The following is a 72089-nucleotide window of genomic DNA, read 5'->3' as shown; positions in this document are numbered from 1 at the left end:
AGGTGAGGGGAGCAGTGGGCAGCAGCGGCGCCACGCCCAGGAATAATTTTTGGTGATTTAACCCCCAATTCCAACCCTTGATACTGAGTGCCAAGCAGGGAAGAATGCTGGTATGAGCTTTTAAACATAACCCGTTAACTGCTGCCAATCAAATGGTGAATAAGATACTCTTTAGGGTTCATATGTTTGTAAATCTGACTGTGATGAAGTCAGTGCCTCACCAGCCATGAACCTCACCGCACGTCACTGGTCTCCATGGTGACAGCCGTTAAGTCCAGGCAAAACATTTAAATAGGGTAGTCTGCACTACTTTTGCACTTGTTATCGATTGAAAGTGTAAATTAGTAGATCACCCACAACAATGCCCACTAATAGTACTTGCAATGTTTTACTCTGTGCACGCTATTCAGCACTTGTTGTTTGGATCTTAGTAGATCAGGCCCATACTGTATTCTTCCACCACATGCACTGTAGGAAGTTCTTGAGCAAGTCTCATATTCATGGAGCAAAATAAAGTTTTTAATTCATTTTTGGGAGCACATTCGTTACCACAAAACGTAGTAACAGAGAATGCTATGAACCTATGTCCACCTGTATAAGACATCTTGGTTAGCAGTTATGTAGGGTGGTAAACATGTTAACATTTTTGATATAAAAATAAATGACTAGTCCTTGTCTATCATCAACATATTTGTGAACAATTCACTAAACGCAGGTGAAAATGTAGTTGGTCCGCTTTTTTCACATTTTTCCGCAGACGGTATAGTTATTTGTTCCTGACAAATAAAAACACGTCACGTCACATTAATGTATGCATTTGATAGTTACTATTCTAGCACCTTGCAAGACAGCATTACAACCTTATATTGCTTGGTTTCACTTTAACTAACGGCATGATGAGCAATTGAAGATTAAACTGTAAGAAGTAATGGAAAACATTAAATATTTGCCTCCTTAATGTGGACACTGACCTAAACTGTTGGCCCAAAAAGAAATGACACTTCACACACAGAGCAGGCGTCATAAAATGTGTTCCAAGCCAAGGACACCCAAAGTGATAGAGAGAAGGAGCAGGGATCCCCTAATAATATAAAGTATATTGTATGAAATCATGATGTTGTTTTACATTAGACGTACCTAAGGTACCTTGTTATTGTGCAATACTACCGTAGCAATTTATTTATTCAGCTGGCAAATATAGAGTTAATTGCTAGCTGACAAAGAATGTGCTAATCACTAGCTGACAACTAGGGCGTTAATAGCTAGCTGACAACTACAGTGCTAATCACTAGCTGACAACCAGAGCGCTAATCGCTTGCTGACAAGTAACATGCCAGTCGTTAACTGGTTGGCGATAGTACGCTAATCAGTAGCTGAAAAACAGCGTGCTGAGCGCTAGCCTGAAACTAGAGTGCTAATTGCTAGTTGGCAACTAACACACCACTCTAATGTTGACAACTAGCGTGCTAATCGCTAGCGGACAACTAGAGTGCTAATCGCTTGCTGACAAGTAACACGCCAGTCATTAGCTGGTTGGCGATTGTACGTTAATCAGTAGCTGAAAAACAGCGTGCTGAGCGCTAGCCTGAAACTAGAGTGCTAATTGCTACTTGGCAACTAACACACCAATCTAAAGTTGACAACTAGAGTGCTAATCGCTAGCTGACAATTAGGGCGTTAATCACTACATGAAAACTAGAGCGTTAATCGCTAGCTGGTGACAAGGGTGTTTATCGCTAGCCTGCAACTACAGTGCTAATAGCTAGTTGACAACTAGCATGCTAAGCGCTAGCTGGTGACTCGGGTGTTTATCCCTTGCCTGCAACTAAATAGCTAATCGCTAAAAAACATTAAAGACATTTACATGTACAGAAAAATTGCAGAGGGATGTATTAAAGAATATATTTTAAAACAAAATCTACCAAAAATGTCACGGCCCCCCTGCAGTACCTTTGCGAACTCCCTGGGGGTTGAAGACATCTGCACTAAAGCATAAAAATAAGTCAAACATATTTGTATTTTGTTTTTCACTATTAATGCGTGTTTAGAGTCCCTTTTCGTTTTCTCCTCTTTGTTCGCCCTTTTTGGGGCCTCACTCCTACCTCCTCACTTATCAATTATGCATCAAGAAACAACCTGAGTGCTTTTTGGTCAGCCTTGACGAAAAGAAAGTATTAAGTTTACCAGCAGGTCAACAAAAGTTAAGTAGTTCCGAAAAGTCAAAAAGGGGATGAAGTGAAAGTGGTGAATCTACTTGAGCTGCCTGCCGCCAATTCTAAAAATAGCAAGGTTTTGTGTTTTGACCTTGTTTGATTGGAGTTCTCTTTCATCTCTTCTTTTTGTCTCAGTGTATTTCATCTGCAATTTTTGACTTTTTGTTTGTTTTGTTTCTCTAGTGCAGTGATTCCCTACAACTGTCTCGCAGCAAGTGATTGTGCTGTGTGAATCATCAGATGAACCAAATTCACCTAAAGGGGACTTTTGATGAATTTAGTCTTTTCTGAAATATAAATGTTGTTACAATGTTGGATATTCATATTAAATAATGCCAAAGTGTCAAATCATAAGGTTCATGCATTTGGGCGTAAGCTTGCACGCAGTTCTGGAAGCCCTTGTTTGGGAGATTTTTTGATTGTTTTTACAGGATTAGCTAAACAGTTATGTCACAGTGAGGTGGACGTACTTGTGTGGTCATCTTTGGACAGGGTGTGATGGCCAACCTCCTCCCACTCTGATGAACCAACACAGCTGCAGACTGTCGCTGCTGGTAGTTTTTCTCATTTAATGCCCTCCCACCTGCTCTATGTCTGTAAAATAAATACTATGAAATAAATACTTCCGTGTTTGCTTTTTTATAGGTGATTCCATCACCCGAAACGTACAGCTAAGCAAACAAGCCACAATAATTTGCATTCCGGGGGCCCGAGCACCTGACATTGAAGCTAATTGTAGGGAGCTGACTCGTAACAGACCTGAACACTAACGACAGGCTAACCGCACCACTAGCTTTGTGAACATAGTAGTACACATCGGCTCCAATGACACTAGGATGAAACAATCAGAGATTACAAAGAGGAACATAGCTAGGACTTGTTATCTCGCCAGAAAGATGGCTCAGCATCGAGTACTTGTCTCGGCCCCCCTCCGCGAGAGGCAATGATGAGAGATATAGCAGATCAGTCTGTCTCGCCTAACAGGTAGCTGGCTAGTTTTTGTCGAGAACAGCTGTACAACTTCAGTGATAATTGGTCCTCTTTCTGGGGCAAGCCACGCCTGTTGAGTATCCGGGAAGGCGCCATCACTCTTTCTAGAATTATAGATCGCTCTTTGAGTCTCACTTGACTACCTACACTAGAACAGGCTTGGACACAGGCGACTAGAGAGCCTGGTAGCCTGGGTGAAGAGTCAGTTAAGACAGAACTAGCCAGAGTCAGGCTGGAAAATTTCTGCACACATACCATTTCTTGTAGAATAATACACAACTCACATAATGTTTTTTCTCCAGAGACTGTGCCAGAGGTGGATATGCATTCCACTGAGGTGGCAAATCAACCGCAGCGCGTAGCAAGTAATTTCCAGATTCCATCCATCCATCCATCCATCCATTTTCTACCGCTTGTCCCTCTACTTCCACAATTTTCTAAAATTATTAAAAAACTGTTAAACAACAAATCGGATATATTCATAACTAAAAATTAAACACTCGCAGATAACCAATACGGATACAGAGCCAACATTTCAACATCATTTGCAATAATCGTAATAACGGGAACGCAATACATAGTAAACAAGTGTGCTGCTGCAGTGTTTATGGATTTAACGAAAGCTTTTAAAACACTTAATCATAATATCTTGATTAACAAATTAGAAAGGTATGGCATCAGAGGGTTGGTCTTGAACTGGGTAGGAAGCTACTTAACCAACAGGAAACACACGTCTACAGAGCTGAACATATCTTGTGGCGTACCTGAGGGATCAGTACTGGAACCAAAATTGTTCAATCTTTATATAAAATACATTTTTAAAGTTACTTAAAGTTAGTATTATTTGCATATTAATACAAATAATAATGGAAGAAATTAACAAATTAAAGAGATGGTTTGACAAAAACAGACTATCTTTGAACCTTGGTAAAAACTAAAATAATGTCATTCAGTAACAGTAGAAGGGAAAGTAAAAAACAAATACAAATACACGGAGTCAATATTGAAAAGGTAAAATAAAACATATTTTGGGGTGTAATAATAGATAAAATTAACTGGAAATTTCATGTAAAAAATATACGACATAAAGTAGCAAGCAACACGTCAATAATGAACAAAGCAAAATATGTTCTGGACCAAAAATCACTTCATATTCTTTACTGCTCACTAGTGTTACCATATCTGAATTATTGTGTAGAAATACGGGGAAATAACTACAAAAGAACACTTTGTTCATTAATTGTGTTACAAAAAAAGTCAGTTAAAATATTACATAATGCCGGATATAGAGAACATACAAACCCATTATTTATTGAATAAAATGTATTGAAATTCAATGATTTAGTGCATTTGCAAACAGCTAAAATTATGTCCAGAGCAAACTATAACCTGCTACGCAAGAATGTACAATTCTTCTCAACAAAAGAGGAGAAATATAACCTTTGAGGAAAATCAAATTTAAAACATCTGTATGCACGTACAACACTTAAACATTTATCATATCAGTATGTGGATTTAAATTGTGGAATGTATTAAGCAAGAAAATCAAACAATGTACTAATATGATTAAGTTTAAGACTTTGACTGTCAATACTGTCCAATTTACACATATGATGTCACCACCTAGGAGGTCATTTTTACACAGCAACATAAGTAGGTGTTTGTGCACCTCTTCTTTTATATTATCAGACATGAACAGCTTTCATGCATTTATTGGGAAGAGAGTACTAAACCCAGGTGTCGGTATAAAACTGTCCTGTCAGTCAAGTGCCGCCTAGCCCTAAATGCTGCGCGTCCGGCTTCGCTGTCGGTGGGCGGGCCCGTTTTGTGTGAAGAAGCGCTTGTCAAATGTAAATTATTGAATGACAAGGTGATCACATGAAATTTTACCCAAAATGTAATCCTGGACAGGTCATGCTTTGTCAGTGATTAGAATATAGACAGTATTTGTACTTGAAATTTAATTCACAAGGTCTTGTGTTCAAACCCATGTCGAAATGAGATGATAAAAGATATTAAACTTAAGATTTGACAATGTTAAAATTGTTTTATATGCTAAACTTCAGCAGAGTAATTAAACATGTGGATTGTTCATTTTGTTGCTCAAAGTAATATTATTCATATTGTTAAAAGAAAACACCAATTTTTGACCTCAGTATTTGTCAAATCCTGCATACGGCCCTGACGCCGAGTGAATGGACTGGAAATCTTAGGTAGTCAGGAGGAAATGGGTATCAGCCCAAAACCAGGCAGTGCAACACAAAGCAGAGAGGCAGCAGCAGAGCTGCCAGATCATGACAGCTACAGTACAAACCAATATTTAAAACAATAAAAGTTTAGCCATTAAAACAGATAAAATACTAAGACTAAAATACTATCAGTGAAGCATAAGAAACACCAAACTTGCAGAATAGTGGGTTCTCTAACAGTGTGTCTATTTATGATAACTTGGTCATAAGATTTCAGCGTGTGTGTGTATAAGTACTTTTTGACAACATTCAACAATACTTCAATAATAATGATAACCGTGATCATTTTGGTCACGATAACCGTGTTATGAAATGTTCTTATCGTTATGTCCCTACTATATAGACAGGTGGTCCTCAGTTTACGATGTTTCTCAGTTTGGAATGTGCTCTCATGAATAAATTCAAAGCTTAAATGTTGTCTCAAGATTGAGCACATGCAGCAGACCAATACAGTGCTGCACACAGTATTCCTCTATGTCACTGCTACAGCTGCACTGAGGAATGATAACGTTAACGTTGATCATGTTAAAAAAAACACAAAAAAATAATGTTAACGTTTTGTACTAGCAGTACATTGTGTCTACCAAACGCGTGGCAGACTCTTCTGGGTAGCAAAGAAAAGAAAGAGAAAGTGAAAAGTTAAGTGGAATTAGTCATTGTCAAATGCTCGATGGAGAAGTGAAGAAATTAACATTTGCTGTTCAAACGCAATCATCGTCAAGGATAAAGTGTAGGTCTCATTATTTCTACTTCTACCTCGCAATAAGCTTCCTCCACCTGTAACAAAAGTATGAAGTTGTCCTCGTTTTTGTTTTTTTTATCACCGCATTGTTTTTAATCTATTTATTACCGTATTTTATATGCACGTAATGTGTTCTGTGTACAGTGTGAGTTACTTAGGTGTAGACAATTTACACCAGTGTTTCTTAACCATTTAGGCAGCGAACGCCCCCTACTGGGCCGCCAAAAAATATGTTTCTCAGCTGTGGTTTGTATGGGCCGCAGTCGTACTCAGTTGTAATACAAATGGTACTATGTTGTAATACACTTTTCTACCACTTGTGGCAGTAATGACAATACCAAACAAACAAGTCTGGAGCTATAGTCATAGAGAAGTTTCTAAAGCGCAAAAATGATGACTTAAATGGTGATGTTGTATTTTTATTTGCACTTAAACTTTATTGACATTTGGTTTAAGAAACATATACATCTATATTATTTATCATTAATTTAGTTAGAATATATTTATTTGAGCACATTCTGTGTAATTGAATGTAAATTTATATTCCTTAGTTTTTATGAATCATTTCTTTTGCAGTCTATTTTACCAGTATACATTTTTTTAATCAGTCGGACTTAAGCCTTAATAGTAATCTTTGTGAATAACGCATTTTCATATAATTTGAAAAGGTTTTTCCTGTTAAACTGTAAGTAGGTCAATACAATAAAATCAAGAGTAAGATTACTTATTCAGTGTTAATATTTGAGTGGGCTCCAGGCCCCTTTGTAGTGGAAAAGTTGGGCCCCGAGGTCAAAAAGGTTAAGAAACCCTGGTTTCCACCACTGATTTGCAGCGGAACCTGTTTGTAACCCGAGGGCCACCTGTTGTGACAGGCAGAACAATGGAATGCTCTTCCACAAGATGGCAGAAGATACATCGTTAAACCAGAGTCGTGTATAAAGTGAGTATGGCCAACTCGTTTCAGACCATCTCCTAAATGATTGGTTAAAGGGCACTCATGTCACTACAGCGGGCCATGTTTGCTTACTGTTTTATCTTCATAATCAATGCACTGCACAGGAATTGTTCTCCCTTGTTGTTTACTCAATGTCTTGTAGCACACACACAAGACTTGGCACACTCTTCTTCTAACGCCAAGGCAGGAGCCAACCTAACAACGAGTGCACCTTTTATTGGCCTATCTATTATAAGTGTAAAGAAACTCTGAAACTGTGACATAGTTTCTCAATGGTAGCATGTGACGTAGGTGATTTCACAGGGTAAATGTCCATCCGCTTGGAGGGAGCATCTACAATAAGCAGGAACATCTCACCTAAGAAGGGTCCCGTGTAGTCCACATGGATCCTGGACCATGCCAATTCCAGGCATTCCCAGGGATGTAATGGTGCGGAAGGTGGTGACTCGTGATGTTGTTGGCATTCTTCACACGACTGCACTTCTCTTTCAATGCTCTCATCCGTACCTGGCCACCAGATGTATGACCTTGCAAAGCCTTTCTTCTTTGACATTCCCCTATGAGTCTGATGGAGGAGCTTTAGTATTTTCTCTCTGCCTTTGGTGGGGATTACTACTCGGGCTCCCAAGAGCACACGTCCGTTCCTCACACTCAGTTGATATGGCTTGAAACGAGCGTTTGTCTGTTCCGGCCAGCCTTTCAAGGTGTACTCATGCACTTGGGACAAGATGACATCTTTAACTGTCCAGCGTTTAATGTGTGTGGTGTCAACCAATGTGTCGTCCAGGACATCAATCATTAAGACCTGTTCTGTCATCTCCTGCTCCGACGCTGTGTCTGGCCAGGGCAATCTGCTGAGCGCATCTGCATTTGAATGGTGTTTCCCTGGTTTGTACACAATGTTGTACTCATAAGTGCTCAGGGTCACAGCCCATCTTTGCACTCTTGGCGAGCCCATTTAAGGAATAGGCTTATTTGTGTTGAACAGAGAGATCAACGGTTTATACTTTGTTTAAATGGTGAAAACCTGCTCAACACCTTGGCTAGGTTCTTCAGGTGGTCCGCCTCATTTTTTCCACTCACCAAAATGTCGTATAAATTCACAGTAACCAGCAGTATTCCTTTCAAAAGGCACTCCATTGTCTGTTGGAATATGGCTGGTGCTGAAGCCACACCAAAAGACAATCTATTGTAGGTGAATGGACCTCGATGTGTGTTCACCGTCACAAACGTCTTGGATTCCTCATCCAGAAGAATTTGCTGGTACGCGTGGCTCATATCCAATTTGGAGAACTGCTGTCCTCCCGAGAGGACTGTGAACAGGTCTTCTACTCTGGGTATCGGATACTGTTTCAGAGAAGCCACGGTATTTACGGTAAGTTTATAGTCGCCACACAGTCTTACAGCTCCTGTCGGTTTCAGAATTGGCACCACCGGCGCCGCCCATTCTGCATATTTCACTGGTGAGATTACGTTCTCTTTTAACAGTCGGTCTAGTTTCTCAACGACTTTTGCGCGCATGGCAAAGGGAACAGACCTTGGGCGGAAGAAGCGCGGGGTGGCATCCGGTTTCACATCAATGGTAGCTTTGGTGCCTTTCAGGGTGCCCAACTCCTCTTTGAACACATTCTCGTGCTTGTTTAACACTTCCTGTAGAGTGTAGACTGGTCCTTTGGCATCGGTAACACTCTTTGCCGTCCCCTTTAAATGCGTGTGCCTTGTGCGGTCCATCGTTCACACTGAAACATTTCGCCGACCCACCGTTCTGCAAGTCTTGCACATTTTTACTTGCGGTCTTGTGTGATACTGCGAGTGCTAGAGCCTTGTCGAAAGTGAGATCAGTTTCTGCTAGAAGACGCCTTTTAATTCGATCAACATTAATCCAATCCTGTCTCTTAACCTGTGCTGCAGCGTGGCGCCATAATTATAATCTTGTGCTAAACGGTGCAGCTCGGCCACCTATTCCATGACTGTTTCATTGGGCTTGCGGTTACGAGAGTCAAATTTGTACCTTTGTACAATTTCACTGGGCTTTGGGTCATAGTGATTTTTCATTAGGAGGACCAGCTCGTCAAAGGACTTATCTTTCGGCTTATCTGGGCTGAGAAGGTTGCGAATCAGGCTGTAGGTTGATACTTATTAAAATTGCCTTTTGCCTGGCGGCATCATCAATTTCGTTGACCGCAAAAAATGTTGATGTATTCATCTCACGTCTGATTTTTTTAATCAAACTCTGTTAGCGTGCCAATGGTAGCCATAGCTTTTCTTAGCTTGCAGCCACTTGTTTAGCAAAGACTTTTAACTCTAGTTGGTTTGAGTCCCCTTTCTTTTAAAAGTCCCAGACCAATCCTCGTCGCCAATAAGATGTTATATCTTCATAATGACTGCACTGCACAGGAATTGTTCTTAGTTGTCGTTTACTCACCATTTTGTAGCACACACACAAGACTTGGCACACTCTTCTTCTAATGCCAAGTTACTTAGGCAGGAGCCAACCTAAAGAGTGTGCCCTCTATTGGCCTATCTATTAAAAGTGTAAATTTGTCATTAAGCAAAACCCAAAACTAATAATTATCTCTCAAAGGAGCCAACATAAAGGTATACATACATAAGTAGGCTAATAAAACAATATCTATGATACCACACCTACAACTTTGAAATGGCCAAAGTAGGAGCTATGCGTACACTGCACTTACTAATTCGAAATCCCTTTTAATTGAAAAGGTTTTGTGCCTTGTAATCATGCATATTCATAAACAGTTGACATAGTTTATTTATTTTTGTTTATTGAAATGTTGTATTTATTATCATGATTACAAACATATACACGCAAATCAAAAATCAGTTAATAAGGAATTGTACATGGTAAAAATCCTTCTTTGGCACTATAAATTGAACTCTACTGACCAGAGGCTCAGTGATTACAAACAATTAATTGGAGGCAGCCTCCATAGTTTACATACTTGACGCAAAAGTCACAATATCTCCATAATTGTTGGTCCAAAGCTAATGAGGATTTTGGCAAAATGAGGGTAATAATGTTTTTTGGTAGTTCTGTATATTTTTTTACGTTTATTGCGCTGTCTGGAGCATGTTAGACAGCCGGCTGGTCACTAAACGCTGCACAAATGTACACAGCAGAGTGCAACAAATAAAAAATATATATTTTGAGGAAATAAAAGGATGTTTCATTGTAAGTTTATGAGCTGAGGTATGTTTAAAACTATGGGTTTTTTTGGCAGGAAAACTACCGCCAGAACTTCTGCAATGCATGCATCCAGACACAGTTGCACACGTCTTTGGTAGCAAACATGTTGTTTAGTTGGCCAGTCTCTTTATACATGACTCTGCGTTAACCTACAGTATGTATTCACCTGTTGCCCCATACCCCAATGCAAATAAATCGGTACAGAAAATGGTTGAATGTGTCATGCCCAGCGTGACAGTTTTTGTGTCGTTTTTCTGTGTTTAGTGTTTATTCCTGTCGAGCGCTATTATTTTTCCCCCCACCTGTTTTGGTAATGTCTTGCAGTGACTTCACCACTGTTTGTGAGCACGAGCGCTGTTCTCCACACCTGCCATTGATTGGTGATCAGGGAACGCTTGACTCCGATCACTCATCAGGAGGGTTTATGTCAGTGACACTGGTTTGTTTGTCTATTGTGACTAATGTTCATGGTGTGCCTTTTGACCTTTTAGTTCATTAAACCTCCTTATTACCTGCACGTCGCTTCCTGACTCCACATCCTGGGTTCACGTCAACTATCGCCATGCGGGTTCCTGATCTAATGGATCCAACGGTTGCCTTTACATATGAGATTGTTCCTATTTCAAATGGCTCAACAAAGGTTGGGAAACACTGTTGCTGTTTGTGTCTCTGTCCTGTGATGCCTGATCATTTGATCTTTGGGACTTTTGATCTCCTCCGACTGTGCCTCCAGTGCTTTTATGTTACAATTGTGGCAGCTGACATGCATGCAGAGATTTAAAGCGTCCTTACTGTAAAACGGTTAATCCTGAATTGGTTAGCAAAAAGCAACATGAAAAAAACACAAAATTGGTCTAATAAAAGCATTTCAAGCACACACACACATGCACGAGTGGAAATTGAGAAGCCATAAGTGGGGAGAACAGCTTCCTGCATCCACTTGTGGAAAGATGAGAACAGCTCGTGGACACCCACTCAGTTAACAGCTTTTCCAAAATTAACATTTTGAATAGATATCTCACATTACTATGCAACACCTCTGCAATCTACCCAGGGGATTTCTTAATGCTTTTCTGTTTATGTGTACTCTGTTGACCACATGGGAACTGTGATTAAAAAAAATACCATGAATAGTTGTTTTATTTTGGGACATTAATTGGTGAGAAAATTGCTTGGAAGTCTTTCCGCACAGGAAATTAAAAGTGAACTGACCATTAACCTTGCATTAATTCCTGCAGGATGACAGCACTATGGGTTGTTTGGATGAGATTGTCCCTGTGTGATAAACAAATCTAACTTGCTGGTGATTTAAACGCACTATAAATTGAACTCTACTGACCAGAGGCAGAAACACTGACTTGAACTTACTGGTATACATGGTCCGGTCACTGGGTTTGATATATTTTTCTTTGGGATCCTGTTCCCATTATCCATGCATAGCATTGGAGATTATGCCATTACATTGATTTAGCGGTAAAAACAAACTCTTCAAGGAGGACGTAACAAACACATGTCAAACATTAATTTGAAAATAAAGTAAGCAAAAGTTCAGAAAGAAAGTAAAAGATTAAGAGGAAAGCATTTGAAGAATATAATTCAAGTATAGTTTATTTTAATGTATAAACAAACACAGCTGTTTACACCACACAATACAACTCACATATTGGAAGATTAAAACAATGGATTTAGATTAAATGGAAATAAAAAGTGTGCTTCTAATGAATATTAAATACGCTTAAAACAATATACATGAACATGAACATGATAACTCTGAAGACGTGGTCTTAACTTGGTCTTTACCGCCATCTAGTGTCACATCTTCATAGTTGCAGTAGATACACTGTTGAGCCTTTGAAGGCACTGCAAACCACACGACCGCATTTTGTTAGTTCAACACAAAAACATGAAATCAAACCTTAAAATTGGAATAAAAGAAACTAAATTAAAATGTGACATGATTAAAATAAAACAAAAAACGGAGTCAAAACTAGCGGTGGGTAATACTGTGCAACAATATCAACATACAAGAATCGAATAACATGTTTTTATTTGTCACTACATGTACCATGAAATCAAAAGCAGCAGAATAATAGAAAACAAGTTGAGAAACAAATGTTAAAAAATAATGCAATTAGATGAAAAAAAAGGAATAAGGAATAACAGGTGCATTGTTCCGTAGTATGTGTGGGTTATTGTACAACTACACTCCCTCTTTTTTATTGCATACAAATGTTCGATACTATTGTTTCCTTTGGTATCGATATGATGGACGCGTCCACCCCAATTTAAAACGTACCTATTATTTAAATTGGTAATGGTTGGCCTCTACAGACCACTTTCATTACGTAACTTTGTTGTGCATTCGGGTCGAGTGACGTAAGCGCTGACTGAGACATGAAAGGCCACCTTCATACACAGTGGAACATGACTACGTCACGTGATTGCCCCCCCGGTGTGACTTGCACGTATACAGAGCAGCTGGCTTTCATACACAGATGCGTCGTCGAGTTGACTGTCGTTACACCGCATTGTTATTTGAAGGTTTTTCCAACCATGCATCTCGCGATTTGGATCAGAACCGACGAGCTTAGTTGATTGCTAATTGGAGTGACGTCATCTCATCGCGATGGCTGCCGAAATGTGTCCTCAGGAGACCATCCCCATTTTCATTGACAAAAATGTTGTCATGGAGAGGCCGCAAAGGTATATCTATCTTATCATTCCACTTGGGAAAAAATAGATCATATAGCATACCTTTTCTTAAGCCCCCCTAATAATAGGCATTGAGTTTGTTTTTAACTTTTTCTGTAATGATTCTAAAAATAATTAAACGTAATTGCATAAAAGTTCAATCCTAAGTATGTTTAAGCATGTACTTAGATATATTTAATACAGTAAAGGTGCCAAAACCAAGTCAATATTTGAAACTATTGTAAAAACAAATGTTATATCTACTAATATTTGTAGATATTTTTATACATAATATATAATTTATATTTTATTTCTATGATGTAGTATGATGAGGGCCAAACACGTTCCCTGGCCACTCTCTTTTGGACACCATTGGTTTATACTGACAGATTATCCATCTTTCCATGTCATCATTATCCATGTACCGCTTATCCTTATTAGGGTCGCGGTTAAGCTGCAGCCAATCCTAGCCGACTTCATGCGAGAGGCAGGATACGCCATAGACTAAAGCTATTCAAATAATGGTCCAGGATACAAATCTTGCCTGGGAAAGACCCCATTTCAGTTCAAAACTTGGGAACACTGCGGTCCAAACTTGTGATTTACATACAGTCGTGGTCAAAAGTTTACATACACTTGTATCAAAAGTTTACATACACTTGTAAAGAACATAATGTCATGGCTGTCTTGAGTTTACAATAATTTCTACAACTCTTATTTTTTTGTGATAGAGTGATTGGAGCACATACTTGTTGGCAGTGTTGGGTTGGTTACTGAAAACCAGTAACTAGTTAGTTACTAGTTACTTTATTTCAAAGTAACTCAGTTATTAACTCAGTTACTTACACCAAAAAGTAATGTGTTACTGTGAAAAGTAACTATTTAGTTACTTTTATATATATATATATATATTTATTTTATTTATTTTTTATTTATTTTTTTTTAAGGCCCCCTTCAATGCCCTTTTAGCCTTCATTTCAGTACTGCTATTGCACTGGAGAATAATACAATCTGTTGATCAACTTGACATGCATTTGCATCACTGAACTCTGCTAAGCAATGTGGTCTACATACAACACACAAAGACAAAGATATGTTTCAAAGGGCCAATTTCTTTCAGGCCAGAACAAATTGACAAAACTATTTTAAATAGCTGCAACATAGCATACATAAGTAACAAACAGCATAATAACATAGCTGTAAACCAAGGAAGGCACACACTACATACACAAAGCCTAACCAGGCGTTTTTTTCTCTCAAGGAATTCTGAAATAAAATCATGTCTGAAACCCAGAACACTACACATGTCCACAGTTTTAGTTTAGAGATAAGGAACGATTGGCCTGGCCCACTAGCATCCCTCTTTATGTTTGTGAACTTTATAGTCTATACATTTAGAGTGATGTGATAATCAAACACTCTAGAAGTGTAGAATGAAAGAGCAACAGTATATACGAGAATTGGCAGAGTGTGTGTACCTTCAGTGCGCAGTGCCTCGTTAAAATCCAGCCGCTGTTGCTTAAGAGGTGAAGTGTGTCTCTCTTTACTAGCTTCATCAAAGCATTTTGCTTTTGTAGCTGTTTCAGCAGATTTGAATTGCTAGGATAGGATATTTGATCCAAGACACAACTTACATTTAACTAAAAAGTTATTTTCTTTGTGGTAGACAAAAGAAAAGCAGTGAGAATATCTCCATGTTAAGAAACTCGGCTTCGGGCTTCGCCATGTCTTGTTAGTAAACACAGACACGCCCCTCCCACAGACGCACATACACACACACAGCGCGCGGCGCACCTCAGCCTTGTCGCCTCTTCCGCAGCGCTCCAATAAAACACACTTAGATCTTCTCAGTTTCTAGCCGATACTACATAAAAAATAACAAAATAAAGCAGTAATGCATCATGTAGCAACGGTAACTGAGTAACTGAATATAAAAAATAAAGCGTTAGATTACTATTTACCGCCGAAAGTAACGGTGTTACAGTAACGCGTTACAAAGTAACGCGTTACTGTAACACTGCTTGTTGGTCACAAAAAACATTCATGAAGTTAGGTTCTTTTATGAATTTATTATGGGTCTACTGAAAATGTGACCAAATCTGCTGGGTCAAAAGTATACATACAGCAATGTTAATATTTGGTTACATGTGCCTTGGCAAGTTTCACGGCAATAAGGCGCTTTTGGTAGCCATCCACAAGCTTCTGGCAAGCTTCTGGTTGAATTTTTCACCACTCTTGACAAAATTGCTTCAGTTCAGCTAAATTTGTAGGTTTTCTGACATGGACTTGTTTCTTAAGCATTGGCCACACGTTTAAGTCAGGACTTTGGGAAGGCCATTCTAAAACCTTAATTCTAGCCTGATTTAGCCATTCCTTTACTACTTTTGACATGTATTTGGGGTCATTGTCCTGTCGGAACACCCAACTGCGCCCAAGACCCAACCTCCGGGCTGATGATTTTAAGTTGTCCTGAAGAATTTGGAGGTAATCCTCCTTTTTCATTGTCCCATTTGAAGCACCAGTTCCATTGGCAGCAAAACAGGGCCAGAGCATAATACTACCACCACCATGCTTGACGGTAGGGATGGTGTTCCTGGGATTAAAGGCCTCACCTAGCTAAACTGCACCAATTTTGGTGGAGTGGTCAAAAATTCAACCAGATGCTTGCCAGAAGCTTGTGGATGGCTACCAAAAGCGCCTTATTGCAGTGAAACTTGCCAAGGGACATGTAACCAAATATTAACATTGCTGTATGTATACTTTTGACCCAGCAGATTTTGTCACATTTTCAGTAGACCCATAATAAAGTCATAAAAGAACCAAACTTCATGAATGTTTTTTGTGACAAACAAGTATGTGCTCCTATCACTCTATCACAAAAAAATAAGAGTTGTAGCAATTATTGTAAACTCAAGACAGCCATGACATTATGTTCTTTACAAGTGTATGTAAACTTTTGATCGCGACTGTAACTGAGACATTCTTCAAGGCACCCCTTTCAGTCCTCTCCTTTTTGGCAGTTACAAATTGTCGTAATGTGTTTTATGTAACTATGTAACTTACGTGGTCAGTTGTTTTTTGTTTTATTAGTGGCGTTCCTCAGGGTTCCATTCTAGGTCCTCTCTGTGGCCCCTGAAACATTTTAGTTGAATATCCCTGCCCTAGACTGATTCAAACCCATATCTCCTGACTACGCGGTCTCTTTGTTAACCACTAGGCCATCGTGCGACCCAAAACTAGACACACCAGCCAATTTTTAAAAATTTTTTACAATTACCGTATTGTCATCCTTATCAATTTAGGCATAAACAGTATGTGTTTTGTAGGGGAGTAACGCTACGACATCATCACAGTTTGGTACGTACCTCGGTATTAAGTCCACAGTTCAGTTCATTTTTGATATAGTAAGGGAACAAAATGCAAAACATAAAACTGCTTAGTTTTGTGTTGAATACATTTTAAAACTAAAAGTAAAACTGCAATTGTAATCCGCTATCAGGTATATGAAAATATAGATACAAAAATGTAGTCCACTTTTACGCACACTATATCTGAGTACCTGCGCTTGTGGAAGTGCGTCGCAACACCAACTCTGCACTTCTGTCCCTCACTTGAAATGTGTACTGAGTGTGGAATAGTACATATCTTTCGGTGCGGAACTGCTAATTTGATGTAAATGTTTGTTACACCCCTGCAGTAGTTTCAGGAGTTCCTTGGACATCTTAGATTGTCAAGAGCTAAATCGGGGTCCTAAGCAGAATTGGATTTGGAAACCCCAACTTACAAAATTGTGTTCACACTTTTTTTTTATATGAATCAATTGTTAGACTGTTTTGATCAAACTTTAAATTGATGCATGTTTTGTCCTAAAACATATTCACGGGAAAGTGTGCAAAATGAAAATGTTAACATAATTAAAGCATAATTATGCAAGCCTTCCAGACACAACTGCGATTAGGAATCAAAACCAGTACAATAGAACCTCAACTTCACCATCTGTGACTGGGCTCTTAACTCAAAACCCTTATATCTCAAATGAACCTTTCCCATTTAAAATAATTGTAATCAGTTTAGTTACCCAAAACAGCACAACTTTTTTTTTTATCATGAAACACGCCTTTTTAAAAGAAAAAACTAACTTCTGGATAAGAAATATTGTTTTAAAAACAATCCGATAGAATGTACTACTAACAACTGTGTGAAGTAACGTAATGATAATGTACCTGGGAGAGTGGAGAGTCATGTTTACTCATTCCAGATGCTTCTCCATGAAACACACAATCAGCAGCTGTTCAATATTTTCATTGATAAATGTCAACTGTTTAGATATTATTTAAACAGTCTTGGCTGGCATTAGACTCATTCTGCTTCAGTATGGCGCAGACTAGCAGTGATACGCTCAAATTGCTTCACCAAATTGGCGGATTTCTCATCCGCTTCTGCTTGTCAGCTGTCCTTCACACTCACTTTCTTCCTTCTCATGGTTGGATGATCTCTAGCTATAAGCTATTGCTAGCGAGTAAGACCAGATGTTTTGTCTGTGATCTTATTGAGTTCACTGTGATATTTGTAATGCTGACTAATGGTGGAGATACGTGTAACTAGCTAAGAGACAGCTCCTAATCTCGTACCACTTTTAAAGATGGGGCACTCTTGAGTTGAGGTACCAGTGTACTATTTTCTTACAAGACAAACACTAATGCTGTGTGCCACGGGGCCGGTGAGACAGCGCCCTGTCAAAACGGGAACCCCCCACCAATGGAGGGGCCCTGCATATAGGGAGGGTCTGCTCTGTAAAGAGATTATCAAATCAATTAAGTAAAATTTAGTACTACTAGTGGTTTACGATGTTCTGTGTTACAACATGTTGTGGATACAAACGCACTCACATTTATCCATGAAAATATGGAAAAGCTGATTATGGTGTGTTTGAGGGAAAATCAGATAGAAGGAAATACTGAAGTCTGTACATTTAATATTACATAACTTAATGAAACTACTGTAATTTTTTGTACTACATTCAATAATTCTTATCTAAAAAAAAAAGTTTTTCTTTTTAAAAGACATGTCATATGTTAAAATTATGCTGTGTTTGGGGTGGGCAAGCACCAAATACATTGACTTGAATTAATGTCACTGGGAATCATTGATTTGAGATACAAGTGTTTTGAGTTTAGAGCTCGGTCACAGAACCAAGTAAGCTCAAAAATTGAGGTTCTACTGTATTTTGAGCCACATCTTATATGCAACTAGTTGTTGTTTCCTTGATTAAAAATAAAACAGGCAAAAACGAGCCAGTCTTCTGAACGGCTCTTTGAAAGTAACGGCACCTAAAGATCCTGCTCCCTTCAAAGCACTAATAAATCCCTTCTCTAGGACTCGTTTCTAGTCGTCATGGTGATGCATGCACCTGCAAAAGCGTCTTCTCCTCGCTGGATATAACTCCATAATGACACTTTGTATTTTAACCACACTGATGTCATGTGTGATGTTAAGGGTTCTGTTTAGTACAATCGTTTGTCATGTTTCAGGATAGGTTTAGACAGCTGTTTGTGTGTTTGTGTGTAGGTTTGTGTCCAACTCTCAGCCCAACGGGAAAACAATGGGACCGACAATAGTTGAGTTGCAGCATTCGGACAATTTTGTGAAAAGGCACTCGAAAGACCCCACGCTGCCTGAGAGTGAGTGAATTGTTGCTGAGCACTTGTTGTTGAGCACTTCTAGCCGTATTCACTGCCACTTTGTCTTGCAGTCAAACAGCGTGTCAGGAATGTTTATTGTACCTGCACAAAGCCAATGCTCTCAGCTGGGACTTTTCTGCTGCCTGCTGGCCTCCCTGCAAAGAGGATGTTTACAGCCACGCCAAAGGTGTCCAAACCGCCCTTGTGTATTGTTGACACCAACAAGGGACACAAGGAGTACCATAACAAGTTCTCAGGACTTGTCCCTGTGTACGTTAAAAAAAAGGTAGTTATTTGACAACGAAGATGTTTTGCACTGGATTTATTTTCATTGATACAATGAGTAGGTTTTTATTTTCTTTATTGTAGGATTATGGAGTGATACCAGCTTATTTGCTGCGCCGCAAAGGACACATTACAAAGTCTCCACAGTCCAATTCTGAAGGCAAACCGGAGGAGTCCGAAATAGAAATAGAAATAGAAAACCTTACGGACGAGGAGTGTCGCGAAATCATTGAGGTAAGTCATTACTCACCTCACCAGGCACTCTTAGTTACATCTTGAGTTTGAGTTTGAGTTTGAGTTTGAGTTTATTTCGAACATGCAAGCATACAACATAATACATCACAATTTCCAGTTTCTCTTTTCAACATGTTCGAAAAGGAGTAGGAAGAAGCAGAGCTTATTTAATCCTACCCCTTTTCTTTACATAACAGTTGCTGAAACTTTTTTTATTCACTTCCTGTTCTCAATTTATTCACAATAAACTCCATATGTAATCACAATAAAAATAAATAAATAAATAATAGTAAGAATTTAATAATAATAATTGGTGAAGAAAGTCATATTTCATATGATGAGATAAGTAAGATTACTTTAAGAATGAATGAATGAATGAATGGATGAAATAAATTGAAAATGTTTGTCATGGTTCTTCTTCTTTGTACTTTGTAAACACTTTAAGTTTGAAGAGTTTCTTGAAGTGGATCATATTAGTACATTGTTTGATTGCTTTGCTTAATCCATTCCATAATTTAATTCCACATACTGATATACTGAAGGTCTTAAGTGTTGTACGTGCGTACAAATGTTTTAAATTACATTTTTCTCTAAGATTACATTTCTCCTCTTTTGTTGAGAAGAATTGTTGTATATTCTTGGGTAGCAGGTTATAGTTTGCTTTGTGCATAATTTTAGCTGTTTGCAAATTCACTATGTCGTGGAATTTCAGTATCTTTGATTCAATAAATAAAGGATTTGTATGTTCTCTATATCCAACATTATGTATTATTCTAACTGATCTTTTTTGTAACACCGTTAATGAATGAAGTGTACTTTTGTAATTATTTCCCCATATTTCTACACAGTAGCTCAAATATGGTAACACTAGTGAGCAGTATAGACTATGAAGGGATTTTTGGTCTAGAACATGTTTTGCTTTATTCATTATTGATGTGTTTCTTGCTACTTTATGTTGTATATTTTTTACGTGAGATTTCCAGTTCAATTTATCATCAATCATTATACCTAGAAATTTGGTTTCATTTACTCTTTCAATTTCTATTCCGTCTATTTGTATTTGTGTTTGACTTTCTCTTCTACTATTACCAAATAGCATTATTTTAGTTTTACTAAGATTCAACGATAGTCTGTTTTTGTCAAACCATCTTTTTAATTTGTTAATTTCTTCTGTTATTATTTGTATTATCTCCTGTGTGTTCTCTCCTGAACAAAACGCTGTTGTATCATCCGCAAATAATACTAACTTTAAATCTTTTGTAACTTTACAAATGTCATTTATATAGAGATTGAATAATTTAGGTCCTAATATTGATCCCTGAGGTACACCACAGGATATATTTAGCGTTGTAGACATGTGTTCGCCTAGCTTCACGTATTGTTTCCTGTTCGTTAGATAACTTCTTATCCAGTTTAAGACTAACCCTCTGATGCCATATCGTTCTAGTTTTTTGATTAAAATATTGTGATTAATTGTGTCAAATGCTTTAGTTAGATCCATAAAAACTGCTGCTGCACATTTTTTACTGTCTATTGCATTGGTAATTTCTTCTGTAATTTCAATTAAAGCCATTGAAGTTGAGACATTAGCTCTGTATCCATATTGGTTCTCTTCGAGTATTCTATTTTTATTTATGAAACTCTCTAATCTGTTATTAAACAGTTTTTCAATGATTTTAGAAAATTGTGGAAGTAAAGAAACAGGTCTATAATTTGTAAATTGATGTTTATCTCCAGTCTTATAAATTGGTGCAACTTTAGCTATTTTCATTTTGTTTGGGAATGTACCTGTTTGAAATGATAGGTTACTAATATACATTAATGGTCCTGAGATCTCTTCTATAACCTTTTTTATCGTATCCATATCAATTCCATTACAATCAGTTGAAGTCTTAGATTTACATTTTTTCACGATTATAACTATTTCCTCCTGTGTCACATTACTGAGGAACATGGAGTTGGGATTTCGCTCTATGGTATCATTATATTCCTCAATTGGAACTGGGTCTGGAATCCTTTCTTCCAATTTTGGTCCAATATTTACAAAATAATTATTGAAGCTTTCAACTACCGGTACTTCCTTTATGTTGTCATTGTTTTTATTTCCGTCTAAAAAGTATTGAGGGTAGTCCCTCTTTGTGCCATTTTTAATAATGCTATTGAGGATGCCCCATGTTGCTCTCATATTATTTTTGTTCCTGTCCAATAATTCACTGTAATATTCTTTTCTACATGATCGTAGTATTTCTGTTAACTTGTTTTTATACTTTTTGTACTTAATTTCTGCCTCTATAGTTCTTTGTGCTATAAATTCTCTATATAGTGTATTCTTCTTCTTACAAGCATTTTTTAATCCTTTTGTCATCCATGGTTGGTTATTCTTTCTCTGTTTATTACTAAGTTGTATCCATGGACAATGTTTGTCATAAAGTATTATGAACTTGTTTAAGAAATGTTCATATGCTTCATCAACCTCTTTTTCATTGTACACATTGTCCCAATCTTGCTTTTGTAGCTCAATTTTGAAAGCAGTCATCCTCTTCTCTGTGCACAGTCTTCGAAATGTCCTTTTGTCTTCCATGTTCTTCTTGTAGTGTCCATCATATATTGTAAAAACTGGCAGATGATCACTAACGTCGGTAATAAGTAGACCACTTGTAGTGTTATTGTCAAACTCATTGGTAAAAATATTATCAATAAGCGTGGCACAGTGTGCTGTGATTCTACTTGGCTTTGTGATTTTTGGATATAAACTGATGCTGTACATTGTATCAATGAAGTCATCAATAGACTTTTGCTTGTTAGGGTTCAATAAGTCAATATTAAAGTCACCACATAAGAACATTATTCTTTGACCATTATCCATGTAAGTAGCCTTGATCCATTCTTCAAATGTTTCTATACTTGATTAGGTGATCTATATATACAACTGATGAAAATGTTTTTGCTTTTTTCCTGACATATTTCAATGGTTATACATTCTAAGATATTATCTATAGCAAATGACATGTTTTTTACCACTTTGTAGTTCAGGAACTTCATCACGTACACAGCTACTCCTCCTCCATTTTTGTTGGTTCTGTTGATGTAGTTTAGTTCATATCCCTCCAGATCAAAATCTATTCCTTTTTTATCATCAATCCATGTTTCTGTGACAGCAATCACTTTGAATGGTTCGTTGATGTGTTCCAAAAAGTTCTTAATGTTGTTGTAGTTTGCATACAAGCTTCTGCTATTAAAATTAATAATTGACAATTTGTTATCGCATGTAATGTTGCTATTATATTGATCATCTGTATAATAAAAACAATTATTACTGATGTGGGAGAAAAAATTTGTATCTGGATCTATATCATTTTCCAAATCCTGGTTTTTGTAATCTTTGTTGCAGAAATTTTTTAGTTCCATATTTTCTTGTTCAACAATCTTTGATGTTGTTTCAATAATCTCTATAAGTGTAGGTGGATGTAATCCTGAATGTAGGTCCTCTTGTTTAGTCGTCCCTTGGAACATAGTAGTGTCGATGCTGAATTTGGGTGTTTGTTTTCTGTCAGAGTCCATTATCATCGTTGTTTTGGTAGCTGTGTAAACTTTAAAAATTGTCCAGGTCCTTGATGTCATGGACAACAATTACTCTTGCTTCTGGACTTCCATTCAGCTTGATGTAGATTTTACAGTTGGTGGTCCAAGTTCCCTGGATTTTTCCCTGCCTTCTCAAGTCGCGTGCTTTCTTGGCGATTCCAGCATTGCGTTTTGTGAGATGCTCATTCATGTACACATTTGTTCCCTTCAGCTTCTTTCCCTGTCTCAGCAATTCCATTTTAGATTTTCTGTTTACGAGTTTCACGAGCACGACTGGAGTGGCGTTGTTGTTTCTTCCGTTCAGTGGGATGCATGTTTCGATGGTATTAATGTCAATTTCAATTTCCTTTGATTGCAGAAAGTTGACCACTTGCTGTTCTGCTGAGATCATATCCATTTCATCTGGTTCACCTTCATTATTCACAGCTTTTGCATAGGATCTTGGTTTAATTCGGTGCCCAGTCACGATGATATCATTCATTCGTTTGTCCTGATCCATTTCATCTATGATATTCCTCAGCATGTTGTTGTCTTCTTGAAGGATCTTCATTTGTTTGCTCATTTCAGTGGCTTCATTATTTCTTCTGTAGTTCTGAGATTGCAGATTTTCTATATTTTCCTGCAGACTTTTCACATCTTGTTGGTGTTCTGTTGTTACTTTTCTCAGATATTCTTTCAATTCTTTCATTTCTTCTTTCATTTCTTTCAATTCTTTCATTTCTTCTTTCATTTCTTTCATTTCTTCTTTCATTTCTTTCATTTCTTTCATTTCTTCTTTCATTTCTTCAAGTATTTGTATTATCACTTTTTGATTCCCATCATGTCCTGTGTCCAACCTCAAATCTTGTTTCCAGTTGTGTTCTGTAACAGCTGACCCCGAAGGTTTCGGGATTTCAATCTTTCCTTTACCTTTTCGCATCGCGGCAGTCACTGACGTCACTGCCTCTTGCTTGTGTCTTAACGGCAGTTGCTTCTTTAGCGACTTGCGGCACTTTAACTTGTTTTTTCCAACAATTTCGTATCTTGCGCCGTTCAGAGATCAATTTGAGGTGTCAGCCTGTCAACTTATATCACTCTGCGACGTCGGGATCACTTTAAAACAGCTGTAAACTCGCCGTAGCTTGTGATTGTAATGATTAATACAAAAACTTGCATGCCGTGAGAGGTGTACTGAAACATGCTCATGTTGACAACTAGGATTGTACCGAAATGAAAATTATTGACCAAAACCGAAAATGAGGAAATCAAGACCCAAAAACTAAACACAGAAATAAATTATCCCAATTATTATTACCTTTGCTTTTACAGCTATGATTGTGTACTAACCTCATTAAAAATCAAGGCATTGGAATTGCACAAATTTATATTTATCCTTCAAAGAATAAAAAAAAATCATACAATTATGACAATATGTATTTACAACAGGCATGCCAACAATATATGGATAGGCCAAATACTGAATGGAACCACAGACGGAGTCGATATGCGTCAAATAAGTCAACAGGAACCATAGAGTGGGTTGTTCTATTGCAGCGAAACGGGACAGTCATTTGATATGTTGGTGTCAGTCAAAAAGGGATTCAGCCGTCTTTCAAACATGCTCAGCGTCCAGATTAGATGAGGCCAAGCCCACTTTCCATAAACTCCCAGAGGTCGCTGAGCGTCCGACAAACCTGAGCTTTTATCCAATGACTGTCTAGTTACGCTGGAACCACCACCCGCTGAGCATCCCTCAAGCTTCATTCTGTTGTTCCGAGTTGATTGGGAGACTTTTCTAATCCTTTCAGTGACTTTTCGTTTAAAAAGGACTAGTGACAAATGTAGCAACATTCTCTTGTGTTATTAAAGATTGCACTCCTGTTTTGACACTCTTGACTTCTGTCGCTATGCAATCTGCTCGACTAGCAGCGAGTGCTAGTCGAGCACTTACAGAAAGACCAATTGCCGTCACTGCCCTCTTGATATTTCCTCTCTTACAGATCGCCGTCCACGAGTCTGACAGGATGCTTCTTGCTTACGTCAGCACAGCATCCTGTTTCGGTGGTCAAATACTTTTTGCCCGAAAAAAGCATTATTGGGTTTCAGAAAAAAAAATTCAGGGGCTAAAATGTCGGTGCATCTCTATTCTCAACCCATCTGTAGAGCAACTCAAGGCGACTGTGTTCTTATTACTTAAAAGTGCTGTCGAAAATGTCGACATCGACATTCATGGTCTTTTGTCAACATACAAACGTTTGTACAATTCAAGACCTAAGTTGGTCATTTCTATGAAAATTCCTGCCTCCAGGTTAGCCTTCGCCTTTCCAGGCCTTCCCACCTTATCAATTGTCCTGGCTTGCTTCTTTCAGCCTCCTCCTGACGACGCACAATTTTTACCACCATTTTATTCGTCTCTGAAGTTAAAGCTTTGCTCCAAGTTGGTTTACTTGCTGGAAGAAAGGCTTTCTCTTCCCAACTGGACATGCCCCATGATGTTATTGTACTTCAGGGGTTACAGGGTTATGTAGCATGCTGCAACACATCGGATTGTGTCCATTTTGATCCAGTTGCCAGAGGTGGTGCAGCATTACTGATGGTTTGATATCTGGAGTGCTTCAGCGTCATCTAGAGCACTTGTATTCATCAGTGAGGCTCGTGATAGGCAGTTCTACCTCAAATGAAATCATGGTTTGCTCCCATCTCTCCCATCACAGTTGTCATTGGGACCTCATAGATAGTGAATGATCACATTACATGATGGAGTAGTCCAAATTTCAGGCACCAGAGCTTAAGCTTCCCTAGCATTTGGGTTTGGCTTTGGCCCTGAGACATGCGTTGCACCATCTGCCCAGGCCCTTGACAGGTTGCTCAGACTGGGTCGTCGCCAATGCAGAATTAAAAATGTTTAAGCTTTCCTTTGATTATTGAGATGCTTTGTAACAGGCACGTGCACAAATAGGGCCCTATGGGTGCTCGAGCCCCTGCCCTTTTTTGCCTCATCTTAAAAAGTGCCCTCTGCCTGTGTGTGTGTGTGTTTTTTTTTTTTTTCCTTTAAACAACATTAATAAATTCCTGTCAGAGATGTAAAAAAAAAACAGCGGTACAAAAACTCCACGTTTTCTTGTAATACCGGGTGAGTGAGTGAGTAAGTGAGAGGAGAGAGAGCCAAGTTACTGCGCCCCTGAGACGTGACAGTGGAGCTAGTTGAACCTATGAGTTATGGTCTAGTCGCCGTCCACTTATTCAGCATCTAATATGGGTAATATTTCAGAAAAACGCTGTATTATTCTATTATTCAATGTGTCAGCTTCTGTTTTTGCCGGACGTCGGAGCACAGCGCATCAATTGAGCACGGCACATCAAGTCCGCACAGAGCAGAGCGGACCGTGCGGGACGGGAAGTAGTGAACAAAATACAAAATAAAACACCGGGTTAATTTTTAAAATAAAATGCACTGTGTTTACGGCGGATCACATTTTTCTCACAGTAGAGTTTTAGATATAAAGTTTATTGTGACTTTGCTATTACTGTGTGGGTTTACAAAATAATAATAATGATAATAATAACAATAAGAAGAATAAACATGATAATGATAATAATAATAATTATTATTATTATTATCATTATTAATAATAATAATAATTTCAGCATTCTGGGGATATAAGATGTAGGTTATCTGTTAGGAATATTGCCATCTGTATTTAAACTTGATTCATGTTGATTATGCCTGCAGCACAATGCCAAAAAAGAAAGGATACAGCCCTACTGGCCCCTGGTCAATATTTTTGGCCCTGTATTGTGTTTCAGTTGTTTAGTCTGAGCATTAAGTGGGAAAGACCATAAGTTACAACTTGATGGTGTTTTCATCAAGTTAAGGGAAGAAGGACAGATTTTCACATTGAAGTTTTTTCCATTTGGGTATTTATTTTTGTATTTTTTTTCAAAGTTCATGTTGCACTGTTCAATGTTCAATATTAAAGTGCTTATCTTTAACAATAAATAGCCTAATAATAAACCAGTGTTTTGTTGCTTTTCATGTCTTCCAAGCCTATGATAATGTGAATTAACTCATTATGACCATAATTTGTTGACACAAAAGAAATGGCAATCACTTTTAACTACAAAGGACACACAGCTAAGTAGTTAGCTTCATATTAGCAAATTTAATTTTACATTAATTTCCATATTATGTAAAGCAGTGGTTCTCAACCTTTTTTCAGTGATGTACCCCCTGTGAACATTTTTTTTAATTCAAGTACCCCCTAATCAGAGCTAAGCATTTTTGGTTGAAAACAAAAGAGATCAAGTAAAATACAGCACTATGTCATCAGTTTCTGATTTATTAAATTGTATAACAGTGCAAAATATTGCTCATTTGTCGTGGTCTTTCTTGAACTATTTGGAAAAAAAGATAAAAATAACTAAAAACTTGTTGAAAAATAAACAAGTGATTCAATTATAAATAAAGATTTCTACACATAGAAGTAATCATCAACTTAAAGTGCCCTCTTTGGGGATTGTAATAGAGATCCATCTGGATTCATGAACTTCATTCTAAACCTTTCTTCACAAAAAAAGAAATCTTTAACATCAATATTTATGGAACATGTCCACAACAAATCTGGCTGTCAACACTGAATATTGCATTGTTGCATTTCTTTTCAGTTATTTTTGACAGACATTTAAAAAAAAAATCTCACGTACCCCTTGGCATACCTTCAAGTACCCCCAGGGGTACGCGTACCCCCATTTGAGAACCACTGGTGTAAAGGACCAAAAAAAAAATTCCTGCCCTTTTCTGACTTTGAGCCCCTGCCCCTCTATAATCATGTGCACGTCCCTGCTTTGTAACTTGTTTGGCTTAATTTTCACCCGTGCTCACTTGATGTTCTGCAGTTTTACATGAAGCGCCTGGTCAGACAGATGGGCTATGTCAACCATGTATGCTTAGATAGGTGGAAGGCCGAACCTATTCTTAGTTCGCTCACCCCCCATCTCCCATCTTGAAGACCTGATGATGACCTCCATAGCCATTGTGAAGGCCAAGGATGAGATTATGCAGCCGAGTAAACGCCTACTTCTAGGTGTTGCCATGATGATATGAAGTCGGCTGTTGTACAGTAAACACAGTAGCAGGTCTTCGAAAAAGGATTTCACTAAAGTAGTTATGGATGATAGATCGTGAAAGTTTAAGGATCTCCAGACAAGGTTGTGGGGAACTGCTCCTAAGGCAAAGTCAAGGAAAGTTTGCTGCTCGGATCTGGTGCCAGATATATGCTCTAAGCAATGCTATGCTGACCTTCTGTGCGGATACATTAACATACTTATTCTTCTCCAGGTAGGTGGACAGCATCTTTGCAATAATGGGCAAAAAAAAATTCCCCTAAATGTTGAGAAGGCAGATTGGCCGGAATTGACTGACATCTGCTGCAGCTTTAACTTTGGAAATTAGCACACTTGCAGTGCCGCAGAACATCTGGTGCATTCTTTTAAAGCTTACACAGCACTCCATTCGGCCTAGCGGCAGCTGGATTTCTTGCTCACTGGACTGTTTTCTCTACATCCTTTTATTTAGAAGGGCCAGTCTCCAAGTGCAATTTAGGAGGTTGAATTAGTGGAAGGTCATGTGGATAACTAGCTTACCAGGTCATGGTGGACCTGTTCTTTCTGATGTGCCAACTCTGGTTTGTGTCCCATCCCTGGGCTTAAATCACCCTAATTGACTGGTCGTTATTTAGAAGTACCTGTCAATGTAAGGCCCAATTTCTTTGAAATGTGGTCTTTACCCGGCCACAAGTGCACACCTAAAAGTGAGTGCTGCTGTGACTGCCTCATGTGCCGTATTCTTGCTCATATTAATGTCTGTTTCTCGGTGTGTAGCCGTGTTGTCAGTTGTCAAGCCATCATGCGCATCATTATTTTCGGTCATGACCGCTTGGAGGATAGAAATGTTACTACGACCCTCATACAATTTCCTCATGGCCACAAGCAGGGAAAGGGAGACATCCTGCCACCCATGTCTCCTATCAAAATGTATGTGTTCTCCTCTGTCCGAAGAACAAATATAGTCTTCAAGAATTCATTAATTCAGGTTTCCATGACAACGGTTTCTCTGATCTTGGGCACACGTTGCACCTTAGTGTGCTACTATGTGTGATTTTAAAATGCATACTTTACAGTGGTATCCTATAATATACTATAATGCATGCAGCATGCAGAAATATACCGTATTTTTTGGAGTATAAGTCGCTCCGGAGTATAAGTCGCACCGGCCGAAAATGCACAAAAAAGAAGGAAAAAAACATATATAAGTCGCACTGGAGTAGAAGTCGCATTTTTGGGGGAAATGTATTTGATAAAACCCAACACCAAGAATAGACTTTTGAAAGGCAATTTAAAATAAATAAAGAATAGTGAACAACAGGCTGAATAAGTGTACGTTATATGACGCATAAATAACCAACTGAGAACGTGCCTGGTATGTTAACGTAACATATTATGGTAAGAGTTATTCAAACAACTATAACATATAGAACATGCTATGTTTACCAAACAGTCTGTCACTCCTGATCGCTAAATCCCATGAAATCTTATACGTCTAGTCTTACGTGAATGAGCTAAATAATATTATTTGATATTTTACGGTAATGTGTTAATAATTTCACACTCCTGAGTATAAGTCGCACCCCCGGCCAAACTATGAAAAAAACTGCGACTTATAGTCCGAAAATACGGTAATGCTAGCAATGTGTGTAGTTAGCATTGAAAACTATAAATGCCTTCAAATTACTGTTGAGAACTTGATAATATATATTTATCTGTTAAAAAATATATATATATATATTCTGGTTATTGTTACTTATTTGCCTTGGCACTGACAACTCCTCTTTTTTATTTTCATTCCTGCCACTTATCCAACTCTCTACCTCTACTAGCTCTGTACACGTGTTCCTGTGTACTTACTACTTTTACGAGGTAGTATAGGGAGCCTGTTGATTAGATTGAGCACTGCTGCCCCTTAGCCCCAGGCTTGTGTATCGTTCTAACATGAATACTGGAGTGTACACACAAATAATGAATATCTACCCTGCCTCTTCGTTTATGTTGCACGTAGCTCTTGCTCTGGCTGTGGACGTACGATGTGCCATTTTTGGTACGCAAGTTAATACAGCAAATGTATATTTTTGTCAATACTTTCTCAATTTATTACACTGTCATAATTCATTGTTTTTTCCACAATCCAAGGACCTGAAGAAGAAGTGCTCAAGGCTGAACACGGCCTACCAGCGCCTCCCATTTGTCATAGACACCCCATTATTGAAGACCCGTAAGACGCGACTGGAGGGTGATATGCAGCAGCTGGAAAATGACCTCAAACTCCTTGAAACATTGGTGTCCAACAAGTAAAAGGTGTGCCAGCAATTTTAACTTCAAAAGAAGCACATCAAAGTCAATCAGAGGCAGTCCTAATTTGGGTGGGATATCATCCTCTCATCGAGGCCCCAAATGATGAACGATTGATGTTACTAAACACATTGTTTGATATGATGTCACTCATCGTTCAAATGTGCTGTTTATGTCCTCATCTTGACTTTTAACCTCAACCTTTAAACGATTTAAATCTGATTTTGACTGAGGAGAAAGACGTAGGATATATACAAGTTTATTATAACTGATTAGAAAATGCTTTGCTGAGCAAATAAAGTTTTCTTCTTTTTACTGTGCTTATTGTTAGACCTCTTTATTCTATTCTTCATCTAGCTGTGACATTTTAAACTATTTTTTGTATCCAAAGTTATGGGAACAGTTTAAGGAAGGTCCCTTTCCCAGTACAAAGCAAGTCATGCTTGGATGAGAGATGTGTGAAGAATAACCTCAGAGACCTAACCCCAACTCTGTTATAGGCCTACGATAGCGATTACCAAGCACATTCGCATGACTTGAAAGATCATCAATTTCAGTTAATCAGTCAAAAAAATTTTTTTTTACTACAAACAATTTATATTTTTTGCTATTTTATAATGTGGACATTGTTCCCAATGGAGTGTATATAAGTGCTCTATGGCGACAGGGAGAACAATTAAAAATGTGCTTCCATTAGATAGCAGTAAGTGTCGTATCGGTACTCTTTGTTTATTTTCACAACGTTTGGGACTTTTTGGTTTGTTTTTGGAATATTTTTATATATATTTTATAGTGTTTGAAAACTTAAGGAATATGTATTTGAAAACAGAAGGAATTTGAAGTAAAAAATCCCAAGGATTTGAATGAGAGCCAATAATAATTTTTGCTTATCTTCACTTATTTTGCACTATTAACTTTATTTTTGCTTAAACAATTAGTACATCATATTTTGTTGATATTGCTACATTGTCTTATATTGTTGTATTTACATTTATATATATATATATATATATATATATATATATATATATATATATATATATATATATATATATATATATATATATATATATATATATATATATATATATATATATACACATATATATATATATATATATATATATATATATATATATATATATATACATATATACATATATATATATACATATATACATATATATATATATATATATATATATTTTTTTTTTTTTTTTTTTTTAAGTACAGTGCTTTATTTCCCTATATTCAAACACAGTGTTACTGTTTAAACTGTTTGTATGTATATATATATATATATATATATATATATATATATATATATATATATATATATATATATATATATATATATATATATATATATATAAATGAAAAAGAATGAAAAATAAAATTATTGCAGAGTAACATATAGTATTATTAATTTTTAAAACATTTTAGAAAACATTTTAAAAGGTTTTTAAATATTTTCTTAAACTAAATAGTATGATTGTAATATTTTGTAGATGTACTACATTGTTGTACATAAAAATTGTTACATTTCTGACAAATTTGGCAATGTTGCTGACAATATCCTATAATTATTCTGACTATAAAAGGTACTGTTATCAGTAATGGTCACACTACCCCTTATGCCTATCAGGTCAATACCAATATCAGATTAATACCAATATGCAACAACTTATTTTGTAATTTACTTTGTAAATTTCCTATATTGTGTTGAATTGATGCAACTGCAAGTGTATCAAGTGGATGTAAAATATGACTTATTTATGTTGATATGACTATATAATGCTTAATAATATATATATATATATATATATATATATATATATATATATATATATATATATATATATATATATATATATATATATATATATATATAGTACACTGTAAAAAAAATCATATTTTTATGGTTAATTTACTCTAAATTTATACTGTAATTTTTCTATTTTTTTTAAATAGTTTATAAAACTGTAGAATTGAAGACATTATCTGTAAATAAACAATCTGCCTGTTATTATAAGTAATATGCCAGTAATGACAAACTGTATATTTCTAATTTTTTTACAGAAAAATACCAAATTATTATACATAGCATTTTCTGTTTTCTTAAATTACTTTCAAATTCATGTAAAATTACGATATTTTTCCGCAAAACGTTTCATGAAAATTTCTGTAAATATAATGTTTTTGATCATTATTTAGTTTACAATGTTTTACTTTAATTTTATGGTTTTCGTTTGGCAGCCATAGCTGCCAGTAGATGACCGTTTTTTTTACAGATTTTTTTTTTTACAGTGTATATATATATATATATATATATATATATATATATATATATATATATATATATATATATATATATATATATATATATATATATATATATATATATATATATATATAAAGAAAAGAAAAAAGCATCTAAATGCATTTGACAAAATGCACAAAATGAAAAGTATTTCTTTGTTTCCTATTATTCAAAACAATTGTTTACAAGGGGAACGCTTGTGTGTATGAATATATATATATATATATATATATATATATATATATATATATATATATATATATATATATATATATATACATATATATATATATATATATATATATATATATATATATATATATATATATATATATATATAAAAAATAAAAACAATTGTTTTGAATAAAAGGAAAAAAATCATTTCATTTTGTGCATTTTGTCAAATGCATTAAGATTTTTTCTTCTTTTTTTTGAGGAAAATATTGTTCTGTTCTTTATTATGAGTATAAACATTGCCAAATTTAAGAAAATAATAATAATCATTCCATGATTTTGGGGGGGGGCAAAGTCGTATTGGCAATATTGGCCATGTATTTACCAAAATCTGCAGTAGCCCAGCCCAAACGGGAACACTCTTTAAGTTATGACTGATTTCAATGCATACGCAGATATGGACACCTAAAACAACGCAGTGACGCCGAGGTGCAAGAACATGTACAGTATCTTTTATACACAGAGACCGATATCGACGTTCTGACTGTGTGGTGCGTTCACTGGGCGGTGACGTGTACGTGCAGCGCGGATGTCACCTTTATACACAGCAAAAAAAGATTGACGTCGTCAGTGGCCACATGCCGTGGGTTTAACACACAGCTTTGCATTTGCATCGGCGAATCATGCATTACTCAACAATATGTGGATTGGCACCCATAACTTTTGACCCTATAAGACACGTGACTGGCTGTCAATGATCAATTGGGCAAGATGGCTGGAGAACTGTACCCGCAAGAGTCCATTCATAATTTCATTGAAAAGAAAGTTATCATCGAGAGGCCAGAAAGGTAATAGTAATGTAATATGGACGAGTTATATTCAGAAATGGTATCTCTGTATCCTCCCTCGTATGCACACACTCAACAACACTTCATTACACACCAATCACCTTCATGGCGCGTTCATGAACATGGGAACTGTGACCCTCAACATTAACGCCAGCAGTTGGTTACAACATAACGTCCATCCATCAAACCATTTATACCACTTGTCCCTCTCGGGATTGTGTGGGTTTGGGGGAGCCCACCCTTGCAACCTGGTTTAATAATATCACTTTACAAAGTCTAACTATATACATTTTAAGATATTGTAGTTACATTCCTGTCATAAATTATGGTTAGGGTATTAGTTTATTTTGAACATGTAAACATTTACTACTTCTCGGAAAAGGAGTAGGAAAGAGCAAATCGTATTTATTCTTACCCCTTTTCTGTTTCATAGTAACTGGTAACACATTTGTTTGTTCACTTCCTATGTGTGCAAGCACAAACAGTGGTGTGCCGTCAGGGCCAGCAAAGCCTTCTGTGCTGGCCTAACATAACCAGAAATCATGATCATAAATAAAGATAAAAACATTTTTTTATTTACTTTCCCTAAATATCTAAAAGTATTCATATTCTCTTCATGTCATATACCGTATTTTTCGGAATATAAGTCGCACCGGCCGAAAATGCATAATAAAGATGGAAAAAAAAACATAAGTCGCACTGGAGTATAAATTGCATTTTTTGGGGGAAATTATTTGATAAAACCCAACACCAAGAATAGACATTTGAAAGGCAATTTAAAATAAATAAAGAATAGTGAACAACAGGCTGAATTAGTGTACGTTATATGACGCATAAATAACCAACTGAGAACGTGCCTGGTATGTTAACGTAACATATTATGGTAAGAGTCATTCAAATAACTATAACATATAGAACATGCTATACGTTTACCAAACAATCTGTCACTCCTAATTGCTAAATCCCATGAAATCTTATACGTCCAGTCTCTTACGTGAATGAGATAAATAATATTATTTGATATTTTACGGTAATGTGTTAATAATTTCACACATAAGTCGCTCCTGAGTATAAGTCGCACCCCCGGCCAAACGATGAAAAAAACTGCGACTTATAGTCCGAAAAATACGGTAATGCTCCTTCCAGTGCTGTTGTTTTTAGTTTAAGTTTGTATCCAATCAGAATACAGCTATCTTATGTTGCCATGCTGTACAAAATCCGCCAGACGCCTTCAGAATCAACAATGCGGGCGTCCGTGCACTGTAAGTGAACGGGGACATACAGTTAATAGACAGTTACGATAGCCAATCAGATCACGAGTTGTTGTCAGTAAGGCCTTCCAGCTGGCCTCACGTTGAACGTGACATTTATGCGTCCTGTGATTAGATACTCATCGGGACCATGAGCGGATACATTTGAGAACACATACATTTGATAGACAGTTGCGATAGCCAATCAGATCACAAGTTGTTGACAGTAGCTGTTCTGTTACAACTAAAAGTTGTAAACTCTTGTTGTTAAAGTCTGTCATGCTTGTCATTTAATTAACATTGTTTAGATAGGCTCCAGCAACCCCCGCGACCCCAAAAGGGACAAGCGGTAGAAAATGGACGTATGGATGTTACATGTGTATTTGTCGACATCATGTGGTCAGGGCAGTTAATATATCTTGGAGAAGTGTGTACTTTGAATCAAACTTTATTGCCCGTAAGTTGCATAAGCCAAGCAGAGAAATTTACAGTATATATTTTAATTGCTGATGTGTTTTAATTTATTTTTAAATGCGCCAGAAAATAACCCGTTTTGTATAATGTTGATGTGATTCAATGCTCAGTAGGGTGTAAATGTGTTCCTGTATAGTATTTCTCTAGCAATGATCATGTGGTGACATCAATTATGGTATTTTGAGAGTTAATCATTGAAGTCGGAGATCACTGAAGGCCTAGGTGGGAAACGCACGGCCCGGCACTGCAAACAAATGCATAAATAAATACTATTAAAGTTCTCATGAATAGATAGGTAAATGGTTGATTATGTAATTAAATACATCAAATTCTCATTTTTCAATAAGGTTCAAGATGTTTGTTATGTTTATTGTACTGAATGAACACTTTTGAGTTTGAACAGTTTCTTAAACTGGATCATATTAGTACATTAGTCTTTGCTAAGTCCATTTCATGATTTAATTCCACATACCTTATTTTATTGTTGTACATGTATACTCATGTTTTAAGTTAAAAGAAAATAATCATAATGTTGTATTTCTCTTGTTGAGAAGAATAGTAAAATTTTGGGTAGCAGCTTGTACTGTAGTTTGCTTAGTACATAATTTTAGCTGTTTGTAGATGTACCAGATCTTTGAATTTAAACATTTTTAATTCAATAAATAAAGGGTTTGAATGTTCCCTATAACCGACATGATTACCTTTTTTGTAACACGGTTAGTAAATTAAGTGTACTTTTGTAGTTTTTCCCCAATATTATTAATGTTTGTGTTCATAAATTTGCAATAGTCCAATAAACCACACTGCAAAAGTTTTCAATGTAAATTCACAGTAAATGACTGGCAAATAATTGCATTGCTTTCACAGTAACATTTACAGTAATTTATTGTGAAGAGTTCAGGTGCAAAAACTGATGATTGTCATTCCGTCGATTTTGAGCTCTGAGTTTACACCAGTGGTTCTTAAACTTTTTTTTTACCAAATACCACCTCAGAAAACACTTGGCCTCCAAGTACCATCCTTATGACCAACATTAAATAGCATAGTAGGCCTAAGTATTGATTAAAAAAAGGCGGAGGTTTTATTTAACAAGTATATTACTTCTTTTTTTTTGCAACATTACCGTATTTTTCGGACTATAAGTCGCAGTTTTTTTCATAGTTTGGCCGGGGGTGCGATTATACTCAGGAGCGACTTATGTGTGAAATTATTAACACATTACCGTAAAATATCAAATAATATTATTTAGCTCATTCACGTAAGAGACTAGACGTATAAGATTTCATCGGATTTAGCGATTAGGAGTGACAGATTGTTTAGTAAACGTATAGCATGTTCTATATGTTATAGTTATTTGAATGACTCTTACCATAATATGTTACATTAACATACCAGGCACGTTCTCAGTTGGTTATTTATGCGTCGTATAATGTATACTTATTCAGCCTGTTGTTCACTATTCTTTATTTATTTTAAATTGCCTTTCAAATGTCTATTCTTGGTGTTGGGTTTTATCAAATACATTTCCTCAAAAAATGCGACTTATACTCCAATGCGACTTATATATGTTTTTTTCCTTCTTTATTATGCATTTTCGGCAGGTGCGACTTATACTCCGGTGAGACTTATACTCTGAAAAATACGGTACTTACAAACAGTTTAAACAGTAACACTGTGTTTGAATATGGGGAAATAAAACACTGTACTTAAAAAAAAAAAAATTAAAAAAAAATAAAAATATATATATATATATATATATATAATATGTGTGTGTGTGTGTGTGTGTGTGTGTGTGTGGGTGCGTGCGTGCGTGCGTGCGTGCGTGCGTGTGTGCGTGCGTGTGTGCGTGTGTGCGTGTGTGTGTGGTGTCGCTCATAAGGATTTAGAATGATAGGCAAAATTCCAAAAACTCAAATTCCCCATTATCTGTTTTTGCTGCAAAATTTGTACAAAATCATCAAAATTCCATTTTAGTAATACATGTGCATTTTTCAAATTGGGAGTCTCATTTCCCAGCAGGCACAAGACGTTAAAACAATGTTGAGTACTTGTTGAATTAGGTCCTGGCGTTGAGCAACTCAAACCTAACGTTAGAACAACATGCTTTTTGACAATGTTTAATCAATGTTGGGTTCTGACGTTGAGTTGATCATTGAATTTTGGTCATTTACCAACCAATATTCTACAACACAAATACAACATTGAAACAACATGCTTTTTGACAACGTTTATTCAATGTCAGGTTGTGACGTTGATTTGACCATTGAAATTCGGTCATTTCCCAACCAACAACATGGATCCAACGTTAGACATCAACGTTGTCTCAATTTTACAATACAACTACTTTGCAAGGTTGTTTAGAAGTCAGTTTTAAAAAACATGTTTAATCAAAGTTGTGCCTACTGGGTTAAACAGTTCAATTGCAACCCACATCAGCAGGATGGCTGCACCATGAAGTGCTCCACAAAAAACCTTGATTTACTCAAAACAAGGACCGCTTTGGACTTACATTGGCTTTTTCTCTGTGTTTTTTTAGTTCCTGTCCTGTGCTCTTATTTTGGTATATTCACTTCCTCGAAGCCATGCTGCCTGATTGGCAACTGGGTTGAACCTGCTACCGGTTGCCAATAGGTTCATTTTCATTTGCTCTGCCTGTCGTATGCTTTATGCTATGCTCTGTTTTTCGTCTTGTATTTTGCTACGCCTAATATCAAAAAAAGAATTTCCATGACTTGTGCATTTATTTTAGCATTCACCTTCTTAGCTCTTTCGTCCCTCCTCCCTTGTGAGTTTATTTATTTTGTTCATTAAATCATATCATTTTACTCACCATCTCCCATCTTGTCTGCTGTATCTTGGGGTCACATCATTGAAGCTGCCTTGCATGCATCCACGCCTGACAGAAGAAAGAGATCTGTTTTTGCATCTTCATTTGCTTTAACATAGAAGGACACTGTAATTCGTACAGTAATATGTTGTAAGGTTACTGTACATTTTGATTACAGCATTTTACTGTGAAATCATACTATTAAATGCTTTGAAAACAATTCAATGAATGAACATGTTTAATATTACAAAGGGTAATTTTTTTAGCTTTTAATTAGACATCTATTGGAAGTTTTGAAAGTGAGATGGTGAAAATGTTTCAGTTTTTAGCAGCTGTAAAAGTTGTTTCATTAATAACAATGTGTACTTTTTCCTAAGGTATGTGTCCAAGTTCAGGCCGGTAGTTATAGAAGAATGCAGGCCAACAAATTACATGAAAACCATGGGGCCAACCAGAGTGGAGGTGCCAATCCCAACTAATTACCTAAAAAAGCACTCAAAAGAACCTCAACTACCTGAGAGTGAGTGTACCCTTGCATTGTATTAATGTTCTTGGAGAAACCACCACTATGCTCACCTTCTAACTGTATTTCTCAGTAAAACAACATGTCAGGATTAATTGCACCTGTCCCACCAAAAAACCAGCCGTCCCTTCTGGGCCATTTCTACCACCTGTTAGCATCCCAATCAAGAGGAAGACAACCACGCCGAAGGGGACCAAACAGTCTCCGTGTGTTGTTGACACAAACAAAGGACATAAGGAGATTCATAATAGAAACTCGGGACTTGTCCCTGTGTACATAAGGAAAAAGGTATTTTCCTGTGATACTCCAGAAAATGCTGTTTGAAATTTTATAAAACTTTGAATGCAACAGATAAAGATGAGTAGTTTTTGATTGCTTCATTGAGAAAGTCCTGCACTTTTGCAGCTCATATATGAATATTTGCTGTTGCAGGATTATGGAGAGGTACCAAATTATTTGATGCGACGTAAAGCAAAGCATCAAAAGGCGCTGGAGGAATACAACATTAATTTGAAGAGGCAGGAAGAACACGAAACTATGAAATACCTTTCAGACAAGGAGTGTCAAGCCATCATTGAGGTACTGGAACACGAGGCTGCACATTAACAATGTATTTTTGTTTCTCTACCTCATTTACAGATAATCCTTTAGATTAGTTAGTGCGATACCATTTAAAATATTGCTGTTATACCACATCGCTGATTTTTTAAAGCATATTCTAGAATATTTTTAGTCTAAAAATGGCTAAATGAACTAAAAATGTCTACATTATTAGTGAAATAAAGTGTGAATGAATGATGGGTTTTTAACATGTAAAGCGACTTTGGGTACTTAGAAAAGTGCTATATAAATCCCAGGTATTATTATTATTATCATTATTATTACACTACAGTAGTATTGGCCATTAGAGGAGACGAAACCAATCAGAGCAGGCTGTTCAGTTTGGTGGTCATTGATTGGTTCAACCTCAGGCAGCATTACTATACTGGTTTAAAAGAATGTAAAGGTGACTAAAGGGTGTTATTTCATGTCCAGAGGCTTCTTGTTATGTTGGAAAACGTATTTAGAATGTAGGAAACAGTTGTTATGCTCTAGGAATGAAAATATAAACCCAATTAACCGTGATAAACGATATTAGAAAGATTCCAGAACAAACCACAAAGTCACTTAAACAATGCAATCATTGCTGGACAGTTCAATTTGATAAGCACCACATTTTATATTAGAAAGCATTAGAAAGACTCTAGATTGAATTATCCACAAAGTCAAAATAGAGACGTGTCACTTAATAATGCAATCACTCCTGGAAACATTTGGTAACCACCTCCTTTCATAATAAAAAGCATTAGAAAGACTAGAATAAAAGACTACAATAATCAACGAGGTCAAAATAAAGACATGTCAATTAAAGCTGGGTACTTAAATTATATTCTTAAACTAAAAATAAATCGTATTTATTAGCATCATACAGTATATCGTAACAGTGATAATTTCGGAAAAAATATTATGTCTGTGCCTTATAATTAGGTATTTTAATAAATAAAACCCCAGAAGACAAAATGTTTTCTTCCTGGCGATCAACCCCTCCAGATCCAAGCACAGGATTTAGAGAAAGGAGGGGTGAGTAGAGCCCACGAAGGAGCCTCCTCATGGGCTGACGTGATATATACTGAAGCGTGTACACGTTACGAACTTGTTTTCAGTATAGCACACCTGCCGAACACCCACGTGGAAAGATTGCAATGCCTGTGCTTGCTGTTACAGCATATACTTCTAAAAAACTCAAAAAGAGGAAATCAGAGGAAGAAAAGAAAAACGCTGTACGTCTAAAAAAACAAAAACAACAAAACTTAAATAAAATGTATTTGGGTCCAGTGTATTCAAGATGGGGGGCAGTTTTGGACTAACTTTGAGGAGGAGACTGGGAGGGATTATCAGCAGTGCACAGGTGTGCAGAGTGGGGGGCGTGATTTACAGTTTGAATTCTGCCTGTTGACACAAGTACCCCAGCTTTAAGTAATGCAGTCGCTCATGGACAGTTGCATTTGATAACCACCACCTTTCATACAATAAATCTTTAGAACGATTTTAGAATAAAAGACTCGAGAACAATCCACAATGTCAAAATATAGACGTGTCAATTAAGTGATGCAATTGCTCATGGACAGTAAAAGTACAAGTAAAATGTGATCTTTGTCAGACTCCAGTCAGGAGTGTCAGGCCCAATGTTGCCCCAATGTGGCCTTGACGTCACTTGCATGCGCAGTTCGATAAAGTCAAAATAAAGGAAGTTGAACAAGGAAGAAATAAAGTCGCTACAACTACAAAATCAAAAGTTGCCACACCTTAAAAAAAATTTTTTAGGTGTCAATAAATGAATGTAATACAATGTATGAATGGATATATAGTGTAATATAGGGACGGCGTGGCGAAGTTGATAGAGCGGCTGTGCCAGCAATTGGAGTGTTGCTGGTTACTGGGGTTCAATTCCCACCTTCTACCTTCCTAGTCACGTCCGTTGTGTCCTTGGGCAAGACACTTCACCCTTTGCCTCTGATGGCTGCTGGTTAGCGCCTTGCATGGCAGCTCCCGCCATCAGTGTGTGAATGTGTGTGTGAATGGGTAAATGTGGAAATACTGTCAAAGCGCTTTGAGTACCTTGAAGGTAGAAAAGCGCTATACAAGTATAACCCATTTATCATTTATAATATATTTGGGAAGGCTCTAATCTTTTTATGGCTGTCAAGTAGAGAAAACAGAAATCAGTGTGGATCTTTGTTAGCTTTATTTTTCAACTCACTTATGTAGACAACTTATGCAATGAATGTAACTTGTAAGCAAATAAATACGCCACAATGTACACATCATTTCTAGTCCTTCAACAATCGCTATTTCTTCAGAATCATGTTACATGTAGCTTATTTGCGCGCTATTAATTACCTGGCGAAGAAATACTTTTCTCACCGAAACCGATTGTTGTGATGACGTATCTACTTCCGCCGGCGGGGACTGCGTCCTTCCCCACGCACACGAATGACGTAGCTCGCCCAAAGATGACATAAAAAAGTCGCAATCAGGTTGCATTCAGGTCGCACTTACGTTTAGACTAAAGACACATTTGAAAATATTAGATTCCAATCGGATTCGGACTACCTCCTGATGTGGCCCAAATTTGATGCAAAAATATCAGATGGGAAGCACTTTGGAGCGTTAAGACTGACAAAAAATATCCCATCTTTGTCAATTGAGGACAAAAAAATCAGATTTGGTATGCAGTGTGAACGGGGCCATAGAAAGCATTAGAAAGACTAGAATAATCCACATAAAGACATGTCACTTAATTGATGTAAACGCTCATGACCACCACCTTTGATCATAGAAAGCATTAGAAAGAATAAAATACTCAAAAAGTAAAATAACATGTGTCACTAAATCATTGCAATCATTCCTGGACAGTTACATTTGATAATCACCACCTTTCATAACAGAAAGCATTACAAAGACTACGTGTTAATACAATTACACATTTTACATTACACAATAATTTTTTTTTATCAATAAAGATTAAGTGCTTTATTGATGCACATTATTTTCAGGCTTTTGCCGGCCACCTAAAATTTATGTTGTGGGCCAGATCTGGCCCCTGTGCCCTGCATTAACTGCCCTTGCATTGTGTCCATTCCTCACATTCTATGTGCACCATCGCTTAGCGATGAGATATCATAGCAACTTTTCTGAATTTGTGCCTTATTTGTGTCAAACTGCTCTTTTTGGGGACTTTTTCATGTATGGTATTTAGAATTAGGGGTGTCAAATTACTGCGGTAATTGCGATTAATTAATTGCAGTAAAATTTGGCACATTGCGTTTTTAATCGCATTAATCACATTTTTATTTCGGAATGTTACTGTCTCTGTTTGCCTGCAAGTTGTCTCGCCCTCTTCTTGTGCTTAACTGAAAGCAACAACACTTGTGCCACGCAGCACAAAGATCATATGTAGCCACGGCGAAAAAAGTGAAGTGAAGGGAATTATAGTTATATAGCGCTTTTCTCTAGTGACTCAAAGCGCTTTACATAGTGAAACCCAATATCTAAGTTACATTTAAACCAGTGTGGGTGGCACTAGGAGCAGGTGGGTAAAGTGTCTTGCCCAAGGACACAATGGCAGTGACTAGAATGGCGAAAGCGGAGATTGAACCTGCAACCCTCAAGTTGCTGGCACGGCCGCTCTACCAGCCGCTCTACCAACTGAGCTATACCGCCCCAGAGGTATCACTCTGTCACGAAACTTGATGTTGATGTTGGCAACTTTAAATCGTGGGGATAGGATGAATTATGTCTAACAAATATATAATATAATATATCTAACATATCTAAAATATTCATAATCAAAATGAATATTTCAAATTTGGGTATTTTTTTAGCGTTACATGCTATTATATTATTATATATTATAAATAAATTCTATTACACAAGCTTTGGAGAAATAGTGTCACTTTCGGGCGTGTTTTTGACCCACATTACACTGACTTTACACTTTTATAACACATGTGTATCATATAGTAATACATTACATGTACAATAATGTGTACATTATATTTAAAAATCAATTTAGGGATATATTACAGGTAATTATACATGCAATTTGTTATATTACATCAAATTGTGACAAATATAGAAATGTATTTGTTGAATATTTTCTCTTAAACCACTAGTGGTAAAATATACTAGCACTGTGATTGTTGGGTATGTTTTATTTATTTGATGTTTGAAGCGGAGAAAAACAACTAATACTTAGCCCTCAAAAAAAAAAAAAAGAATAAACAAGGACCTCATGATTTATTTTAGTAAATAAAACCGACTATGTCACGATCGGCCTTCGCCGGAGTAGGACCCCAACACAGAGAAGAAAGAATAAAGATAATAACAAAAGGCACAAAATGTGTGAAGAAACGGAAATCGCACCAAAAGGTGTGGAGAGGAACACATAAACACTACACGGCAGAGCTGGGACACAGCCACAGTAATAAGGAGCGTGAATGAAGTTAGCGTAGAGGAGATGAACCCGGCGGGAAGGGTGAAGTGTCAGGAATAAACTGGCGCTGAGTGAATGCACTGGAGAGCCTAAGTAGTCAGGTAGGAAATGGGTATCAGGTGTGCGCAAAGGTGACGTCGCCTCAAAGCCAGAAAGCCAGGCACTGCAACACAAAGCAGACACGCGGTCACAGAGCTGCCAGATTATGTCTGTTCAAGTCTGTTAAAAACAACAAATGATTTTTGTAAAGCCACTTTATAATAATGTAATTAATTTAAATAAAAATACCAATTTGATTTTTTTTGGAATCTTTTTAATGAGGTGGGATTAAAAATAAGGGACTAATCGCAAATTTTTTAAATCGCTTGACAGCAAAAATGAGTAAAACAGGAAATATTATGAACTGATGAAGCACTTACATGACATATATACTAAATCTTTCAATCAATCAATTTCCCACTTTGGCAGATAGACTCAAAGTCAATGTATTATTTATTATTTAACCTGCTCTCCACCCAGGACCTAAAGAAGAAATACAATGAGCTGAATGTCGAGTACCAGCGCCTCCCATTTATAATTGACACCCCATCAATGAAAACACGTAAAGTACGCTTGGAGGTGGAAATGAAGCAGCTGGAAGACGACATTAAACTCCTTGACAGGTTGGAGTCCATCTGCAAAAACAAATAGCGCATGGATGTGCCCATGGTGTCTTCCATCCATGGCATCTACTGAACTCAAGTTGGGAACAATTCAAATGTTGAAATGTTGAAATGATGTGTTGGGAAATTGCTGTATGATTGGTGTCAGAGTTATATTCTGTCCTATATCAGCAATCAAATGTTTGTTACGTCATAACAGATGAGTGTTACATTTCTTAATGTTGTTCCTACAGATACTATAGAGGACATATCGTCTCCGAGGCAGATTTACTTAAAAAATGTTTTTTTTACATTCTGCTAAATGTGGCCTTTGCAAAGTATTTTTTTTACTCGTTTTTAGGAAGCTGTCGTAAGGTTGTTATACAATTCAGCACTAAAACCTGAAATGCACATATTGCTAATGTTTAAAAGGCCTCGAACTTCACACTTGATTGTCAAGTCAATTCCTGGGATTGACCTCAACAAAATGGCATAGTTGAGTAAGCCAGTTGTATTTTTGTGAATATAATTGTATTATATTTTTCCATCTGTGTAAAGAGCTAGAGTTGTGATTGTAACTTGTCAATATGTAACAAAGTCATGTGTTTTTATTGCAAAGTAGCAATAAAACAGTATTTTTGCTCCTTTTTATTCCAAACCTATATAACGCACATGACCATTCAATAGCAGTGTGGATTGTATTCACCATTAATATAGACTTTTTAAAGAGTAATTATTCAATTGTTTTTATAGTTTATAGTTGCATAAAAATTAATTTAAATGAAAAATGAGGTGAGACTCAAATCGAATATAGTCGTACCTCAATTTAAGAGTGCCCAAAGTTTTTTTAAAACATTTAGTTATTAGGTTTTAAACACATTAATTGACAAATCGCCAAAAGTGCATCAAATACTGTGTGTCCTCCACAACATGTAAAAAAAGATAAATAAAAATAGAATCAAATAAATAAATAAAAACCACAGAAATCTATCAACATAAAACCACAGACAGCTGCATTGCTGAATGGCCCCAGAGAGACAACAAAATAACATCCGTGACGTGTGGACCAGCCTGAAAGAGATTTCAGGTCATGGAAGAGGTGGAAGTGGTCACCAGGATTTTGGTTAGGTTTGGTTCACCTGTGAGCCTAATGGTTAAGGGGGTAAAGAAAATATATAAATGGAGTATAGGGGTGGGCGATACAGAAAAGTTTGGTATTGAGCAGGTATTAAGTAAATACATAGCCAGTATTGCAGACACCGATACTTTTCACTTGAAACTTGTCCAAACTATGGAACATGATCATAATCACAATACATTTTAGGCAAACGAAACAATGAATACATTAACAATATAATGCAATAACATAAAACAATATATCTACAACAATGTCGGGCACTTGTTTGGCATTGTTGGTGCGACACCAAGATGCAGAGACAGGAGACGGCATGCAGGCACAATGATAATTTGCACACAAAGATCAACACCTGTCCTGAGAAACGGCAGGCATTAGATGTACGCCAATCAGGTACAGGTGAGGGAGGCAATGCACAGGCCATGGAGGAAGTGGCAGGAAATGGAAGCGCACAGGAAGTGAAAACGAGCACTGAAATGGAAATACCAAGCACAGGAAAATTATAAACAAGTCCATTATGTCATGAAGTATCATGGTAAAATAATACAAGTATTCCCGTATTATCATTTATTGCATGAACGTGTTTGTTTGAGCAAAATAAAGCTGTTAAACAAGAGCAAATTTGCTCTAAATCCAACCCTTTGTCTTTTTCCTCCCAATTCCTTCCTGTATCCAAACCTCAAGGACTTATTGACTTTTTAAGTGTCTAAAGAATGTATCAATACGACACTTCAATATAACAATATAGAAGATGGAAAATGATTGAGACTTGTCCCAGGTGTATTCTGCCTTCCGCCCGAATGCAGCTGAGATAGGCTCCATTGATTGATTGATTGAAACTTTCATTAGTAGATTGCACAGTACAGTACATATTCCGTACAATTGACCAATAAATGGTAACACCCAAATAAGTTTTTCAACTTGTTTAAGTCTGGGTCCACGTTAATCAATTCATGGTAAATTGCATGGTTCCAGGGCATCTCTATCCTCCAAAACCGCACTAAAGGAACACCTTCAGGCAACTTCAACCCTAAACTAACACCTATACCTCCCCGGATTGTAAATAATCAAATGTAAATAATCAAATGTAGATACTTATTCTTATGCTTTCTGATCTCTCTATGTCCACTACTTGCAGTACATATCAAGTCAGTCCTACACTGTTCCAATGTCCATTTCTCTGATGATGCAGTTGTTGATGACTGAAGTGTTGATATCAACCAAACCTAACCCCCCCACCCCACATCCCACACCCCGGATTGTAAATAATGTAAATAATTCAATGTATATACTCTGATGATTATCTTGTGTGATGCCTGTATTAGTATATATCTGTATCATGAATCAATTTAAGTGGACCCCGACTTAAACAAGTTGAAAAACTTAGTCGGGTGTTACCATTTAGTGGTCAATTGACGGAATATGTACTGTACTGTGCAATCTACAAATAAAAGTTTCAATCAATCAATCAAAACCAGCACCCCCGCGACCCCAAAAGGGACAAGCGGTAGGAAATGGATGGATGGATGGATGGAAAATTATTGACCTCACCACGCAAGTATCGATCAGACAAAGATACTACCCTTGATATCGATAGTACCGATGGATCCGCCTACCCCTTGTGTCGAGTGCAACTTCCAGGTACTGACGGTACGGCATTTTCTCGTATTTGTGTGAAGCGAGAACGGATATATAAATATGTATATGAACGCACTTATGTACTGAAAATTCTACGGTAATAAGTATGAAATTGTGCAAACTGAGATCAAAATGTTTCAGTGGTAAGTATGGAAGTGTCAGCTAGAGACACTTCCGGGTCTACGTCCTGTCTGTGTAAAGAAGGACGTCACATCCGGTTAGTAGATGGAAGTGTTTGAATATGTTGACACAGGGACGACTCACCGCCTTTAGGTTAATATGGTTTTGTTTGGGTTTGCGAGAAGTTTTTTGCACTGTGAACACAGGAATGTTATTTCCTCGGGAGTCTTCCTCCAGGGAGGTGAAGGAGCTGAGCGGACTGTGGAGCTTTAGGGCCGACAAGTCCCCGAGCAGGAATCAAGGCTTCGAGAAGGCTTGGTACAAAAGTCGCCTTGCTGAGGTAAGCCGTAATCATTACTGCTTACCTCAGCATTACTGAGTAATGTCGACTTTATAGTGTGGATGGTTAAGCTTATTTTTACACTGTTAAGTCAATTTTGCCAAATGTCACTTACGTTCGCACTTTTGGTCAAATTTCAGTCTGCTTAACATTGCAAAACATACTACTGTATTATAATCAATATTTCAGCTCAATGTTTCCAATATGGTTTCCAATTCAGTTTACACCAGAGATAAAATATTGTAGTTTTACTGCACTACATAATGTAGTTTTATACTAGGCTACTGCAAATTATGCCGACCATAATTAAAATTGTTACAAGTATACAACAAACTTCTTTAACATGTAGTTTTCTAATATGGTTAAATTTAGTTGAGAATAAATATTACATTAACTCCCCAGTATGATGTGTGTACAGCAGACGTGTCCAAAGTGTGGCCCATTTGCCAAAAAACAACAGTAACAAGGTAAAATTAATATAAAAAGACAATTTAATTTAAAAACAGCTATTTTTGATACTACAAATAATACTCTTTGTTACCTGTAACACAAAGTTGTCTTTGACTTTTGGCTATGTATGTGTTTTTAGAAAAAAATAATTTCCATTAAAAAAATATATCAAATTGGCCCCTTATGCTTTGACTTTTTGAGTTTGGACTCCCTTAGTGTACAGTATGTATTTTGCAAATTACACACACTAAAATTAACTTGTCAAAATATTAAAGTGCTGTTAAATGATCATTTTAAAAATCTGATTAATCCTAGTTTTGAATGTAGATTAATCAAATTATTACTTGATTGCATAATTTAAATCATCTTTAAAAAAGGAGCCTAATATTTTGACACAATTTTATAGTAAAAATGTCATACAGGAACATGTTTTACTTAAATGCTCAAAACATAAAAGTTTTATAAAAAGTTGTGTCGGGATTCATTTTGAAGTGAGTTTTCCAGTGAGTACACCAGTCTTCTCACTCATCTTTGCACTGGTGTATGCACTGACGTGATCATTGACCATATAACAAAAAAGGAGCATGTACGCTCAAAATAAATTGCCTGACTAATCCGCGTATATACATGATTAATGTGACAATATTTTGCGATGAATCGCATGAGTTACCTTTTTGATTAAAATTATTACTTTTATATCTGATGTGGTAGACTGGCCCTGTGGTGGACATGCCCGTTCCTTCCAGCTTCAACGACATTACCCAGGACCCCAAACTGAGAGACTTCATTGGCTGGGCGTGGTATGAGAAAGAGGTGGTGGTGCCTGCCCGCTGGCTCACAGATGAAGGAACAAGAGTTGTTCTCCGAGTGGGAAGTGCACACTATTATTCTATTGTGGTAAGCATTATGGACCCAATAAAATAATCATTTGTGTATGTTTTGAGATGTACCCACACAGTGTCTGTTATAATTCGCAGTGGGTGAATGGGGTGAAAGTGACCAAGCATGAAGGTGGCCATCTTCCCTTTGAAGCTGAGATAAGCGGCGTTCTCCGAGATGACCCGACGAGACCCTGCAGGATCACTATTGCAGTCAACAACACTCTCACTCTGGAAACTCTTCCTCCTGGAACCATCCAGCACCTAACCGACCCCACCAAGTAACCTTGTTCACCTCGTATACTAATTTCAAAAACAACATTCAGGATTTCAGTAGGACTTTAAAAAAAACAAAAAAATATTTTTTACTTCTCAACAGGTATCCTGATGGTTTTTTTGTGCAAAACATCAACTTTGATTTCTTCAACTATGCTGGGATTCACCGTCCTGTATTACTGTACACTACTCCCAAGGCTTATGTGGACGACATCACAGTGGTGACAGACTTCGTGGATAGCACAGGTACATTTTTGAATGTTTAAAATTCCACTGACTTGAGAGTCATTGGATCCGCGCATACTCACAATTAAGCATTAACATTCTTGTAAATTTGCAGATATTGGTAAAAAAAAAAAAAAGGTCTACAGTATCTGTCACAACAGTGTTCCCGTGGTTTGGTCTCCCAGTTGGTGGCTGCTCTTTGTGAGGCTTCTCCCCTGTACCCTTCAGACAGCTTTATTCTTAAATGAAAGCTACACTTTTTTGGGGGGAATTTTGCCCATCATCCACAATCTCTATGTGAGACACTGCAGGTAATAGGATTTATGTACTCCGCCTTTAAAAGTTCTAAAAAAAACATCCAAGAACTGCCAACTACGCTCTATTTACATGCCGTGACCTGCATATTAAAGGCCTACTGAAATGAATTTTTTTTATTTAAACGGGGATAGCAGATCTATTCTATGTGTCATACTTGATCATTTCGCGATATTGCCATATTTTTGCTGAAAGGATTTAGTATAGAACAACGACGATAAAGATTGCAACTTTTGGTATCTGATAAAAAAAAGGCTTGCACCTACCGGAAGTAGCGTGACGTAGTCAGTTGAACATATACGCAAAGTTCCCTATTGTTTACAATGATGGCCGCATGAAGTGAGAGAGATTCGGACCGAGAAAGCGACAATTTCCCCATTAATTTGAGCGAGGATGAAAGATTTGTGGATGAGTAAAGTGCAAGTGAAGGACTAGTGGGGAGTTGAAGCTATTCAGATAGGGAAGATGCTGTGAGAGCCGAGGGTGACCTGATATTCAGCTGGGAATGACTACAACAGTAAATAAACACAAGACATATATATATACTCTATTAGCCACAACACAACCAGGCTTATATTTAATATGCCACAAATTAATCCTGCATAAAAACACCTGCGTGTTTGTTATGCTAGCTCCTAGCTCCTCTGCTAGCTCCTAGCTCCATAGAACACGCCAATACAATTCAAACACCTGATCAACACACACAATCACTCAGCCCAAAAGACAGTTTACCTAACCCAAGGTTCATAAAGCTTATATATTTTTAAAAAGTTACGTACGTGACGCGCACATACGGTCAAGTTATCGAATGTTTAGCAGCCAAGGCTGCATACTCACGGTACCTGATATTCAGCTGGGAATGACTACAACAGTAAATAAACACAAGACATATATATACTCTATTAGCCACAACACAACCAGGCTTATATTTAATATGCCACAAATTAATCCTGCATAATAACACCTGCGTGTTTGTTATGCTAGCTCCTAGCTCCTCTGCTAGCTCCTAGCTCCATAGAACACGCCAATACAATTCAAACACCTGATCAACACACACAATCACTCAGCCCAAAAGACCGTTCACCTAACCCAAGGTTCATAAAGCTTATATATTTTTAAAAAGTTACGTACGTGACGCGCACGTACGGTACGGTACGTGTTATGCTAGCTCCTAGCTCCTCTGCTAGCTCCTAGCTCCATAGAACACGCCAATACAATTCAAACACATGATCAACACACACAATCACTCAGCCCAAAAGACCGTTCACCTAACCCAAGGTTCATAAAGCTTATATATTTAAAAAAAGTTACGTACATACGCAAAAAAAAGCCAAAGCTGCATACTCACAGTAGCACGTCTGCGTCTTTGTCATCCAAATCAAAGTAATCCTGGTAAGAGTCTGTGTTGTCCCAGTTCTCTACAGGCGTCTGTGTATCCAAATCAAAAGTCCTCCTGGTTAGAGTCTCTGTTATCCGAGTTCTTCCATCTTGACTGCATCTTTCGGGAATGTAAACAAAGAAGCGCCGGCTGTGTACTGTTGTGGCTGACTACGTTCGAAAAATACGTCCATTTCGCACCGACAACTTTCTTCTTTGCTTGCTTGGCTTCCTTCTCCATAATGCAATGAACATGATTGAAACAGATTCACGAACACAGATGTCCAGAATACTGTGGAATTATGAAATGAAAACAGAGCTTTTTCGTATCGGCTTCAATGTGGAAGGCATACCCGTGTTCGCCGGGCTACGTCACGCGCATACGTCATCCGCAGAGGCGTTTCGAACCGGAAGTTTAGCGGCAAATTTAAAATGTCACTTTATAAGTTAACCCGGCCGTATTGGCATGTGTTATAATGTTAAGATTTCATCATTGATATATAAACTATCAGACTGCGTGGTCGGTAGTAGTGGGTTTCAGTAGGCCTTTAACCAACGTAGAGCAACATTGTTATTGTAGGAGCTAACACAGGTACTTTTCTGGTGTCCTGACACATCGCCTTGCTCACACAGCTTCTCAGACCACTAGCAAGTAGCATGGTATTAGCTACAAGCTAGCTTGAGCTGCTAATTATGTTGATTGTGCCCCCATGAAATAAAGAAGGAGCTTGAGCTGCTTCTACTGCTGCTGTATTTATACTGTAAATCATGCAGGAAATATAAATATAGTAGAATTTTGTATTACCCAATCCACATGCTACCAACTTGATACTACTGTACATGGCTGTCAACAAATGAAATGCAGCACAAGACCATCGCAATATTGCAGTATCGCAATATAATATTTATCTGAGGAATGATAATTATTCTGAATTTAGCAGCTCAAGGAGAGCATAAGTCTTGTGCTGAAAGAACATCCCACCAGTCTGCACCCCAGTGAGAGTGGACATTGTAGGTCACTGTTTGATGTTCTTATTTGAAGCATTTAGTAACAGTACTGCATGATGATTCTCCAAGGCGTTCGTGATGTTTGACATTAGTGTTAACAAACAAAGAAAGTGCTCTCTATGCTGTTGTTGTTGGCATGTATTTGATTGATTGAAATCAATACGTCCTAGGAAAGAAGTTATGGTAATGCTTAAAATGACCAACATACTGTAAATATTACATGTTATCATGAATGAGCCTGTTACTACATTACTATATAATTACAGCATATATATAAAATGAAAGGTTTTGGAGTTCCTAATTGCTTTTTTTCCGACATGTGACTTCGTCCCGAAAGTGAAACAAGCGGTGGTCAACCAAGCCAAGATGGCTGTTGTGCTGCAAGCATTGCACAAACTATCTTGAGTACGCAAGGGGCCTAAACAAGCAGATATGAGGAAATAATCCAACTGTGCAATGGAATATATCCCTATACTTTATCAAAAAAAGATTTGTCGAGTGATTTCAAGGATTATCCGTTGGTGGAGTTCCCAGACATATTGAACTATCTTGTGCTCCGATGACATTCTACATGACAAAACAGACGAAAACTTGGAAAAGCATGAAGGCCTACAACTTTTTTGTGTTTTTGTCTGAGTCAAGGAAATTGGCATCAAGACTTTCCCGGATAAATATGCATCGTAAGGTTGCATTTCATGATTAAACTTTGTGTCTTGCAAGGATGAGTCCATGTAAACAAACTAGCACCCGACAGCTGACACACGTGACTGCATAGACATTTAAAAAACAATTACTAAATCATCAACATTTGATTTTTACACTCTGTACTCTGACACATTTGTGTACAAAATAAACAAGAGGGGAGACGTAGAAGTACCGTTCCTGAGGAAGTATAGATTCTGACTTTGTTTTTTCTTAGTTAAAAAATTAAATACAAACAATATCAAGATAGTACTTCAATGGGAAATACTAAACAAGTATATTTTAAAAGAATTCTAACAAACCTTTATCAAAGTGGTCACTGCAAACCCGTGCTTTGACTTTGCGCCCTTGTACTGGCATGCGGGCCACCTTTGTCAGTGTCTTTTGCACTCTTCCATCGTTCTTGATTACCTCTCGAGGAACTCTGAAGAAACGTTAATCCTTTTAGCAATTTGAACGGTTCGTACAGCCGAAAAACCGGAAGCACAGGCATTTTTCTTCGAGAAAGGCTATGGGGGCTAGTAGCCATTGAAAACAGGCACTGCTTGACCACCACACATATTCAATGAGCAGAACGTGACGTCATTAAAATCCAAGCAATAAGTGAATAGCTCGAATCCCCATTACCTGCATTGATAGCCGCCTCTTACTGGCAGTTTTTTTTACCATTTATAATAAACAGAAAATGGAAACACATGTTTGTCTCACATAAAGATTGTGGATCATGGTCAAAATGTTTTAAAAAAACAGGCAGTTCCCCTTTAAACAAGAAATATCGTTATTTTTAAAGATCAATCTCGTCACACCTGTACTTATTATAGTGATGTGATATAATTCCTCTGTAAAGACATAACTTTAGCTGCAGTTCTTGTTTTGGATTCCCCTACTAGATTGTACCTGTGATGTTGAGGTCAATGACTAATTGTTTGTGTTTCAGGTTTCGTCAAATACAAAGTATCAGTTCAAAATGCTGCTGAAGCCATCCTGAAGGTCACATTGATAGATAAAGACACCCACACAGTGGCCTCTTCTAGCGAGCCAATTGGAGTGCTCATATTCACTGACGTCAAACTCTGGTGGCCGTACTTGATGCACGAGAATCCGGCTTATCTTTACTCTTTGGAGGTGAGCCCGTTTTAAGTCACTGTAATACTGAAAGTGTAATACACCTAACCATTTTTACAATAGTGTCTATCTGTCAAGAAACAATACTTTAGAAAGAAAACATCCATATACTTTTACAGTAGTCCTTGTACATGTTTTTATCACTTCACTTGAAGGTTCACTTGATGGCAGCGGATGGAAGATCAACATATGAGGATGTGTATAGTTTACCAATTGGCATCCGTACTGTCAATGTAACCAGCACCCAGTTCCTAATCAACAGCAAGCCCTTCTATTTCCATGGTGTCAACAAGCATGAGGACGCTGATGTGAGTACCACTAGAGGGAAGCAGAGGACTTATGTCTAACCTGCAACAGCTTTTTTAAAGCGGGTTCTCTGGAATAAACTGCACATTTCAGAGTGCATTAGTCTACAATCCTGAGGGGTATACATTTAAAAATGTGTATTAGAGATGTCCCAATCCTGATCATGGGATGGGGGGCTGAAATTTGCCTTTTTTAACTGCCCAGCGATCGGCTGATAATGAGGTGCCAATTCCATCTGATCTTTACCACAGCTGTGTCCAGTGTTCACATGGTTAAAAATGTTCCTCATGTAAAATATTTATTTAAAATGGATGCACACTCAGGGAGAAACAGTTACATTTCTATATTTTTTTAGTTGCATGCATTTTAGGAGGGTGCGTGCCTTTTGTGAGCAAACTGCAACGAACATGTCGTCCATCCATAGTGCAAAGCTGCTTCTAAGACACCAATCTTTACCACCATGGTGGAAAATACAGTAAATAAAGTTTCTTTCAATTACATTATCACTGTAGGACTAGAATAAAAGGAATGACACTTGATACGTAGTGGTATACTATCAGTATATACACCATACTTAAATGACTGGATTGATATATATTTTTTCCTTGTTCACATTCTTACAATCTCTGGATACAGGAAAACTTTGAAGGCAAAATCTAAATAATGTAAATAGGAGACAATAGTAGTTTTTGTTTATTGTGCACTACCCACTTTATTTTGTTAAATAAATTGTATGTAAAATTCAGTACCACAAATGTAATACATCTGATTTACAACAATACTAGCAAATTTAAAAAGATGAGCTTTATAAAAATGTGTCATTGTGTTTACTTAAGTTACTTGCTATAAAACATGTTCAGTTTTATAATCAATTGTCGAAGTATTGGAATCACAGGCCAAATAATGTTGGTTGCGACATATTAGGCCATATTTAGATGTTAACCAATATATTTATATAATAACTCTCTATACTGTTGTATACTTATGTTTATAAAAGTGAGTCTTGTACGTTTGTGTAGTATGTATGTTAATTTGTATACTTATTTACAAACGGTATACTGCATCTCTTAACAATTGCACGTTTGAACCCTGCGCATTTAGGTTATTGCTCTGATTGCACAGTAATTTTTGATAATACATAATGTAAGTTTTGTAATTTTTAAATTGTTCTTTTGTTTTTTTAGTTGAAAATGTGTTTTATTCTTTGTGCTGGTGCAAACAAATGTCCTGCAAACGATCAATAAAGTACCTCTACTTGAAGGATTACATTGCGAATGACAACTTAAAAGTGTTTTGTTTGGTATTTGTGTAGGAAATTGTTTTACAATGTATTCAAATATGTGCCTCTAATATGATGTAATATAATTTTCTGTTTGCGTTTTGTGGTAGATTCGCGGTAAAGGCTTTGACTGGCCCCTGATTGTTAAGGACTTCAACTTAATGAAGTGGTTGGGAGCCAACTCGTTTCGCACCAGCCACTACCCTTATGCAGAGGAGATTCTCCAGATGTGTGACCGTCACGGCATTGTGGTCATAGATGAATGCCCAGGAGTGGGCATCAAAGACATGTAGGTGCAAATGATCAGTGACATCATTATTGATTGATGAAAACATTGACCTAAAATGATGATAGATGTAAAAGATAATATAAAATATGAAGCAATGTTCCTAAAAACAAGGATATTTTTAATTTCCTTTTTGTTATGTGATGATTGCAGTGGGATGAGAGATTTTATATGTATGCTTTTTCCGGAAAGCGTGACATTAAAATGCCTGCTTTTTGATACAAAAAACGGGGAAATTAATGTTTTTTTAATGAGTGTACATCTGTCTTTGACGCAGTCGTAGTTTCGGCAACGCCTCTCTGGCCCATCATCTGTTTGTCATGGATGAGCTTGTGCGTCGGGACAAGAACCATCCTTCTGTGGTCATGTGGTCAGTGGCCAATGAGCCAGCGTCAGAGATGCCCCCTGCTGATTTTTACTTCAAGTGAGTTCTGACAATGTATTACTGTGTGACCCTGTATTCATTATTTTGCTCACTTTCCAAACCCTCCAACATGTCATAACTAATACATACATGCAGCCATACATACATGTTCTTATTAGAGCCAGCACTGGAGCCTATTCCAGCTGACTTCGGGCGAGAGGACTGGTCACCAGTCACTCACACGACACTTATAGACAATCAACCATTCACATTTACGCCTACTGACAATGAAGCCACCAATTAGTCTAAAATGTATGTTTTTGGAATGTGGGAGGAAGAAAACCCACACAGGCACACATAACAAGGAAACTCCAGACAGAAGTGTCCCAATGGAGATACAAACCCAGATGTCGTTACTTTTGGGCACATATGTTAACCCACTCACTATATATATATGTGTGTATATATATATATATATATATATAATTTTTGTAGCACAGGAAAAATTTAGGAGCAATATAACATTTCTTAAATATCACAATTTCATTATTAACACTCAAACAAGGTACACATGTGCACTCATACAAATAAACACATTACCATCATAAGGCCTACTGTAACGCTCAATTAAACAGAGAACATCCCTAAACTTTGCTAGCACTGTCGAGTGTAGAACTGGGCGATATGGTTCAAAACTTATCCTGATACAGTTTGGCCTATAAACTAACCCATAAATTGAAATATCCGTTGGGGTAACTAAATATCTCCACCATGCCTTGATTTTAAATTTTCGGGACTGATGGGGATCCTAAATACACCAACGGGTACCAACAAGTAAGAAAAGTAGGTTTTGCATATTAGGATCCCAATTAAAAAGGTGTTTTGAGATAAGAAAAAGCCTTGAAAATAATATAAGAAAATTCAAATATCATCTCCAATCTTCTTTTAAACAAAAAAAATTTAGCTATGCTCAATTCTTCAGCTAACAAAAACCCAAAAGAGCAAAATGGGAAAAAGTGCCCTGGTTTAAGAGGACATGTTTAAATGTCAGCTGCAGCATTAAAATAATTGACCTTTAACAATGGTCTTTTTATAGGTAAACATTATTATAAGATATACACACAAAGATGTTAGCCAGGAACACCAACCTGCCAACTGCTTCATGATGCTGTATGATACAGGCTGTGTTCTGAAAATAATTTTTTTAAAGTCATTAATTATAGTTACTCGTTACTTTATAAAGCATGTAATTTAATTACTAACATAATTTCTCTTTAATACATGCAATTAATTACTAGGGAAAGTAATTAATGCATTACTTTAAAAAATCTTCAAATGTCTGTCATTATGCAGTTGAGATACGTTTCATATAAAGAATGTATATGAGAGCAGTTTGTGTCTGTTCCTTCAAAAAACGGTGCCTGTTGCTGTGTGACGTCAGCGAGTCCACGCTCAGTCTGAGTCTCAGGCATTTTGGTTTGAGCTGTTTTTGTTAGCTTAGGAGGCTCGCAGCGGCAGTCTGTCGGCTCGCAGCGGCAGCTCTTTTGAATCTTTCACTGGTTTGTGTTATCTTTGCTTGATGAATAGATTGATTATGCTTCCATGACTGTATGTTTTTGTCAACAAACTGAGTATTGTTTGAATGGCAAGTTTGTGACTTCATTAATTTGTTGTTCAATATTTTGATCGAATGTATTTAATAATTTAGAATGCATTTTAAAAACCCATTCGTCATCATGTCTCTAATAATGATTGTGAACGATAGGCAACATTTTAAAAAAAAAAGTGCAATTCCCCCTTAAAATCTGTATTCGCACGTGTGCTACTTTTTTTTTCAGTACTTGCATGACCTATTTTTAGTCGCAAAGGTGACTAAAATGCTCGCATTGTACAGCCCTGACACACTGTATGTAGTATGTGAGTATGTTGTACTCATGCCTTGCAAGAAGTACTTATTGAAAAAATGTTTGTTTAATCAATCAATTTAACTATAATATCAACTTTATTTACCGTAATTTCCGGACTATAAGCCGCTACTTTTTCCCCTCGTTCTGGTCCCTGCGGGTTATACAAGGGTGCGGCTTATTTACGGCCTGTTCTTCTCCGACACCGACGAAGAGGATTTCGGTGGTTTTAGTACGCAGGAGGATGACAATGATTAAAGACTGACTTTTCATATACCGGTAGGCTGGTTATTTTGATAACGTACAGGCGAGCACTTTGTATTACTTTGCACCGTTGTATTATTTGTACTCTGCACGAATGCTGTTCGCCATGTCAAAGATGTGAAAGTTTGATTGAATGATTGAAAGATTTATTGTTAATAAATGGGACGCTTTGCGTTCCCAAACAGTCATCTCTGTCCCGACAATCCCCTCCGTGGTAGCAGGAACCCCTATATACTACGGTAATTACACATCAAAACCCTGCGGCTTATAGTCGGGTGCGGCTTATATATGGAGCAATCTGTATTTTCCCCTAAATTTAGCTGGTGCGGCTTATAGTCCGGAAATTACGGTATGTAGTACTTTTCTTTTACACGCAAGTTACAATACCAAGAGCTTTCCACCTATTTAAAAGGAAAATACGCACCACAACTGACAATAACAAAATGCGGTACCTCTGTTTTGGCCTTGTTGAGCTGTCGAAAACTCGCTGCCATCCAAAATGCAGTGATGTGTTGATGACTTCCCCAATAGGCAACATGTAAAGATGAAATGAAGTATATTTATATAGCACTTTTCTCAAGTGACTCAAAGCACTTTACATAGTGAAACTATGTAATATCTAAGTTACATTTAAACCAGTTTGGGTGGCACTGGGAGCAGGTGGGTAAAGTGTCTTGCCCAAGGACACAACGGCAGTGACTCAGATGGAACCTGGAACCCTCAAGTTGCTGGCACGGCCGCTCTACCAACCGAGCTATGCCGCCCCAAGATTAAAAAGAATACGACCCTTGCGGAACTCCACATCTCATTTCATGTAACCATACATAAAAACATTGGTATGTGAGATAACAGCGTTACCAGTTAAAAACAGCACCGGTCTCACTTGTTGGTCAGATTGTTAAAGATATATTTGTTTTATATGTTTTTTTTAAAACAGCTGGAAATGAGTGCAATACCTCTGGGGAACAAATAAAGTGTGTGTTTGTGTGACAGGTATGCGTTGATGTTGTGGAATGTCATTACTTCGTGTGAGACTATCCACCATAAGTTAACTTAATATGTTTTTGACGCTTCATTAGATACGCCTTCACAATGATTAATTATACAATTATAGAAATATTATACAACAACAAGAATTATATAAAACCACCCAATCCCATAATTTAAGTGACACTGTCAGAAAGTTGTTTTACAGTTCGAAATTGTTCATTGGTGTCCGTTATAACACTGACATTGTTGCCAATGCATTTCCTCTGAATTGCATAATTTTAACTGCCAATTGTTCCTGTCACTAATCTTTTTTTTACACACTCAAACATGCATTTTGTCTGTCCCTCAGGAGTGTGATTACACATACAAAAACTTTGGATCCCACCCGACCGGTGACTTATATCACAGACAGTAACTATGCCAGAGACAGAGGGGTGAGATATTTTATGTTCATGGAGTCAATATACTGTATTCTTTATTGTATTGGTCATCGAGGCACACAATTAGTGAGTTTGAACTACAGTAACAAACATGTAATACTAAAGTTGGGGTAAAATGGGGTTTCTCTCATGTTTCCTCATTGCACACTGCAAAGATAGACCTGTTAATTGGAGCCTCTAAATTGTCCTTAGATGTGAATTGTTCATGCTGTGCTGTCGGTGGGTTAGGTTGAGCAAATCAAGCACTCATTTTCACCTACCTGTGCTGTTCTTTAACCAGTTGTGGTAGTGTACTTCCCCTGAGCTCACTGTGAACATACATGGCGTCGATAGTGGGGTACTTCTCATTGTTTCAGAGGAAGCATTTTGCACCAAATATTCTGCAAAAAACTCCACAAGGAGGGGAAAAAACATCATGCTTCAACACATCCAACTTTATCTGCCACATGAAACGCTAGTATCGCTACGACAGTGTTTTTGAAAGCCTACAGAGACACCTCCGGTACTAAAGCAGCTGCCCCAAAGAAAGATGTGCACAAACTACAGGTTAATCTAAATTTTAAAAATTCATTATAGATAAGTTATCAGTATCGGCTTTAAGCAAATCTCTAAAATAAAGCAATACTGAAACTAGCAGAATATTTGCAGGATGACTCAGCCTTGGTGACACTTTATGGCACACTGACCAGTGCTTCCAGCAGATTGCCAATATTTGCCAAATATATTTGTGGTGGTTGAGGCGTGGCCGGGGCGATATCATTTTGACATCATATAATTTACGTTGATGCATATACATTTTCTGAAAAAAATGTATACATAGATTTAATAATACATCCGTGTTATCGGTAATTATTGTTAACATGTATTTTTTTCCTATATTATTTTTGTCTATTTTTCCAATTGTTGCTGTTTATTTTTTTACTACAGCGTAACACATGCTGCACTTTGTACACCCTTGGTTTATTGATAAATATTATTCTGCCTTCCCTGAATGTTGGAATTTAGTTTGCCAACTATGTAAGCAGTCTTTTAAATTATAAATTAAAAAATACAACTTGAGGTTTTGTATTAATAAGTTCCACAATGAAGTTACTGTAAAACTAAGCACACAAAGGAAAGTTCAGAGGCCACACTGAACAAGAGGTAGTCATCTCCTCCGCTGTGACATCAGCCTGTTTCAGCATCTTTTTCCAGAAAAGTCCGTTCTCATCACAGTTAAACATTTGCCGTGGTATGAAGCCTACTTCGTCAATATCTTCAATACGAGCAAACACAAAATAAATGAATGAATGCAGCGTTCGTACACCGAGACATGGTCCGCACACAGAGACGTAATTGGCTCAATCGAAACGTTCGCAAACAGAGGGGTTCGTAAATTAAATTTTCACTGTACATAAATATACATATGAAGCGCACAAACTTGTAGAATCATGTTAAATCAACAATATGGTTTGTTATAAACTGAAAAAAGCAATACAGGATGAAGGTTGGCTCTGATGCTGCTAGCTTAATGCTAACGTACAATGGACCAATTCATTGACATAGCACTAAGTTGGAAACACTGATCCCTCTTGCTAGGTCTTCTAATATTTAGTGAGTAAACAGACAAAGGGTGGGGGGAAATTATCGATATGGAAATATGTTTTGCTACTTTTTAAAACAATATATCGATCGTCTTCATATTAATTGATTTTTTTTTTTAAATACGTTCGTTTTTATTTTTAAAAAATGTAATCATGTTTTGGGGCCGATAGTAACACAAGGATGACTTCCGTACCTGCAAGGTGTAGCTTAACTGCTACCTCACTGTGCAGGGTTAGAAACATGATCCACTTTCTGTACAATTGCAAAAAATGGAAATGGATTACTTAAAGGTGCGGTTTGCAACTTCCTCACAGTAACATTTTTCATTGCAAAACAATATAACAAGAACACCACCAGCTAGCTTATGTTACCATTAGTAGTTTAACAGAACACATTTGTTTGACAATTGTCTATATTTTTCACAATTACAAAGTTTTTGTAATAAAACTTTTTTACTGGCCCGAATAAAATGATTGGTGTTTATGGCGGTCACTCACCCGGGCTCGTCAACACGTACACGAGGAAGTGCGTGCACAGATACAAAAACAGTCCAAGAGAAGCAACAAACGTATCATAACAACAACATGTTGTTGTTATGATAGAATTTACATTCAATGACAGCTAACCCTAGCTATCCAAATTGCTATTATTAGCTAACAACACCTAAAGCTAATGCACGTACAAGTGTTATGTACGTATGTCATTACGTACGAGAAGCTGTGAGAGAGCGGGATATACTGTGTAAAGTACTTCGTAAAGTTGGCGCCCTCTATCCATCTGTGTAAATGTGGCAAACAGCCCCTGTAAATTACATAGTTTTTAAATTCCGTTTGTCCAATTAATTATTACCGTTGTCTAGTGCAGCGGTCTTAAACAGGGCCTCTGCGGAGTTGGACATTTTCATATGTTATTTTTCCATAAATTTAAATGCTTTTCAATTGCTATTCCCATTGAGCCAACATACTGAAGTGTTTATAAATGGCACTGGCACGTACACTCTACCTTGCAGTTTTAAAAAAAAACATACAAAACGATATTATTGTATTCATGTTAGCATTTAAGTTGGCTAGCGATTAGTGCTGTCATTGCCAGCTAGCACTTTGTGGACTAGTTGCCAGCTAGCGATTAGTGCTCTTGTTGCCACCTAGCGATTTGCGAACTAGTTGCCGGCTAGTGATTGAAGCTGTAGTTGCCAGCTAGCGATTAGCGCTCTTACTACCAGCTAGCGATTAGTGTGCTAGTTACCAGCTAACAATTAGCGTGTTATTAGCCAACCAGTTATAAGTGACACTACTGCTATTATTTGAATATCTTAGTATTGCACAATAACAAGGTAGTTTAATTATATAACACAATATTTTACAAGATGTACAAGTAAGGAGCCCCAAATATATCATTCCATCAGTTTGGGGGTCCTTAGCCTGGACAAGGTTGAAGACACCAAGTTTAGTGTACATATATACAACTTGTATTTTAAACTGCATTTTAGATGTATTATTGAACTATGTAGGATCTAGCAATACAGTATATCGCTGCGGCTGCAGCTATCGATTATTATAGTAATCGATTAACATACTGCTTAGTTTGTTTTATTAATCACGTAATCGGATAAAAAACACTGTATAGCCGCAGTGCCTATTTTTGGGGAATATAGTTGAAATAATCCAGATGTAATCAATGCGAGACAACTTGGGAAAGGGGGGCAGTGAGCAGTTATTTTAATAAGGTGACCTGTTTGTGGTCTGCGAGACAAGATGTCAGCCAGGTGAGGGTGTCATCTGTGATGTGGAGAACAGATTTTAGATGGGAAAGGAGGATGGAATTATTAATTGGCCAGAGTCTGAAGAGAGGAGGTTGTTTGTGACCTGAAGGAGGGCAGTTTCAGTGCTATGTTAAGTATAGAACCTGGTGAGATGACTTTTGGAGACTCCGGCATGAAAGCAGATATTGCTCAGCGGGTGCTGCTGCTGCCCTTCTACCATCTAAAAGCATTCACAGCTGTGTCTTGTTATATTTTTCAAAAATGAAAAACAGAACGTGTATTTGTATTTTTAAAAATAGATTTTTATAAATCTACTTCAATCAAATCTGATAGTCGGCACTGGAATGTTTTATTTCAAATCCATCTATCACGGCAAAATCATACAAGGTTATTGTTCAAATACTTGGACTTAACCTTTTTTTTTTTTTTTCATTCAACTTAAAAAATAAAATATGTCTGATAGACAGTACTTGACTTAGGAATTTTAATATTTTCTGTCATAGTCAGACTTTACTGGGAATGCAGCTTAAAGGCCTACTGAAATGCGATTTTCTTATTTAAACAGGGATAGCAGGTCCATTCTTTGTGTCATACATGATCATTTCGCGATATTGCCATATTTTTGCTGAAAGGATTTAGTAGAGAACATCGAAGATAAAGTTCGCAACTTTTGGTCGCTGATAAAAATGCCTTGCCTTTACCGGAAGTAGCAGACGATATGCGCATGACGTCACAGGTTGTGGAGCTCCTCACATCTGCACATTGTTTACAATCATGGCCACCAGCAGCGAGAGCGATTCGGACCGAGAAAGCAACGATTTCCCCATTAATTTGAGTGAGGATGAAATATTTGTGGATGAGGAAAGTGAGAGTGAAGGACTAGAGGGCAGTGGAAGCGATTCAGATAGGGAAGATGCTGTGAGAGGCGGGTGGGACCTGATATTCAGCTGGGAATGACTAAAACAGTAAATAAACACAAGACATATATATACTCTATTAGCCACAACACAACCAGGCTTATATTTAATATGCCACAAATTAATCCCGCATAACAAACACTTCCCCCCTCCCGTCCATATAACCCATCAATACAAATCAAACACCCGCACAACACACTCAATCCCACAGCCCAAAGTACCGTTCACCTCCCCAAAGTTCATACAGCACATATATTTCCCCAAAGTTACGTATGTGACATGCACATAGCGGCACGCACGTACGGGCAAGCGATCAAATGTTTGGAAGTCGCAGCTGCGTACTGCGTTACACATACAAATTAAACAAAATGCTTATGGCAACATTCTGGTTGCGTACTCACGGTACCGCTTCTGCGTATCCAACTCAAAGTCCTCCTAGTAAGAGTCTCTGTTGTCCCAGTTCTCCACAGGCCAATGGTAAAGCTTGACTGTCATCTTTCGGGAATGTAAACAATGAAACACCGGCTACATGTTTGTGTTGCTGCAGCCGGCCGAAATACACCGCTTCCCACCTACAGCTTTCTTCTTTGCTGTCTCCATTGTTCATTGAACAAATTGCAAAAGATTCACCAACACAGATGTCCAGAATACTGTGGAATTTTGCGATGAAAACAGACGACTTAATAGCTGGCCACAATGCTGTCCCAAAATGTCCGCTACAATCCGTGACGTCACGCGCAGGCGTCATCATACCGAGACATTTTCAGCAGGATATTTCGCGCAAAATTTAAAATTGCACTTTAGTAATCTAACGCCGTATTGGCATGTGTTGCAATGTTAAGATTTCATCATTGATATATAAACTATCACACTGCGTGGTCGGTAGTAGTGGGTTTCAGTAGGCCTTTAAATATAAAAATAAAATGAAAAAGGTGACTCAAGATAGCTGACATCTGCTTTTCTTCTGTGTGTCAAGGCACGCTACGTGGACGTAATCTGTGTCAACAGTTACTTCTCCTGGTACCATGATCCCGGCTATGTCGAAGTCATCCCCTTCCAACTCAACACTCAGTTCGAGAACTGGTACGGAAAGTACCAGAAGCCCATTATCCAGAGTGAATATGGAGCAGACGCAGTGCCTGGTCTTCACAGTGTGAGGATGCATTTCCATGCAGCGTGAAATGATCCACGTTTGAATTCCAAATCCACTCCCTAGCTGCAATAAGCAGGGAATTTAACAAAAGCATGTTAACGCCCTGGTTTGTTTCCTTTTCCCCACACCAGGACCCGCCCGTGATGTTTACCGAGGAGTACCAGAAGATAGTCTTGCAGAGCTACCATGACGTGTTTGACCAGAAGAGGAAGAAGTATCTCATCGGGGAACTCATCTGGAACTTTGCCGACTTCATGACTGTACAAGGTACTGCTTCTGCAGATTATGACACACCTGCTCTAATTAGGAGTTTGAATCCCAAGCATGTAGTTTAAAAAAAAAAAAAGACAATACTTTATTATCCGTGCTGCTGGTAACAATTTAGTCTAGTAAGACCACGTTTTTCAGTAATGAGTGATCTAACATGGTACTATTTCCAAAGCAGTAATCCAACTAAATTCACTGTTACTATTTTAGTCATTTTCTGTTGCAAAAGCATATATTTGTTTCTTCTTGCATCTCGGGGAGTGTTGGCACTTATGCCACAAATCATATTTTCAGCCAGGGACAACTCGCGTGTGAAGCAGTGATCAGACTCAGGGACAAACTTAGCATTAGGCAAACAGGAAGTTACCTATATCACTAGCAAATCATATTACATACTGTAATTTTATTTTGAAGTGTGGAATGTTAGAAAAGGTTTGATCAAGTGGATTGTGTTAGAGAACAATACTAAGTATGAAAAACCCTAACCTTATGGCATATAAGTGCATTGTTTTATTATTTTATAGCGTGGAATGTTACACGCTATAAAGGCTTGCTGAAAGAAAATACTCAAAGAACAATGGTAAGTATGAAAAAGACTAACCTCGTGACAGATGTATGCTTTTGAACTGGAGTGACATTGTGTTTTGGGGACACCTAGTGGTCACAATAATTCATTAAATTGTGGGCATGATGCAGGAAGTTGAATGATGCAGACACGTTTGTTACTGGATACTTTCTAATACGCTTCTTCCTTGGAGAGTTATATCTGTAAGTAATATACAGTTATGATTATTTTATATTTGTTTATTTTGACAAATGTGTGTGTGTTTTAGACTGCAAAGTTGTTCAATGAAGGACACTTATTATGTATGTCCATCTTGTGTGCTATTGTGTGCTTAGCTGTTGTGTAGCTGCTAGCTCCTAATAGCCTATAGCCTACCATGTTTACATTTTGTAAATTACTTGTCTAAAGTACAAGAAAATACCAACCTTGTGCATATTGGAGGACATTTAGAGCCTAATTTACTAAAGATTTGCGTGTACTAAAACATGTGCAAACCTGATAGCACACGCAAAGCTGATCTACTAAACGTTTGCAAAGTGAATTGCGTCTATTAAGTGAGCAAAATAAGGCGTGCAATCCATTTTGCGTCTCTGTCTTCATTGATATGCAAAATATATGCTGATCATCAAAACGGGCACGATACTGAGATTCAAATATATTAAACAGCACGCGCAATGTTATTAACACTTGTCACCATTTTATGAGCTCTATTTTGCGTTTTCTTTAGCACGTGTCAGAAGGATGTGCAAACTGACACAGGTGCACTCGGCTGTAGGAAAAGAAGTGCTTGCGCTGCACAGACAGGCGATGAACAGACAAGAACCCTCCATACTACGTGTGTCAACATTTTGGACGGCCAGAAATAAAAAATATTAAACATATCGTCTATTCAGCAACATATTATATAATTTTATTTAGAACTGAAACGATTACTCGATTAACTTGAGTAATTTGATTACAAAATATATTCAAGGAATTTTCGCTGCGTCGAGGCGTCGTTAAGTTGTTTTTTTTTACAGCATTTTGCCTCCACACGAACACAGATACTTAATAAACACATACTTATCTGTGTTTAGGCCTCTTGTCCAAACGCAGACGCATACCTTCGTCCTTAAAAACGCAGACTTTTAAAAAGCTGGCCAAAGTGTAAAGATCCAAACCTCTCCACTCAGTGGAGACTCGTGATGACGTCACGGTTGTACGCTATCATTTCCAACCTCAACAACACTGCCTGGCTGCCTTTAAACACATTAAGGACTAAATGTATGTTTGAGTGTAAACATGCTGCTCTTTTCACTCAACATTAATAAAAGACACATCAAAATGGGCTTTGCGACACTAATGACAGTCATCTTTTGGATACAATCACTGTGGAACCTCCACCTGATGGAACAATTTTGACAAGCAAGACTTTTTGCTGTGTGTCATAAGAAAGGTGCAACATTATCTCATGTTTTTAGTCCTTGTTTAATGACAAATCGTCCATTTTTGTAGACCACCGTGCTCGCGCGTAAAAAGCGACCAAGCAACTAAAAAAAAAAAACATCGTCCTCCTTGTAGTGTGTACTAATGTTAAAGACTATATACACTTCATTACACATGTACCGTATCACTATATCCATGATTAAATGCTTTATAATTTCACGAGAGTTTTGCAGCGGTACACGCACGTCCGTGCACTTTTTCGTTAGTGCATGCTGATTTTATAAATAATGTACACTTCTCCGCACATGTAATACATCACCATGTTGCTGGACATGTTATAATTCTATCAGTGTTGGGTTTCAGCAGCACAGGCGTGAATTCTGTCTTTAATAATGTTCCCAGGATTCTGTGTACGTGCAGGCAGGTTTTAAAGATAATGTACATGTCAAGTCAACCAAAATAAACATAATAGGAGGTGCAATGCCACTAAGTCAGATATTGCTGCTTTTTTTCAGGCTTCTGATTGGACAAAATGTACAGTACATGACAACAGGAGTATGCGTTTGTGTGTAGACGTAGACACTTTTGATAATACACTTGTGTGGATGGAGATTGTTTTAACCCCAAATATGTGTTTTTGAAACTCTCTGTGTTCGTGTGGACATGGCCTTAGGCTGCACCAAATAATAATATAAATCAATTTAATAAAGTCTTTATACAAAGAGAGGTATCCCACACTTCTCTATTGTAAAGTTGATTTGTACAGCCGATATGGGCATCTACATCAACAATATGATTTGCCTGAGAAGCAGGACAGGACAAAACAAAAAGTATTATTATTTATTTATTTTTTAAAGCAAAAATATGATTTATTCGATTACTCGAATAATCGATCGGGGTATTCGATAGAATACTTGATTACTAAAATATTCCATAGCTGCAGCTCTAATTTTATTGTTTGAGGCCGATAAAAACTAATTCAATTGATGCGTTTTGGTGTCTCCTTGCGTTTTTGTTTTTTTTTGTTTGTTTTTTTAAATGTTCCATCCATCCATTTGTCTACCGCTTGTCCCTCTCGGGGTCGCGGGGGTGCTGGAGCTTATCCCAGCTGCATTCGAGCAGAAGGCAGGGTACACCCTGGACAAGTCGCCACCTTATCACAGGGCCAACACAGATAGACAGACAACATTCACACACTAGGGCCAATTTAGTGTTGCCAATCAACCTATCCCCAGGTGCATGTCTATTACTATAATATACCTCCTACATGAAAAGACGTCTCTCATTGAGCCTTTTTCTTGCATTCGAGTCATTCCAGACGCACGAATGCGCTGGTGATGCAATCCACCGTCTCAGGCTCAGAATTAAGTGTCAGTGTGCATATGCTTCTGTTGTCTAGATTGTGATCCAGAAAAGGTGTTACAGATTATAAATGTGTGCTGGTGGGTCCACATCGCACACATGATGACATGAATGTGCAGAAAATTATCAAATGTAAAAGCCCCGTATGCACGCAAAATCCTCATTAAAAATAAAGCGGTCTGCACCACTTTTCAATTGCACACGCAGTCTTAGTATATCCCATGCAACACACCCACTAATAGTACACGCTATTCTATTTTTAGCACACACTGCCTAAGCATGGTATTTGGATCTTACTTAAATCAGGCCCTTAAATGTTAATTGGCTGTCCAACTTTGCTCATTAAACACATTGCTGGACTGCTTGTACTGGAGATTTTAAATGCAAGCCGATATTATTCGATACTTGTTTTTTCGCTGACATCGGACTGATATCCGATATCAATATTGAATCTGGACACCCCTACCTAATCTGTATTAATATTACTATTTATTCTGCTACAATACAGTATATAGTATATACACTTTTTTAAATGTATGTACTGTACATATGTAGTTCACAGTAGTTGAAAATGTTTAAACAAAACATTTTAATGTAGGCATGGAATGGAAAAATAACTCAGTGAGTTGGAATCATTTGCTGACCTTTTCATCCTCCGACTTCAAAAATCCCATTCGCGCCCCTGATGAATAAATACTAAAAGTAAGCAACACAAACCTAAAAACTGACATTTTGTCAGCTAAAAATAACACTAGGAAGATTCATTGTATACTCTGTGCTGGCAACAAAAAGTAACTAATTCGATAACTTTTAATCTAAGTTACTTGTAAAATAATTAATGAAGTACCGTTAATTTTTAAAGGAGTAATCAGATTACCTTTTCAAGTAACTGTGGCAACACTGATTATGATACGCAAGTGACTGATTTTTTAATGTCAAGCTCTGTCTGTGCCTGCAGGGATCACTCGTGTGGTGGGGAACAAGAAGGGTATTTTCAGCAGGCAGAGGCAACCCAAAGCAGCAGCGTTCATCCTGAAGGACCGATACTGGAGGCTAGCAAATGAAACCATGAAGATTCCTCCTTGGACTAAATATCCCTGTGTGCTCTGAGGCTTGAGTCTCAGTCCACAACTCACCGGTAACAATACAGTTCTTCCTTTTGGAGTATTACAACACTTAGACCGGATCAAACTACATTGAATGTTTCTCTACCGTATCAATAATGCCTTATCAATCCTTGCTGCTTTGATGAGCTTGATGAACTGGAATGAACGCTTGGCTTGGTTAAAACTAAATTTAGAAATCCTCAATCTGTGATTTGAGGCACTAAACCATAAAAAAAGGGTTAGATTTCTTCTTGACAGCTTCAAATTAAAGATGTTTGAGAGGAAAGAGAATTTTCCTAAAGACACTATAGTCCAGGTAGAATCATGTCACCTGTGATTTTATAGAACATTTACTATATAATTTGTATTCAGAATTAATTATTTAATCAATTCAACAGGAATTAAAGTTTAAAAGTTTTGTTTTAATTGTCCTCCAAATAGACAGGATTTCAGTTTCTGTTACTCATATAAAAGAAAATGTTAGCCTTACAAAGGTATTTTTATATCCATCTATCCATTTTCTACCGCTTGTGCCTTACGGGGTCGTGGGGTGTGCTGGAGTTTATCCAGGCTGCATTCTGTAAAAAAAAAAAAAAACATTAAACAAGATCCATACAATCACTACAACTGTTACTTAGGTTTTTTCCAAATACACCTAACATGTTATCTATCCAATGAGAACAGCACAGTATGGATGGGTACTCAACTGCACCAATTTTTGGTACTTCTGTGTGTGTTCATGTGGTAATACGTCTCAAAATGTATAATAATAAAATTTAATATTTTTATTCAAGATTTAACACTGAGCTGATATTAATAACTGTGCTGTCCAGTTGTTATATCTTGCTGAGTCTCATTTGTAATTATTATAAAGTAAACTTTGCATGCAGTTGCAACTCCAAGATATTAGATGGAAGTATTGTATAGGCTACGGTGTATTGCCTAGTCAGGAAGGAGTCTTTGCCTTTTAAATGAATTATAGTCTTTCGTTACGCTCTACAAAGGGTTAATACGGTATGTATTGTCCTTACTCCACACCAAGTGTTTGATTGTAAAGTTAAATTTGGAGGTGTTGAAATCACCATATAAAATCGCTACTGCTAGTCAGTAGCATGTCAATAGCACATCCAATGTAAATTAGCATCTAGCTAGTACATTTTGAAAAAGAGCCGAGACGTTCCGACCAGCTCCTTTATTATAGGGTCCAGTTTTGCACACATTTCCATTCATTTTAATACATGTGGCAATTAATTTAACTGATTCTTATTACAAATGCACTGTTTTCAAAAGTTGCAAGTGACAAATGCTTATTTAGTTAAACGAAAACAAATGTAAAACTGCATCAATATACATACATTTTAAAGATGCATCAATAATCGATTTTTAATCGAAACATAGCTCCTGAATGGTAATTGAATCATGAGGTGCCCAAAGATCCCCACCTCTACTAGGGATATATTGATAGTAAATTAACAAGTAGATTAATAATAGTTTTTGAGTAAATAATACTACAATACAAAATATTACATGTCATCAGCCAAATTAGGAGCTTTTGTAACCCGTTTTGATGGTTCTGTTATCATTTACGTACCAAATAATGTATTGTGATATGTCGTTATAGCAGGAGGCTGCAATATACATCGCCATATAGTTTACAGACTATATTGACAATCTATATTTTTAATTGCCAATAAAAAACATATGCTGTAATTAAAATATGTGTAGCTCACTAGAGATTCATTGTAATATTTTTATGAAATATGTAAAGCAGTCCTGCAAGGAATATTCTGTGAAACATGATTCTGGAATACAACAGAATGATCATTTCGAATTCCAAGTCTACAATTTTACTTCCTGTTTCCACCATCAATTGCTTGGATTTACATGACGTCACGTCCAGCTTGTTAAATATGCGGGGTGGTAAAGCCAGCGTCTGTTCTCAATGGGTACTAGACGCCATTTAGCCTTCTCGAAGAAAAACACGTTTTTGGCTGTACGAACTGTTGTAATCATGAAAAGGATAAACATTTGGTCAGAGTTCTGCGAGGTAATTAAGAACGGTGGAAGTGTGCAAGATTTTACAAAAGACGACCAGAAAAGTGGCACACACTCCAGTCCAGTCGAAGAACGCACAAAGTTTGCTGTGATCACTACGTTAAAGGTTTGTTTGATATACTTTTAATATACTTGGGAACGGCGTGGCGCAGTTGGGAGAGTGGCC

The 72089-nt window shown here is 37.2% G+C and overlaps 3 protein-coding genes across 4 annotated transcripts; all 3 read left to right on the top strand.

Moving 5' to 3' along the window:
* The first annotated feature begins 12851 nt into the window (after positions 1-12851).
* LOC133649759 (enkurin-like) lies at positions 12852-30523 on the top strand. The gene is made up of 5 exons (XM_062046415.1): positions 12852-13060; positions 18617-18729; positions 18801-19015; positions 19099-19248; positions 30055-30523. The coding sequence occupies exons 1-5, from the start codon at positions 12984-12986 to the stop codon at positions 30214-30216; spliced, it is 717 nt and encodes a 238-aa protein (XP_061902399.1). The 5' UTR covers positions 12852-12983; the 3' UTR covers positions 30217-30523.
* Positions 30524-33436: 2913 nt separating this feature from the next.
* LOC133650696 (enkurin-like) lies at positions 33437-44670 on the top strand. Its single transcript, XM_062048246.1, has 5 exons — positions 33437-33555; positions 38484-38626; positions 38703-38917; positions 39062-39208; positions 44184-44670. Exons 1-5 carry the CDS (start codon positions 33479-33481, stop codon positions 44352-44354), a joined length of 753 nt encoding a protein of 250 aa, XP_061904230.1. The 5' UTR covers positions 33437-33478; the 3' UTR covers positions 44355-44670.
* A 2603-nt stretch (positions 44671-47273) lies between these two features.
* gusb (glucuronidase, beta) lies at positions 47274-70371 on the top strand. Of its 2 annotated transcripts, none has more exons than XR_009826275.1 (12): positions 47274-47538; positions 48700-48885; positions 48966-49147; positions 49246-49388; positions 53707-53894; positions 54050-54202; positions 55590-55768; positions 56043-56189; positions 59637-59721; positions 64967-65073; positions 65275-65410; positions 69721-69867. XR_009826275.1 is itself a non-coding variant. In XM_062048245.1 (12 exons), the coding sequence occupies exons 1-12, from the start codon at positions 47320-47322 to the stop codon at positions 69870-69872; spliced, it is 1947 nt and encodes a 648-aa protein (XP_061904229.1). In that variant the 5' UTR covers positions 47274-47319; the 3' UTR covers positions 69873-70371. The 2 variants fall into 2 exon arrangements, 1 of the variants encoding a protein (XP_061904229.1); XM_062048245.1 differs by having other exon boundaries at positions 64967-65143; positions 69721-70371.
* Positions 70372-72089: the final 1718 nt, after the last annotated feature.

This window comes from Entelurus aequoreus, linkage group LG05 (genome assembly GCF_033978785.1).
Source record: "Entelurus aequoreus isolate RoL-2023_Sb linkage group LG05, RoL_Eaeq_v1.1, whole genome shotgun sequence".
In the NCBI taxonomy this organism is placed as follows: Eukaryota; Metazoa; Chordata; class Actinopteri; order Syngnathiformes; family Syngnathidae; genus Entelurus; species Entelurus aequoreus.
Note: the sequence above shows the minus strand (reverse complement) of the source record. Positions and strands in the feature narration are given on the sequence as shown.

Coding starts and splice junctions, on each gene's coding strand:
- LOC133650696 (XM_062048246.1), top strand. CDS start 33,479: ATGGCTGGAGAACTGTACCCGCAAGAGTCCATTCATAATTTCATTGAA. Junction 33,556..38,483: donor ATCATCGAGAGGCCAGAAAG/GTAATAGTAATG, acceptor CTTTTTCCTAAG/GTATGTGTCCAAGTTCAGGC. Junction 38,918..39,061: donor CTGTGTACATAAGGAAAAAG/GTATTTTCCTGT, acceptor TTGCTGTTGCAG/GATTATGGAGAGGTACCAAA.
- gusb (XM_062048245.1), top strand. CDS start 47,320: ATGTTGACACAGGGACGACTCACCGCCTTTAGGTTAATATGGTTTTGT. Junction 59,722..64,966: donor ACTATGCCAGAGACAGAGGG/GTGAGATATTTT, acceptor CTGTGTGTCAAG/GCACGCTACGTGGACGTAAT. Junction 65,144..65,274: donor CAGTGCCTGGTCTTCACAGT/GTGAGGATGCAT, acceptor TCCCCACACCAG/GACCCGCCCGTGATGTTTAC.
- LOC133649759 (XM_062046415.1), top strand. CDS start 12,984: ATGGCTGCCGAAATGTGTCCTCAGGAGACCATCCCCATTTTCATTGAC. Junction 13,061..18,616: donor GTCATGGAGAGGCCGCAAAG/GTATATCTATCT, acceptor GTTTGTGTGTAG/GTTTGTGTCCAACTCTCAGC. Junction 19,249..30,054: donor AGTGTCGCGAAATCATTGAG/GTAAGTCATTAC, acceptor CCACAATCCAAG/GACCTGAAGAAGAAGTGCTC.